General features: G+C 39.0%; 5 protein-coding genes across 8 annotated transcripts; 1 reads left to right on the top strand and 4 right to left on the bottom strand.

The window, feature by feature from the left end:
* Positions 1-3,437: 3,437 nt before the first annotated feature.
* Positions 3,438-20,577, bottom strand: lsp1a (lymphocyte specific protein 1 a). 2 transcript variants are annotated; one of them, XM_077597024.1, is made up of 13 exons: positions 20,111-20,577; positions 14,490-14,597; positions 13,421-13,694; positions 12,467-12,603; positions 12,156-12,393; positions 11,889-12,020; positions 10,001-10,044; positions 9,700-9,781; positions 9,264-9,401; positions 8,553-8,648; positions 8,371-8,457; positions 8,194-8,296; positions 3,438-3,759 (listed from the first exon to the last, which is right to left on the bottom strand). In XM_077597024.1, the coding sequence occupies exons 1-13, from the start codon at positions 20,167-20,169 to the stop codon at positions 3,737-3,739; spliced, it is 1,521 nt and encodes a 506-aa protein (XP_077453150.1). In that variant the 5' UTR covers positions 20,170-20,577; the 3' UTR covers positions 3,438-3,736. The 2 variants fall into 2 exon arrangements, with proteins under 2 accessions (XP_077453150.1, XP_077453149.1); XM_077597023.1 differs by having other exon boundaries at positions 14,457-14,597; positions 20,111-20,575.
* prr33 (proline rich 33) lies at positions 4,245-7,738 on the top strand. The gene has a single exon (XM_077597025.1). The coding sequence runs from the start codon at positions 4,294-4,296 to the stop codon at positions 6,949-6,951; it is 2,658 nt and encodes an 885-aa protein (XP_077453151.1). The 5' UTR covers positions 4,245-4,293; the 3' UTR covers positions 6,952-7,738.
* Positions 20,578-27,233: 6,656 nt separating the features above from the next.
* On the bottom strand, positions 27,234-29,708 carry LOC144071071 (troponin I, fast skeletal muscle-like). Of its 2 annotated transcripts, XM_077595823.1 has the most exons (5): positions 29,591-29,708; positions 29,371-29,499; positions 28,535-28,624; positions 28,298-28,471; positions 27,234-27,360 (listed from the first exon to the last, which is right to left on the bottom strand). In XM_077595823.1, the coding sequence occupies exons 2-5, from the start codon at positions 29,422-29,424 to the stop codon at positions 27,283-27,285; spliced, it is 396 nt and encodes a 131-aa protein (XP_077451949.1). In that variant the 5' UTR covers positions 29,425-29,499; positions 29,591-29,708; the 3' UTR covers positions 27,234-27,282. The 2 variants fall into 2 exon arrangements, with proteins under 2 accessions (XP_077451949.1, XP_077451950.1); XM_077595824.1 differs by lacking the exons at positions 29,371-29,499; positions 29,591-29,708 and adding an exon at positions 28,975-29,091.
* An 8,136-nt stretch (positions 29,709-37,844) lies between these two features.
* LOC144071069 (troponin I, fast skeletal muscle-like) lies at positions 37,845-42,189 on the bottom strand. Its single transcript, XM_077595819.1, has 7 exons — positions 42,053-42,189; positions 41,442-41,471; positions 40,891-40,930; positions 40,700-40,828; positions 40,419-40,508; positions 39,021-39,194; positions 37,845-37,981 (listed from the first exon to the last, which is right to left on the bottom strand). Exons 2-7 carry the CDS (start codon positions 41,447-41,449, stop codon positions 37,904-37,906), a joined length of 519 nt encoding a protein of 172 aa, XP_077451945.1. The 5' UTR covers positions 41,450-41,471; positions 42,053-42,189; the 3' UTR covers positions 37,845-37,903.
* A 1,926-nt stretch (positions 42,190-44,115) lies between these two features.
* LOC144071070 (troponin I, fast skeletal muscle-like) lies at positions 44,116-51,335 on the bottom strand. 2 transcript variants are annotated; one of them, XM_077595821.1, is made up of 7 exons: positions 51,185-51,335; positions 49,492-49,519; positions 49,373-49,409; positions 48,662-48,790; positions 47,466-47,555; positions 45,649-45,822; positions 44,116-44,263 (listed from the first exon to the last, which is right to left on the bottom strand). In XM_077595821.1, exons 2-7 carry the CDS (start codon positions 49,497-49,499, stop codon positions 44,186-44,188), a joined length of 516 nt encoding a protein of 171 aa, XP_077451947.1. In that variant the 5' UTR covers positions 49,500-49,519; positions 51,185-51,335; the 3' UTR covers positions 44,116-44,185. The 2 variants fall into 2 exon arrangements, with proteins under 2 accessions (XP_077451947.1, XP_077451948.1); XM_077595822.1 differs by lacking the exon at positions 51,185-51,335 and having other exon boundaries at positions 49,492-49,597.
* Between the last annotated feature and the right edge of the window lie 2,535 nt (positions 51,336-53,870).

Consider the following 53,870-nt stretch of genomic DNA (forward strand, 5'->3'; position numbering starts at 1 on the left):
GTCCGGGCCTGGGATCGAATCCTTGGTCCCAGAACTGTGAGCACAATGCGCTAATCACTCATTCATCAAGTTGCCTTTTCTTAAAACTATTGTATTACATATTTTTACCAAAAGATGGTAAACTGGGTTACTGCCAATATTATTATTTTGAAAGGGGGACTGACTCACATGTAAATGTAGACGTGTCACAGCTTCTGAAGTGCACACTGAAACATTTATTTATTCATTTTCTGAGCCGCTTAGCCTCACAAGGGGTGCCAAAGCATATCCCAGCCAGCTTCAGGTACGAGGCAGGGGACACCCTGAATTGGTGGCCACCCAGTCGCAGGGAAAGAGGAGACTGACAACATTCACGCTCACACTCATACCTTGGGGCAATTTAGAGTGTCCAACCACCCAACCGTGCATGTTTTTGGAATGTTGGAGGAAAGTACCTGGAGGAAACCCATGCAGGCCCGGGAAGAACATACAAACCCCACACAGGAGGACCGACCTGGGATTGAACCCCGAAAATTAAAAATAAAACCAGTAGCTTAGCTTAGCTTAGTTTAGCCCCCGCCTCTGGCCCTAAGTCAGGTGGGATAGGCTCCAGCACCACCCGCGACCCTAGTGAGGATGAAGCAGTTCAGAAAATGAGATGAGATGAGCTGAGACTAGTAGATTAGAATTAGATAAATTTCACCTGATTTTGGTGCAGGCAGCGTAGTATCGATTCCCACTCGGTGGTGTGATTGTGAGAGCCTGTGTTCCCTACGAGTATGACTGACTGCTGACCAATTTAGGGTGTTGTCAGTCTTTGACACAAAGTCAGCATCTGGTGTATCTCACAAAGATAAGTGGTGTTAAAAATGAATGAATGAATAAGATGAAATTGGATTTGAAATTGTTTAACTACGAAAAAAACCTACTAATACAGTAGGGGCGGCCTGGCGGCTGGCCACCAATTCAGGGTATCCCCCGCCTTTTGCCCGGACTCAGCTGGCATAGGCTCCAGCAATGTTCAAGCATTTTCATGAAATAGGAGAAGGAAAGAAACGAGATGGACATTTTTTTGCTTTCCAATGTTTGTGTTTGACAAGAACCAAGAGGAAAAAATGCTTATGTACCTGTTTTGAACCCACACTAACTCACAGAGGAGGTGTCTAGGTCAGAAAGGGAGATCCAGCCTCCTAGTGATAGTACTAGTATGCAGTCCAACATGCTTTGTTTCTCAATGGGCCATTTGAAAAATTTGCTGTCATAATTCCCCAACAGGCGGGTGGCACTCTAAGTGCAGCTCAGTTGCCTCAGCGGCATCCCCGCTGCACTCGGGCCTCCCATCACATCGACAGATAGGTCTTTAACGAGAGTAGCCGACATAACGCAATGAATTACAATATAAAGCAGGACAGCTCAACATGTAATTAAACAATATCTTGCCTAACATAACAAAATGTTATGAAACACGGTATCAACTAAAAAATCGGCATCATAAGACAGCTGAAATCAATTTGTAAGCCGATGATTTAATGTACCATAATATAACACAAGAAAATATAGCATAACATTAGGGAACATGCAATCATAAACGTGACATAATGTTACAGAGCTCTATTTAATACAAGCAGGGGGGGCCGGTTTCGCCGGTCCCCCCTGCTTGTTTAGAACCAAAAGATAGTTGTTGCGCTATAAAAAAATTCTCCTTTAAAAAATGGGTTAGATTAGAAAGGAAAATTCCTTCATCTTACACAGCTCTATTTAATATTACATAACATTCCATGTGTGTAACATTTACTGCAATGTAACATAACGATATATTTTAAGATTGCCATCGTTTAAGTTTCTCAGAAACTTTGGGTTTCCTGAAGTATGTAGCCCGGTCCCCTTGGGAGGCCATGTTCCCTCAATTCTAAAGCCATGACCGGAGGAGATGAAACCTAAGATTTGGAGCGTGCATTTTCAGGTTGGCGTCTTACTCGGCCTCTGCTGTCACTCCGTTTATTTTGGGACTGTCATGGCGTGCGGTCCTTGCGTTCTGAGGCAAGGGGGTCGAGTGGGGCGCGGCGCAAAACTGCCGCTTTGACAGTCCAGGCTACAACAAGCAGGCAGCCGCCGGATAGACGGCTGCCCCCCTAGCAGCACTGAACCAGGTAAACTTACCTATTTTTCTGATCCAGCGGCAGGGAAGATTGGGTGTCTGGGTGGGGGGGTTAACCCATTGGGCACCTTACTGCTGCAGAAGGAGGGGGCGGGCTGCAGATCTTGAAAAGTGCATGTCTGTTTGCTATGTGAGTTCCTGATTGGACTTATTTTGCTTGAAGGGGAAGCCCTGCTTGCTGCAATCCAGCCACCTGCCTCAAGCCGGTAAGAAATTACCTTTATGGGGGTTTGGGTCTTTTTAGGTTGAAATTGTTAATTGTAGACCAGCGCGGATTTTCTGACACTGCTATATTTACTTTCCCGACTTTGGACTCCAACCATTTAGCGCCTTAAAAGGAGGGGGTCAGGGGCAGGGGGGCTCTCATATTGGAACTAAGACAGTTGTGCAAAGTGTGTGGACTTGGAGAGGGCTCGCGGGTCTGCTGGCCTACATTGTAACATGTAGTGACAGCTGATTCTTTATGATCATCCACATTTTGTATTATTCTCAATTATTCTTAGTCCTTTTCCTACAATTGGCTGGGCTCGGTAGTAGCAAATCGCCTGTCAGTGGGCTGTGATGTCACTGCTGTCATGCCTGACATCTATTTTTGCACTCTGCATGTTAAAGAATATAAATACACACACTTTACTTTAACTATATTCAATGTGCAAAGACGAAAGACAGAAAACTGCCTTCCATGGTTGTTTACTGACATTGAAGGGATTGGAAATAAAAAAAAATGAAATAGCGAACATTCATAATAATTGAAAATACTTTTACAAAACAATCTGACAAAAAGATGGATGAAAACATTTTAAATTTACATTGGGAAAACGTCAGTTTACCAATTTTTTGATGCACGAGATGGATCAGTACTTCGCATTGTGTATGGCGTCCTGAATTTGAAACTTGATAAACCAAATTCAAATAACCACTGTACTCTACTGAGCTCATCTCAAAATATCTCATCAGCCCAGAGACATGATAAGCACACCTGAAGAGCACACAAGCAGTCTACTGGCTAACTAAAAAAATATTTCTCTCCCCTGTTTCCATACCGATCTGCAGCTTAGACTTGAATATTATTCCTAGTGCAATGTGATGGCTTTACATTTGTGTATGAATGTGTGCATAAATGGAAAATGTTAGCTTCTGCAAAGCCTTTCAGGAACCGTGAGGGTGTAAACCAGGAGTCACCATGGACAGAGCTCTATACTGGATAAGTGCATTCATGAATTTCATTTCCTTAAAATTCTGCAGTGTTTCAGGACCAGGGATCAGGAACCCGTGATGGAGGAGGAATCAGAGTGCTTACTTTGTTTTTAAAATAACAAGTTTAATATTAAAAAGTAAATAAAAAAAAAATCACTGGCAAGAAATGCGGCTTGTACTGTTAAAAAGCTTATACTTGTCTTTTTTTAAAAAGCCAATTAAAAAGTCACGGAAGCACAACAAAATCAACAAAAATGAGGAAAAGTAAATACAAACAGGTTGATTGTCCAGCTCAAATAATGTGAACAAAGGAAGACATCAAGTGGTGTACATGCAGAATGTGGAACATCACTTTGTGACTTTGGGGTGCAGTGGGGTCCTTGCTGGAAAAATGATAACAACTCAGTAATCACTTTGACAGCCTTCTGAAAAAGACAAAAATACATTCCTTTTTGTTTATTTTAGAAAAAATCACTATCAACCGTTATGTTGCACATAAAATTGAACTGATCTGATTTTAAATTTCAAATTTTGCAAGAAAATATTTTAAATAGGAGAAACAGTTTACATACAATAAAAAAGATGTAGAAAATGTTCTGTAAACATTTAATGTGCTTTTTAAATTTATTTATTTAAATGGTAAACTCAAAGTTGCCCATGACCTATGATTCTAATACTGTAATAGCAAAATCCAAAAGTTATGTTGAAAATGCACTAGGACTCTTTCTCGGATTGGTCAAGATTCTGAACTCATCCAAGCACCACTGTGACTCTGCCGTCCACTAAGCAACTATGAATGAAATATTTGCTTTGCAACAAGGACGCAAATTTGATAGCCCCTAAAAATCCCAGAATTAGCCACCTCAAATGAGTGAATCTATGAATGGAGTATTACATGATCAGATTTTATTTATATTTTACTTTTGTTGTGATTTGGTCTTCAGGGGGCAGTGGGACAAATGGCAGTCACTTTCGGAACCGCTATCCCAACCGGATTATTTTCCCTCCAGTACCCGCCCCCCCTGTTCCCCAAGCCAGGGAAAGACAATGCACGTCTACAGAAGCTCCTGAAACGAAATGCCAAAAAGAAGACGTCCCCACAGGTGTCACAGTCTGCCAGTGCTTTCCGCTCCAGTCTTTCCCCTGTGAATGAAGCCAGCCCCGACCTCGAACGCAGTGATCACTCAACACCACCCAAAACTCCCGAGGTGCCATACGCATTCTACAGTGGCCAGCAGTCATCCCGATTTGCTGCGCGACCACTATATCAGCATGTTGCATCCCCATATCCGCAGCGGGCAGCTTACTCTCGAGCAGGCCGGTTTTCACCTCAGCCATTCGCCTTCCCTTCATATCCACAACATAGAAGTGGTGTGGCATCACTTTATTCAAATTCTTTACAAATGTGCCAAGCACAGGCCGTTCTGAGGACACCTGTCCAACCATTGCCTCTTCACCCGATGCCCCCTCAGCAACCTTCTCCTTTTGCATCTCAGCTAGCGGGTCCTCCTCCTGTGTTAAAACCCCCTGATTTGATTCCTTTTCCAGAAACTCCCAGACTGACTGTAGCCCCACCAACCATGCCAAAGCCAGTTAGTCCCCATCCGACCTTCTATCCAGCAATGCAAAGTCATGCTATGATTCGGCCTCTCACTGTGCTGACTCAGATCGTCAAGCCCAAAAGTCCTCGTCCAACATTCAAAGCCACTGAAAACTTAAAATCTCCCAAGTCTATGTTTGAGGTCCCCCAAATACGCTCGTATACGGCGAGTACCTCTTACTACGAAACATCCAGGACGCCACCCGTGTATGACACAGTCGCTCTAACTGCCATCGGGACTACCGTCACCACTGAAAGCAATCTAGAAGCAAACTTGGCATTTGAAACTGGTAGAGTTCCCACCCCAAATACTTCAATCACGTTGGAACAACAGGCACAAACATTAACAACTTATTTAAGAGAAACTGCAAAAGTAGAGATAAACCCTGCTGTAGCGCCAACCATTGAGCTCAGCCGACACACACCTACATTGGAAATGAGAAGCAAAACACCAACACAGGAAATGCAATCACCACGGTGTCTCACAGGGCGCCCGAGGACCCCAGCAAAGCGCGCCGCCACGCCCGTGTTTGAGATCTCCAAACCTAACCCTCTCTTGTTTGCAGTATCACCAGTGATGGTGGAACCAGAGAGGTCAAGAACCCCCAACTTGGTTCTTGGTTCAGTTCTGATTGAGGACGCCCCTGTGAGCTTCCCAACCATAATTACAAAGTCCAAATCAGAACCTGATTTGACCAGAAGAACTCCAACTGCTGAGCTAACACCTGCTGTGACATCTGTTGGATATCAGAGGCCTAAAACACCAACGTATGAGGCAACACGACTACTCAACTCATCTCCAGCTTTTAAAAGACCAAGAACACCTACATATGGGGCGTCCACCTATAGTGGATCTGCTGAGGCCTTCCAGAGATCTAAGACCCCGACTCTAGTGGGGCCCAAATCTAAGTCGGCCTACCGTGGACTAATGCCTGGAGAGTATGCTGCTTATGGAGGAATCAGGACACACACGCCGACCTTTGGAATTACCAGAGATCAGGCCACAGCTATTGAACCGGCTGAAACACCCCCGCATAAAACACCTGCCCAAGAGCTGACAGTAGTAAAAAATACACCCCAAGTACAGGAGATTTCTGCCACACCATCGATTCCTATGATTGTTGTTTCGCAGATGCCTCAAACCACAGCAGTGACACCACCACCAGAAGCAAGAACAGTTTCTCCCAATATCCCAGAGAAACAACATCAGATCCAAGACACACCAAACATCCGGCCTGCAAATTCAAAGAAAATTCAAAAGACAGACTTACCAAAACCTCCTGTGACAAAACAAGCTCCCCCCGCTTCTGACAAAGACCCTATGAAGGCAGTAAGAAAGCTTCTTGGCAAAGAGAAAGTCCTGCCCTCAAAGGGTCAAGATCAGGCAAGTGTTGAACAGCTGGTGAAAAGTGTTGAGGTAGAGAAGATAAAAGCAGATTCTATACAAAATCAAGAAAAGGACAAAAAAGGCGGAACTGTACCCACAGCTGAGAAGAAAGACGATTCGGCTCAAACTACCCAGAAGCCGAAGGCCTTGAAATCAAAATTGAGTGGCTGGTCCAGGCTGAAGAAGCACATGGTGGTGGAGCAGGAGGACCCTTCATTTCCACAGACACAAGGTGCAAGCCAGGATCAGAGCCAGGAGGTCAACGTCGATGGCTCCACCCCACCTAAAGCCTTAAAGATGTGGGATGCTGTCCTCTTTCAGATGTTCTCCAGCAAGGAGAACATCATGCACCAAATTGAATTGAAGAAGAAGGAAGAGCAGCAGATAACACATGAAAATAAAGACAAAGACAAGGCCAGGGATGAGACCAAGGAAATCCCCTCCTTTGCACACCGGCTGCCCATCTTGCTCTTCAGCCCCAAATTTGATGCCAAAAAGCTGAAGGAGGCGGCATCCAGGCCACTTACCAAGTTCTCCACTGTTTTTGAGATGGGTTTGATTGCACGCAAGGCCAAAGAAGATGAACCAAAAGACTTTAACAGAACAGCTAGAGGCTTCAGCTCTTCTTAAAAAGCCAGGGAGGAACTTAGACAGTTCAGAAAGGAATATACAAAAAATGTGGGCAGCCCGGTGGACGAGTGATTAGCGCATCGGCCTCACAGTTCTGGGCTCGAAGATTCGATCCCAGGTAGCTCTTTACTGTATGGAGTTTGCATGTTCTCCCCGGGCTTGGGTGGATTTTCTCCGGGTACTCCGGTTTCATCCCAAAAACATGCAGGTTAGGCTGATTGAACACTCTAAATTGCCCCTAGGCGTGAGTCTGAGCGTGAATGGCTGTCCGTCTCCCTGTGCCCTGCGATTGGCTGGCCACCAATTCAGGCTGTCCCCCGCCTGGTGCCCGTAGTTAGCTGGGTTAGGCTATAGCACCCCCGCGACCCTTGTGAGGATAAGCAGTTCAGAAAATGAAGGAAATGTTTGTGTGTAACTGCTTCGTAATGGTCTGGGCTCCACTAGTCATCACTGGTTCTGTTTGTTTGGGCTTCACGTGATAACCTTGTTTGTCTTATTATTAAAATATTATATGTTTCAACTCTTTAAGAAGCCTCCCATTTGTTTGCAATGTTCGTATAGTGGTTTTTGAAGTCCACCATGTATCTCCTGAAGTTTCAAGATTTCATTTAGAATTTTTAGATTGTGTCATCAAAGAGAACACAAATAATGGCATTTAAACTATTTGTTGACTGTGTTGTGTTCTAAAATAGTCTACTTTAAATATAAGATATAAAAGGAGAAAAACAGAATGTCACGTAACTTGAAAGTTATCACGAAAGTTGGAAAAAGAATAGACAGACTTGTACAAATGTCGGATTCAGTTTCTGTGCGTTCTTGTGCTTGCCTTACTTTTTTTTTAATATATGAATTTAGTCTGAATTTCCAGCTTCAGATCTGAAATAATTTTCAAAATAAATGAACAAGCCAAAGTTTTTCACCTTTTGGCAGTGATGCACTCTGTATCACAAAACTAATAGCAACCAATTTAGGAAAGATTGCATTGTTAAATTGGGGTTAGGTTTTGGGCACGAATATGATTTTAGAATCATTGAAAATGACTGACAATATTGTGGCTAAAAGACAACTGTAATTCAATCAGAACAGACACATTTTAAATTGTGGATATCCTCCAAGAGCCTTGAAATTGAAAAATGCAAGAATAAATGTCCCCACTACTAAATGTTCCTGGTTATTCATGATGGAAAAAATGACTTGAATTTCCATTTCAGATGACATAAAGTGGGTTTTGAATTCCCTCACCACATTTTTCATCAGCTTCATTTCCCTGATTCACGGAGATCTTCTCATACTTGCCATGTCCCGTCACCACAAATTTGAACTTTTTACTCACTGCTGCTGAGCCCTGAAAAACACGACACTCATCAACATTTGGCACAATAATATCACATATAACAAATAAGCATTAGTCTTTGCTACCTTGATGTCTGGGGCAGACCTCCCTGTTGAATCTCCAATAATCTCCCACATGTTTTTCTTCTGCATCACATCTCCATACTTCACATCCTGCCAAAAAAGATATCCGTTAACGCTAAGCTTAAAAACATAAATATGGCAGGCATTACTTTGTAAACTCGTCGTTACTTTGGCATGATACTTACGGTCACTTGGCTCTGTGTAGGTCGGCTAATGTTCGGTTGGCCCTTCACCAACTGGTTGATGAGGTTGGCAACGCCGACCTTTAAACCGTCAGTGTCCTGATTCATTGGATAATTGAGAAATTTAAGAGTCTTTTAATTTTTTAGACCCAGCACAGACATATCCTAATTTGACGATGAATTGCCCCAAAAATTTAGAGAACAAGTATCTTAGCGAGGTAAATTCAAGATACAGTCAAAGTGAGCAGTACTTAATCTAGGTCAGGGGTGTCAAACTGATTTTTTTTGTTACGGCCCACGTCATAGTTTCGATTTCATCTGGAGGGCCGTTATGTCTTCCAACTAGGCTGCCGAAATGAATCGATTAATGACTTGACAGATTTTCCGATCGTGCTGATCGATAGATCATTTTTGGGGATTCAAATTGTAGTACAAATCTTCTGCAATTATTGTTTTAAAAAAGGGAAACAGGAAATATTCCCTATAATCTTCCTTTGAATTTGATCATCTCGGACCGCACGGCACATTTCATCTCGGTAGTTTAATGCTTTGTTGAGGACACCATGTAGGATAAGATAATGCTAATTATTATTCATGTTTACTTAATTTCGTCACAGCATCACAGTCAGAGTTTGACATAGAGGAAAACTAGAAACAAAATGAATTATTTGCTGATACCAACTTGGACAAAGTGGACACCAAAAGGTCTCTTACCCGACAGGAAGATGTTTTGGGTGGGCTGCTGGTCTGCATATCACCAGCCTCAAACAAGTTCTTCTTGGAAGTAACAGCCTCCAATGAGTTGGGAAGGTCAACCACTGAGGGTTTCAATCCTCGAGGTTCCTGAGAGTTCTGGAAACAAAGTGAAATATTGTCACTATCGAAATACTACATTGGTGGCTTGATTTTAATGGAGAAAACAGTTAGATAGACAGAGCTATAGACAGACCGACTGACAAAGTCCACCACAAATAAGAATGTAACAATTAATATTCGCGAGTAAATATGGCAGGCAATTTAGGAATCGTAACAATGAAAATTAATTGAAGGAAATGTAACGTGCAAACAAATGAACATAGAATGAGTTATACAATTCAATGGAGAACAAAAAGGGAAGTTGTGTGACTATGTATGTGTGTTGTGGCCGTACCTCTACAGCATGAGCATACTGCTCCATCTTGTCATCAATGTTGCGGACAGGGACAATCACTGTTGTCTTTTTGAAACTGTTACTGACCAATCACAGACATTTACAAATAATTAATAAAAATCTCACCACTATGGCAACATGAAAACAACACCAATTCTTGAGATAGCATTTCCACTTTAGATTCCAGCAAACCCGGAACATTATAATACTAAAATATATATGTTCAACACTGCAGACAACTCGCAATATATGTATAGCTATTGTAAATGTAATGTCAATCTTTCAAATATATAACATTTACCTTTTCTTTAGGGAGCGGTTGAGGGACTCTGTTCTCTCTGTAATCTGGAAGTCACACACATACAGACACAATAAAAAGGAAGTGGTGACTTGCCGTCAAGTGTCCAAAAATGTTTTCCAAAAGTCAGAGAAAAAGAAAAATGGTTATACTGTTTAAAAAAAATTCAATCTGAAATTATGCTTGAAATGACAGATATTTTTAAATTCTCTAAATGTGTTGCAAGAATTTTTTATTGAAAAAAACAAATGCTTGAAATGGTTTTAAAGAACCATGTGCAAAGATGTGTAAAACCAATTTTCAATATGTTTATAAAATTTTGTTTAAATGTGTTGTTGTGTTTGTCAAATTTGTTTCAAACCATTTGAAAGTAAAATGGATGAAAATAGATTCAGTGTAATATTTTGGTGCCCACAAGGGGACCAAAAGATGTCTACTTTTATAATTGCGCAAGATGTGCTGTGATTGGCTGGAACCAAAGTGATGGACAGACTGTAGAGGCTTTTTGGGGGATAATGAGAAGTACTTTGAGGAGTATCAATTCTAGCTCGAATGTATTTTTTTCTTAATAATTTCCAAATTGAAAGCCTCTGCAGCATTGTCACGTGATACAATTGATCATTTCATTTACTTCTACTCTCACAACAACATGCTGCGTCATGCAAACTTTAAACATGACATCACCATTGCATGACCTAAAGATACATATATTTGTGCACATTTAAAAGGCAAAGAAGAACGTGCAGAATGAATATTTATATCCCAAAAATAAAATGCAAAAAGAAAAAAAACTAATTAAAACACGTGTGGGAACAGTGAAACAACATGCGTCAGTTGACTTACGCGCAGGGGCGTCTGCAGCACTCGGCTGTGAAGCAACACCACATCTAATTGGTCAATGCCACCTCCATGGTTATTTTATTGAATAATACATTGCATAAATCTCGATCTCTACTCTCAAGCACCTCAAATTGGAGCTAAAGTTACCATGGATAAACATCACAGAAGAAACACAAGATGTTTAACTTCTATTATTACTGAATAATTCATTTTTCGTAGTGTCTATTGTCACCGCTTCTTAAAAAAAAGAAGAAAAGTTGTGATGCGTCATTTACTTATATGTTGTGGTGGCACTAACCCTGTCTTATGCCCATAGTTGGTTTGAACAGGCTCAAGCCCCCCCGCAACCTGCCCCCGAGAATAAGGGTATATATGATGAATGACTGGATAAATATGACTATTATTCATTCATTCATTTTCTGTACCGCTTGTTCTCACAAGGGTCGCGGAGGGTGCTGGAGCCTATCCTGGCTGACCTTGAGCTAATCGCTGGGCACAAGGAGGTGGACAACTCATACCTAGAGACAATTTAGCATAAAATTACCCCAGCTTGCATGTTTTTTGGATGTGGCAGGAAACCACAGTACCCGGAGAAAACCCACACACGGCTGGGGGGAACATGCCAACTCCCCACAGGAAGGTCCAACCCTTTAATTCAACTCTCGATCTTAGAACTGTGGGACCTACGCGCCAATCACTTGGTCACCGGGCCACCCATGAATATTATTACTATTTAAAATATGTCAAATACATGATTATATTAATAACATTAAATATTGCAATAAATAATTGTATTGTCTAACTATCTATATTAATAATGACTAATAATCCTTATAAATGAGACAATGATCATCCCTTTTCTTTAAAAACAATACAATTTATCTCCCTGCTTATATTAATGAAATAGTTTTTACTATTATTTGTTAACTTTAAAGCCCCATGATGCGCTTGTATGTTTGGGGTTTACTTTTGTCTCCATGGCAGCAATTGGTCAGGTGACTCTCCCAAATGTAAAGCAAGGTTAGGGGGTGCTCGCTGGGCAACCATTTACCTTGTGTGTAGGTGTCTTGATGGGGCTGAAGGCTTTATCTGTGTCGCCGCTGTCGCCGCTCCAGCTCTTCATCCGCACAGCAGCATCCATTCTCCTCCTTTCTATGTCCTCTTTCATACGACGACGTTCCTCCTGTCCAAAATAAAACAACAAGCCAATTCAAATTAAACTGTATATCCAAAGCATCTGACCCTGATCTAACGGTCTCACCTAAGAATCTAAATAAACTTTTGAGAAGTGAGATTATGAACAAGAGACATTACCCACCTCCTCTTTAGTGGCACGTAGCCGTTCGTCGTCTTGTCGCCGCCGTTCCTCCTCACTTTTGAGGCCTCTCCTCAGTTCTCTCCTCCTAGTGAGCTCCTCTAGCTCGTGCTCGGCTTGTGCGTTCCGATGCTTCAGCTGCTCCAGTTCACGACACTCCTTCTCCTGGAGACCTCGGCGGATCTTCTCCGTATGGCGCTCCACCTCCACGTCGCCCGACGTCTCGCCCTGCTCACTACACCTGAAACATTGTACAATTCACCAACATGACAATAATGTTGCTGTTCAGTATTTTTTTTTGCATGATGTTGTACCTGGGAGACCGGCTCTTGGGTTGTGTGCTGGGATATGATGAGACTTTCTGTCGGCTAGTGTCTCCATCGTGTTTGGAAACTTGGAAAAGGAAATCTTCTGACGTGTGAGACACCTCGCCTGGTTGTCGTTCCTCCACCTGGAAGTGAGTACTGCATGTTAGAATCAAAGTGCACTCGGTGGGACAAACTATGATAATGTGATACACGCCACAGGAGCCAACCAATAATTATTTCCAGACATATGATGTATTGTGTTAAATTAAAGAGTACCTCATACGCACACATTTTTATTTGCAATCTGTGTGCAAAACACAGTCATTTTTCCAAATAACTGACACTTGCATTCACAACATAAGATAATAAAAGCATGTCTAGACCAGTGATTCTTAACCTTGTTCAAGCAACCGAAATCCAACAGTTTCATATGCGCATTCACCGAACCCTAATTTAGTGTACGTTAGTGTAGTGTTTAGTTTTGCTTTTTATTCCTAAATCTGCGATCCAATACCTGACACACAATGTTTTGTACTTTCGTTTTTAGAAGCATCTGAAGCCATGAAGCGAGTGAGAGTGCTGTCATTTCATTTTTTGAAATCCCAAAATGAGCTTTTTAACTTTTTGAGGCAGGGTTTCAACAGATGCAGGAGGAAGGACATCTTTTGCTAAAGCTGCTGATATGGTATGGCCACATGACAGCTTTTTAACAAACCACATACAATAAAACACAATAAAAACAAAAATCTACAAGTACAAAAATGACCAGAAAGGAATTGGAATCACAATAACAAATAACGAGACTCACAAAAAACATTATGCACACTAACACTAAGAACGGAAAATAAATAAATTAACGCCGCACAGATGAATCACGCAAGAACCAAACAAAAACATCAAGCAACTCTCTTTAAATTGTAAGACAATTGAGAATGCTGGTGGTATAAACTGATTGGTCACCTGACTTTCATGATGTGCAGCCATGTTGCCAGTTTCTGTGATCAGGACACGAGTGGATGGAGATGATGACGTACAGGCGGATGTTATGGTTTCTTCTGAGGGCGCTCCGTAGGTATCCCTGTTGCGTTCCTCCACCTCGCAGTGCTCCCGTCCTCCCTTGGCCACCTCCTCGAGGCGCTGTTGTCGTCTCTGCTGTCTGCGCTGCGTCCAGTCACTGAAGCCTTCATCCTCCTCCAGAGATGGCGAGCTGTGGGGCTTCATCACACCTTGAAATCTGGATGCAGAAGAAATTAGAATCAATCTCGTGTCTCTCTTAGGAGTAGTAAAGAATTAGGAAAAGAGTGCATTATTCTAAACACTCGTTTAAAATTATTTCACACGCTCTCTCCCTGGCCCTAAGACTAGCAAAACAATTATATTTGAAAAATCTCTCTTAACTGTATCGAGATTTTGTCAAAGTAGTGTTCAAAATAATAAAACTTGTCAGCTGTTGTCCCTTGTGGCTTGATAAATAATACAATAATATTGTATGGATTCATGTGGCCACTTTTCCAAGGTAAAATGGGCTAATAGCGCACCAGTGGACATTTTTTTTCCTTCTCTTCTCTCTGAACAGAAATGAGTTGTTTGTTGCATATTATAACCTTATTCGAGGTCAACTTTATCGGTTACCTCAGCCAAGGAAGAGGTCATTGACCTCTGCTATTTCGCTTCAACTAACTAATCAGCGAAGGGAAATAAAGCAAACATTTTTCATGTTTGCCAAATGTAAAATTCACCAAACATTAAAACCTATCCACTAGATAAGAACTAGACTCCAGACTACTCATCAGAAGAGAAAGATATCTTTTACCAAAGTCTAAAAAAAAGCACACAAAAGAAAACAAAATTTAAATGACTAGCTTGGCATAACATATACTACACAAACAACGTCACTATTCAGCCTTGCAGGTGATTATGTTGAAGGTGCAAAGTGAAATGATGAATAAGCAACAACAAAACACATTCTTTTAAGGTTGCATCACAGCAGACGTACGTGTCATCGCTGTCTGTCTGGTTGCTCGCGTACCCTGGGGGCGCCGCATCACTGTTCCTGTGATAGACCTCCTCTCGAGCTCGTCTTCTACGTTCTCTTTCCACTTCCTCGGCATCCTCCACGCTCCTCTGAGCTGTTAACCTGCAACAACATCCAACCATTGTCAATATACAGATAATCAGATGATCAAACTGACTCATTCACAGTATTTTTGTAGTTGATGTATCATAGACAAGCAACCACTATGACCATGCTGGATTTTTTACGATTCAGTGCTGATCTTTCTGTGTCAGTACCAACCAGCAGGCCCACAGATGGATGCAGGTTTGCTGTGACCAGCAGCAAAAACAAATCATAAACAAAAGCACAGAGGGAGAGTTGGAAGCAGGCTCTGAAATAAAGACTATTTGACTACTGGAAGACCAACTTTATCTTGATGAAAACCAGTGTTGCCTGGTTGGTAGATGGTAATAGCTTGTGACAATGATAATAGTTTCAGGGTATAAGGAAAATGTCCAACAAAGAAAAACAATAAGGAACAAAGCCACAGTCCCAGTCTGTAACTAACAGAAACTATTCATCTACTGCTTATCCTTTGATATTTGGTGGGGTGCTGGAGCCTATCCCAGCTAACAATGGGCTGGAGGCAGGATGCACCCTGAAGTGGTTGCCAGCCAATCACAGAGCACATAGAGACACACAAGCTTTCAGACACACAATCACACTTGTTTAATTTACAGTCTTGGCCTACCATATATATTTTTGGGATGTGGAAGATTATTGGGGAAAACATGCACAGGCACTGAGTGAAAATACAAACTCCACACAATAAGGTCAGAGCCAGGGATGAACTCTTGACCTCAGAACAATGAGGCATATGCACTAACCACTCAACCACATTTAAGAGTTACTAATTCATTTCAATACTGTAACTCAAACCCAAACTAATGGTAGACTAAAAGAAACAAGTCCTGGAAACAAAAATAAAAAATATCCTTACAATACCTCCATCTACATTTTAAATTGATTCATTAAGCAATGAATAATGTCTACCCATTGGCCTAAGGTTTAGACATACATTAAGGGAGTTAATTTTTAATCTCCCATTGTTTGCAAGCACCACTTCCTGCCATCTTTTGTCCTTCCAATGTGAGCAACAGGAAGCGAAGGCAACAGAGTTGGCAAGGTAGGAGGTTGGTGTACAGCTGGGTTAAAAAAAAACCACACTTCCTTCCCCTTAAAAAAGACCTCCGCAGGTTGACAAAACTCTCTCTGAAGGACACCTGTTTGGTTTGTTGCAGACGTGTCTGCGCTTGTCAGGCATGACGAAATGTCTGAGGAGTTGTGAAAGAGATTAAAGAGTTAAAAAGTTATCCGCCTCACAATGATGCAGCAAGGATGAAAGAAAAATTATTAAATGCAATATACAGGTTTTCCGGCTGAGATGAGATTGTGCCATAAATTTAAAACTGTCACAACTTGACAACCACAAAAAAAAGGAAATTCACTTTTCTAACATTATGGGTTGAAGTTCCTTTTAGTTGAAAAGACAATGTATGTGTTATGTCATACCTTTCTCAATATTTGTCATAGAAAATCATCCCTATTTCAAATTGCACTTCCTATTAGCATTATAAGGAGCGCAATTTGAAATAGGTTTGATTTTCTATTTTCTGTCTCGTTAGTTAATCAATCTTTGGCCCACTCAGCCATTTGCACACAACTTAACAATTTAACAGCAAAAAATAATAATAATAATAATCAAATAGCACAATAATAATCTCACTAGTGTACTGCGGCTATTAAGATAAACATCCCATTAGGTAATGTGGTTTTACATTGAATGAGGAACCACTACAATAATTATATTTAGTTTAAAATGCTACAATTAAATTTTAATGACATATGAAGAATAACTATGAAAATGACCTAAGCATATTGGACTGTTGGACATTTTGGGGGAAATAGGAAGTGAGGTACCAGGAGGTGTGCCACACGTTGTCTTTATTTATTTAACACGATGGTTGGGGGAGGGTTTGGGCGGGATGAGAGCTAGGCTTAGTGGGGGGCTCAATCCCCTGTCAATCAATCTGATACCCTCATCAAAACAATGTAAACCATTTCTTTTGCACTTCTGTCCCAATCATTAACATTTCTTTGTACGTATGCGTGTATGTTTGTAAGCTTCCATGTATGTTTACAAGTCTGTGTGTGGGGTTCTGTATGTTTGTGCTTTTAGGTGTGTGTGTGTGTGTGTGTTTGTGTGAGCGTGTGGGACCAACAGGTCATAGGTTTCAGTCTGTTTACAGTTCTTCTGCTTCCTGAACGATGACATCATCACTGTGCTGAGATAAAAACACACATTTGCTTTTTGTTCAGCTACTTTACTCCTCTAGCATGTTCAAAGAAAAGCAGTCTGAAACATGTCAAAATTAGAGCGATAAAGATCTTACTCCCATTCCTTTGACATGACATCGCTATGTTGCCAGAGAAACCAAATCTTTTGGGCTTCTCTCTCCCAGTTTGTGATGGCATAATCACAATATGACATCGAGGCCACATGCCCAATCAGGGAAAAAGTGACACTTAGTTACACCTCCTGCTTTTATTGCTCAGACGTGACTCAAAGTGGCTAATTGGTGAGCTAACGCCACCGTGCCGTCAAGATGATTCGTGCTGGGTGATGATATCATTGTGACTCGCAGTCTGCTGTGCTAACCCCGACTTTAACGACGACGTCACACTGACTCAGAGGCTCTCGATAGAAAAAAAGATATATTATTATACTATACATATATATATATATATATATATATATATATATATATGTATATATATATATATATATGTATATATATATATATATATATATATATATATATATATATATATATATATATATATATACATATATATATATATATATATATATATATATATATATATATATAGTAGGGCAGCACAGTTTGTATGCTCTGCCCGTGCTTGCGTGGGTTTTCTCCAGGTAGTCCAGTTTCCTCTCGCATCCCCGAAACCTGCTGCTTGTACACTCTAAACCAGGGGTGTCAGACTCGGTTGGGTTGGTTCGCGGGCCGCGTTAACGTCAACTCGATTTCATGTGGGCCGGACCATTTTAGATATAATATTTAGATTTTTTTAAATAAATGGATTAAAAGAACTGGATTAAAAGCCCTGAATATTCAGTTTTTTTTATAGATATAAAACAATGTTTATTTGAGCTTTTTAAAATATATTTTTAAATTTTACAAAATGATTTTTGAACTAAAAACACAGAAAAAAATGATTAAAAAATTACAATTATTGATTTAAAAGGGGGAAAATCAGGAAATTTAATATACATCTATACTCTTTTTTTTATCTGATCCTAAAACAGAAAGTCGGCACTCATGATTTACTTTCCCAGGCCACACAAAATGATGCGGCGGGCCAGATTTGGCCCCTGGGCCACCAATTTGACACATGTGCTCTAAACTGTCCTTAGGTATGAGCACAAAAGGTTGTTTGCAACCTACTGCCCATAGTTGAATGGGATAGGCTAGAGCACCCCTACAACCCTTGTGAGGATAAGCATAACAGAAAATGAATTTATCAATAATTATTACACAGTACATAAGTCATCCTTTACTTTTTAGTTTATTTATTCTATTTCTTTTTTTCCAAAACATTTCTCAAAAAATTTGTTGGTTGTTTGTTAAACATTTTGACAATTTGCAGTTCCTCTTAACTTTTTCCCCAGGGATGGTATGGCAAACACCTCAGCAAATAACCTTTTAACCTTTGAAACCGCCAGCACTTCCTGCCCAGCCTCCTCGAACCACCACAAACAAAAAAACAAACCCCACTTCTAGCGCTAAATTGATGTCACCATGTGCTTCTGACTGAACATTCCAAATCCCCCAAACCCTAAAACCTTTGTGACCCAGAAGCCTCCCAGTAATCCCATCGAGAGCTCTGATAAACACAAACATCGACATTTGCTTTCACAAACTCATCCAAAAAAATGGATCCCAAATTGACAAAACAGTGTGTAAATGCACATTTGCAAATGTGTGCTGAACTTTCCAAGCAATGGAAATACTGGACACCTTCAGGTGTTCCTCTGGAATCCTAAGATTTTGTTGTTTACCCCCCCATCCCTCACTCATATGCAGTTAATCAAAAAAACATTCGTCAACATAAAAGCATTCTCACCCGAAAGCTTCCCAGTCCTCCCATCAATACTAACAGGAGACATGTAGTATACACAATTAGTGATTCAAATCAGTACGAACCCTCTTCCAATAAAAAAATCAATTTAAAAATAATTTCAGTCTTCAAACCTACATAGGCTTAAAAAGACAAAAAATTGGTATACATCTATATCATGTTTAGATTGCCAAAACATCCCCAAAACCATAAAAAATTATTAAAAAAATCACCGACCAACATTAAAAAGAAATATATGTCAGCTTCTCTAACAACTTTCACTCAACAAATAAATTAGGCAAACATAACTGTCATGTTTGAAGGTCCACAAAAACTTGCAGAGAAACATGCCCAATTAGATATAAGGCACCTGGAATTTTGTTCAAAAGTTGCCATTTTAGTACAATAGTTCAATACAAGTTCTAAAAAGAAGAGCCATGGCCAATAATTTGACAGGAATTCAACTATATTTCTTTGAAGTTGCTTTTGAGGGCAATTTTGCCCTTGTGGTCCCTTTAAAACACTAGTTTGAGCAATTAACACAAAATTTAGTGGGTATGCCTATCGTAAGAATATTGACATTCAACCCATGCCACCACCTGAATATAGCTGATTAGGTTGGAAATGCTGGGGATATTAACTTCCCTTGAGATGAGTCACATAAACATGAGGACATCATCATCATCGTATAAAAGAATTTTGTTTATTTGTTAGACCACAGTATGTGCGAGATAGTAGGATTTACTTACTGATTTTTTAAAAACATTTTTAAAATAGATAAATATGATCTGAACCCATCTGCAATAAGTACTGCATTTGATTCCGAAACACTGGGCATCCTGGTGGTCAAGTGGTTAGCACTTGGCCTCACAGTTCTGGGATTGAGGGTTCAATCCCGGTTAAATCCTTACTGTGTGGAGTTTGCATGTTCTCCCTGGGCTTGTGTGGGTTTCCCCCGGGCACTCCGGTTTCCTCCTACATCCCAAAAACATGCATGATAGGCTGACTGAACACTCCAAATTGCCCCTAGGTAGATTAGTGTGACCATTGACGCTTGTTCGTCTCCTTGATCCCTTGAGACCAGCCCCAGTTTCAAGATGTCCCCCAATAGAATTAAAAAAAGATATTTTTTGCACGAGTTTGATGTATAACATATAACACACAATGTTTTAAATATAAATTCTTAATGGAAAGAAATTTGACAACAATAGGCCTAAAACAAGTTCTAAAAAGAATAGCCAATAATTTGACAGGAATTTTGTTCAAAAGTTGCCATTTTAGGGCTAATTTCCAGCAATCATTACATCCCAAAACTAGTCTCAGCCCTCAAAACTGCTAATCATAAAACATGGTACTCTTATCATGATTTGACAAACAATAAAAGTCTTAAACAATCACACTTAGAAATAATCCATTGATACAAAGTCAGATTGAGTGTTGGAACTCACCTTATGAGGTTCTGGAGACCTTGTTTGCTGGAATTTCTCCTCAGCAGCGCATTGGACATCTTCAGAGTTCTTCAGGGGTCCCTTGCTGTAGGCGGCGACAGTCCAAAGATTGTGTAATATTGCTTCTTCGACTTCAGTTTTTTCTGTGGCTCCAAATGTTGGATTGCCCAGCTGCTTCTTCTGAGGTTTTTCTGAGGTAATGTTGTGCATATACCACTATTGGATCTTTTGTTGCCTCTCACTCTCTTCCCTCCCCTGCACGGCGTGTCGGGAATGTTGGAGGGTGGGAGGGACATGGGTGCAAGGAGGGGGAGCGGGTTTTAGTCATCGCTGCCACCCTCCCACCGCCCAATCCCCCCTCTGTTGTCCTACATGTGGTTTCTATTGAGAAGAGCTCAGCATCCTTCTGGTCTTTTGCATGCTGGTTTGAGAGCATGTGTGGTGTTGGGGTTGAAAGATGATTCCTGGCCACAGTGATGATCCCAAATGCCCCTGTGTGCCCCTCAACACCTTCACGATTTCATCTGGGTGCAACTGAAAGCAGACGGCAGAGGTGCAATTTTTGTTGTTTTTGTGTTGAACTTGTCACCAAGTTGCTGTGGCATCAGGAACTGATTTCAAGTGTGTGTGTGTGTGTGTGTGTGTGTGTGTCTGTGTGTGTGTGTATGACAAAAAAAACTACACCCACATGCACACACTCTGGAAGGAGTATGCCTCTGATGTGGTTATTGACACCATGATGACTATGCCAGGAAAGGCAAGGGAAATGACCCGGAAGTGCTCTAAAATGGATACAAAGTGCCCAAAAAATGAAAAGGAAGTGCTCAAAATGCAGTGTCCTTTTTTAAGGTTTAAGTTTTTTTTTCTTTTATTGATATAAAATGTTGGGTGGTCACTGGAGCCTAACCCAGCGGCCATCGGGCCAAAGGCGTGGGACAACCTGAATCGGTAGCCAGCCAATCGCAGAGTATAATGAGACGGACAACCATGCACAATCACACCCATACCAAGGGGCAATTTAGAGTGTCCAATCAGCCTACCATGCATGTTTTTGGAATCTGTGAGGAAACCAGAGTACCTGGAGGAAACCCACACAGGCCCAGGGACAACATGCAAACTCGACACAGGTGGAGCATCCTGGACTTGATCCCAGGACCCCAGAGGTGCAAGGGCAACGCTCTAACGGTCTAACCACTCGCACCACCGTCCCATGCATTGTTCCTTTATTCAATAAATGAAAATCAAACTCCACCCCCCAAAAAACTGAGCTCAGTTTCAGATTCTGCATCCAATAATGGGTAAGAACAGCTGTCAGATCTACAGAAAAAACAATAGATCAAAGGGGGAAAAAAGGAAATATTAATAAGAGATTTGAAATATGGCACATGTTGTCTTGTCCCGACTCGTAAACATCTAGTGATCAAGCGAGAGACCCTTGGCGTGGCTGCCTCAGCTCTGACGCACCAAAGCAAACACATAATAAATGGGTGACTAGTTTTACAAGATAGATGACGTAAGGACAAATATAAACGCTCAGAAGGACAAATCAAGACAAAATGTATGAAATAAGACTTAAATTTGTTTGCAAAGTTAATTTTACTCATAAACCAATATATTCGGCAACTTAGATAATTGCTCTGTGCTATTTAAGAATTCAGCCCTTCACACTACAAGACAGATTATAGATTTCTATGAAAAATAAAGAATTTTCAAAGTGTCTTACAGTCCCAAATGTACAGTATAGCTATTTTTGTGGAAAGCTTTTATGGAGGGGAAAAAAGCACAGCTAAAGTTCCCTCGACTCAAAGAGAAAACAACTGTCCTCAACCTTTTTTCTCAATTCCATGACCCTTTAAGTGTTCCCCCTACCTCCTCACACACACACACTCACACACACACACACACTCATACACGCACATACTCCCACCCCCGACTTGCACTAATCACCTGGACCCGATTCCTCTGTCTGACAAGAATTTACCCACTTGAATTCCATCTAAGGAACAAACTCTTCTTTCACTAATTGGGCCAGTATCAGAAAACTGGAGCTGCAAATAAGATGGAGTCCACAGTATTTTTTGTGTCTACATAGTGAATGAATGGATTGCATGTCTGCCTCACAGCTCTGGGGTCCTGTGTTCGAATCCTGGTCGGTCCACCTGTGTGGAGTTTGCATGTTCTCCCCGGGCCTGCACGGGTTTTCTCTGGGTACTCTGGTTTCCTCCCACATCCAAAAACATGCATGGTAGGCTGATTGGACAGTCGAATTCGCCCCTAGGTATGAGTGTGCAAGTGCATGGTTGTCCGTCTCCTTGTGCCCTGCAATCGGTTGACCACCGATTCAGGGTGTCCTCTGCCTGGTGTTTGTAGTTGGCTGGGATAAGCTCCAGCACCCCCCGCGACCCTTGTGAGGATAAACCATTTCAGAAAATGAATGAATGTATTTAGTGCTACATAATGGGAACAAGCTTTAATCCGTTTATCATATGTCCAAAGAACATAAATGTGCGTATCAGTGGTACATTTCCATATAACATGATTAGATGACATCAACTTTTTATTTATTATCCACAATCAAATCGTTCTTATAACCCACTCACTGAGCAAGTGTGATAAACTGTGATAAAACAATAAAATTGAAATAACTACATTAACCATCAAAGTGTTCAGAATTTGTGCTTTACCATATTGATTTTATCTTCAACTTGAACAAGGGACTAAAGATGGAAATTAGCCTTCGGCTATAATCTTACATATTTACATTTGTATGTTCATTAACATGAATATGTATATGTTCATTAATATTTATTATCCCTTTATTAAATACAATTAACTCAAACTCAAGCTTACACTCATGAACAGCAGAGAAGAAACGCCCTCTACTGGCCAAGTCCGGTCCTCGAGAGCCCCTGTCCAGTCTCTTTTCCATGTCTCCTTATACCAACACACCTGAATCAAATCATCGGGATTGATATGAAGCTTCTGGACAGCTTGCTGATGACTTGATCATTTGATTCAGGTGTGGTAGAGGAGGGAGATATAGAAAACAGACTGGATAGGGGGTCTCAAGGACTGCAGTTGGCCACCCCTGCCATAAAGGCTGTCGAAAATCCACGTGGCCTCGTCGGGTGGTGGAGGGGTGGGGTGTACCCCCACATATCTTATACTACACAAAAGTGTTTTCCTTCTGGAAGCAGCACACGATAAATTGCCTGGTAGACCCTACTGCCCTTTCAACTGGAATTATCTGAGGCCTGACCGACCCAGTTGTGCTTCCTTATGTAACCACATTTTTGAACTTTCACCTTTCCAGATGTGTTTGAATCCCCAGGGGGCACATCCAGATAACTTTCGAGATGGGTATGCACGTAGCGTGGAGGGAAGTGAAAACCTCTGCGCTCATGCTTTTCCTACTAGTTAATCAATAAATGCTGTTTTCAGCTGGATTGTACCCCATTTTCGGGCAATGTTTGCCCGTATGCCATTGATGTTCATTGCTGTCTTTTCCCGGGGAAATCACCCCCCTGGCCTGGTTTTAATGTCTGAAAACTCCAGTATTTGTATTTAATCATGAAATGCTGCTAGGAAGTGGATTTTACCCCATTTTTGTGCATTGATTTATTGAATGTTTTCTATGTGTCGCAGCTGTAGCTGCAGTCGAGGTTTTATAGCCATAAAATAGTTTTTGAGGGTTGGATTGATACGTTGAAGGCGCTAGCAGAAAAAGCACGGACCGCCACTGCCTATATGTATGCTCTCCTGAAAGCTCCAGAAGCTTCTGTAGTCATGGATGAGTCAAGTTAATAGCGAGTCCATTTATGAGGCCCAAGTGTGCCAAGGAAATTATGAGTCTTTTTTCCTTTGTTTTTCTTTTCTTTTTAGTTAGTTTTTTCTTCTCTTTAATTCATTATTTTGGAAAATCACTGCCTGAAGCCATCTTTCATCTCATTTTGTGAACCGCTTTATCCTCACTTGGGTCGCAGGAGTATTGCAAAGATATACACAAAAATTTCATTTAAGTCCAGATGACAAATCGGAGAATTTAGAGTTGAGTTGTGTATCATGAAAAAAATCCACAAAAGGTTCTCACTGTCCAGTGACAGAAAAGACACGAAAAAGGGAGATTTTTGGTTGGTTAGTTTGTGGCGTTCCTCTTTTGCCTACCAGTGGGTTTTAGAGTCCTTCTAAGAATTATTTTCTTCGTGTTTAAGTTGCTGCATGGCCTTGATCCGTCCTACTTATTTGAGCTATTCCTGCCCAGTCCCTATCGATAGCTGACCTCTCTTCTCGGAGGTACCGGTCGGGTTATATAAAGTTGAGAAAGTTTACTCTGAGGTAGCCATTTATGGCCATTTCCAAGGATCCCTCAAAAGCTAAGTCCAGGTGGAGTTTTTTTTTCTGATGACAGTGTTCCACCTTCATAAGAAAAGTCCTAAAAAACATCAAAACCAAGACATTCCGTGACTGTAAAGGTCACGTTTTGAAATAAAAGTAAAGTTGTACTTCAAACAAGGCTGGACCATTGAAGAATGAAAGAGATTTTCTCAGTGTAAAAGTACTAAGTTGAGCGTAAAAGTGCTGACCGAAGCTGAAACTCCAAATATAACCAGGAGGTGTCCCTTCGCACCGTCCAATGTTCGTGTCCTCCTCCTCCTCCAGGGAGCCAACAAGTAAGTTAAAGTTAGAGTGTGCTGGAAACCTTAGAACCTTGGACACCTGGCACAGCAGTGCCATGTAAGGAATTACTAATTAAGTACGTTACTTTTTAATAGCACCTTTCACAGAGACTCACAGTGTTTCACATACATTGGGATATACAGTGCGCACAGTAGTCATTACTAAATAAAATATAGGATTACATTTTAACATCTTTTAAACTGTGAATTTGTGTCAAATTGAAATACGGTCACTATGTCGTCATGTAAGTGAGTGGCTGTGTGTTAATGTGTATCAGTTTTCCTCGTACTCTTTTCCTAGTAGTCCTGATCCAGTCTAGACCACCTGCGGTAGATCAATCTTTTTCTTGTTGTTGTTTTTTAAGCTTGTAAGGGAAACACAGCAGTTTTGAGGAGTTAAATTCTTGATAAGGAGTCCAAAATAGTATGTGGCCTTCACAATACAAGTTCTAAAAAGAAGAGCCATTGCCAATAATTTGACAGGAATTCAACTATTTTTCTTTGAAGTTGCTTTCGAGGGCAATTTTGGCCTTGCGCTCCCTTTAAAACACTCGTTTGAGCATTTAACACAAAATTTGGTGGGTATGCCTATCCTAAGAATATTGACATTCAACCCATGCCACCACCTGAACATGAAGCTCATTAGATTGGAAATGCAAATGCTGGGGAAATAAACCACCGCTGACATGAGCCACATGAACATGAGGACATGTTTATCATCATCGTATAAAAGGTTTTTGTTTATTTGTCTGACCACAGTATGTGCGAGATATTAAGATTTACTTACTGATTTTTTAAAACATTTTTAAAACAGATAAATATTATCTGTACCTATCGGCAATAAGTACTGCATTTGATTCCATAACACCGGGCAGCCCGGTGGTTGTGTGGTTAGCACATCGGCCTCACAGTTCTGGGATTGAGGGTTCAATCCTGGGTTGGACCTTACTGTGTGGAGTTTGCATGTTCTCCCCAGGCTTGCGTGGGTTTCCCCCGGGCACTCCGGTTTCCTCCTGCGTCCCCAAAACATGCATGATAGGCTGACTGAACACCCAAAATTGCCCCTAGTTAGATTAGTGTTACCAATGACGCTTGTTCGTCTCCTTGTTGACCTTGGGAGGGGGCTTCAAGATGTCCCCCAATAGAATGAAAAATTTTTTTTTATAGGTGTTTGGTGTATAATATAATAAACACAGTGTTTTAAATATCAATTCTTAATGTAGAGAAATTTGACAACAACAGGCCCAAAACAAGTTCTAAAAAGAAGAGCCATTGCCAATAATTTGACAGGAATTCAACTATTTTTCTTTGAAGTTGCTTTTGAGGGCAATTTTGGCTTTGCGCTCCCTTAAAACACTCGTTTGAGCATTTAACACAAAATTTGGTGGGAATGCCTATCCTAAGAATATTGACATTCAACCCATGCCACCACCTGAACATGAAGCTGATTAGATTGGAAATGCTGGGGATATAAACCACCGCTGACATGAGCCACATGAACATGAGGACATGTTTATCATCATCGTATAAAAGGTTTTTGTTTATTTGTTTGACCACAGTATGTGCGAGATATTAATATTTGCCCACTGATTTTTAAAATAGATTAATATGATCTGAACCTATCTGCAATAAGTACTGCATTTGATTCCTTAGCACTGGGCAGCCTGGCGGTCGTGTGGTTAGCACGTCGGCCTCACAGTTCTGGGATTGAGGGTTCAATCCTTGTTTTGTCCTTACTGTGTGGAGTTTGCATGTTCTCCCCTGGGCTTGTGTGGGTTTCCCCTGGGCACTCCGGTTTCCTCCTACATCCCAAAAACATGCATGATAGGCTGACTGAACACTCCAAATTGCCCCTAAGTAGATTAGTGTGACCATTGACGCGTGTTCGTCTCCTTGTTCCCTTGAGCTTGGCGCCAGCTTCAACATGTCCCCCAATAGAATGAATTTTTTTATTTTTCCACGAGTTTAGTGTATAATATATTACACAGTGTTTTAAATATAAATTCTTAATGGAATGAAATTTGACAACTATAGGCCCAAAACAAGTTCTAAAAAGAATAGCAAATAATTTGACAGGAATTTAGCTCTTTTGCTTTGAAGCGGATTTTTAGGGCTACGTTTTTTTTTTAAATTTGGAAGTAGTGGAAGTAGCTTTTCTTTGAATTTCAAGCTTGGAAACAATTTTGCTGCTGGACAATCAAAACCAGATGGAAATGATGCAGCCTTTCAGAAATGAAACATCCCAGTTTATGAATTTATTCAAGTCATTTCTGTAAGAAATGGCAGCGTTTTGATCAAACCAAGACACGTTCAGATATATTTTAAGAAAAGACATGAACACACACACAACTATGAAAACTTTATTGCGCAGTGTGAGAATGGGAAGACCTTTTCATCAGAAAATGAAAAAAAATAAAGAGGAGCCCTCTCATGTGAGATAACCTTCTAGCAGGACAAAATGGAAGTTCATCAAAACATAAAGAAGAATAAATCCGCTTAGGAACTCTCGAACATCTTCTTCCTGTCAGCTTTGTCCTCAATGTTCTTACGCCAGTCACCCACTGCCTCGATAGGCTGAATCCACACAAAAACAAAGGGGAATATTCACACATTGTTATTGTTGACACTGTTTATACACATGTACGGATATTGGACATATGTGACCGGGCTGTTTTGGCGATATGAATTACCTAAAAGCTAATGTACATTGATGAATTTGTGGATTCACAGATGATGCAAGGAAAAAAATGTATTAATTTGATGGATGATGGATAGTTATGTAGTGGGAGGATAAATGGATAGGCTGTTGGTGATGGATGGATGATTGGGGAATGGATGGGGATGTATAGATTGACATGAATAGAGACATTGGTGACTGTTGATGGATAAGTGGTTAGATGGGCGGTTAGGTATTTTTACAAATTGATTGTCGATGGACAAATGAAATGTATGAACATATACGGATATAGTATACAGGGAATGTTAACTATCTTGATTTCATCAAGGATGGATGGTAGGATGGGTACTCTACTGAGATGGGTTGTTTCGCCTATGGATGCATGGATACATGTATGGATGGATTCTATTGTGAGGTTGAACATTAGGGGTCATGATGATTTTATGGATGGATTCATGTCATGCATGTCATGAAAATAAAAGATGGATGATGGATGATGGGTGCTCAGGTTAGATGGGTTGTTTGGTTGATAACGCATGTGGATAGAGGGATGAATGAGGATTATAGGAGGCGTGCATGGACACATGTATGATAGATACATAAATTGATACTGTACAGATATTGAACATCTTGATGATTTTTTTGGTCTTGTGAGGATAAATGATGGATGGATGGGTTGTGGAGTATTGAAATGATCACTTGTATATCGATATTTGGATGGATGTTGGATTTGTTGGTTTTCAGATGGATTGACCTTGTTGAAAGATTTAGCTTTTTTAGGGCTCTTGACGACAAGAGCAATGCGACTGTATTCCTGATGTGTGTTACTCTCACCTCCTCTTTGACTTCTTTCTTGACTTGCTTGAGGTTGGCTCGGAGCTCCATGTTTACAGTGTGCTTGGAGCCCAGCAATGCCTTCAGCATGGAGTCGGCCGACATGCGTACCTTCTTCAGAGCCGGTTTCTTGACGCCACGCAACTCCACCACCTTGATGTTCAAGTCCTCAATCTATGCAACACATTAGGGTGTCATCACTTTCCTCTTTGCCCATATCGAGCCGCGTCCTCTCACCTCCTTGTTGGTTTTGTTCACTTTGGACTCAGTGTCGTAGCGCTCCTCATCCAGCTTGTCAATAGCGGCGTGGAGTTTCCTGCACATATCCTGAACAAAACAAAAACAGAGCTAATGTAACTTATATTCAAGGCTGAGATTCAATTATGAAGGAGTGGAACCTTTTTAATGAAAAAAAAAAACAATGTCAGTTTTAGAAAAAAAGTTTTAAAAAGCCAGTTTGAAGCTAATTTAGACGAGCTTCAAGTATGGAATTCAAGTTTAAGATGAAGAACCTGTTTTGTCACTGGATTCAAATTTACACGGCCATTGAAATGGTCCCGCGAGCCCTGAGAGGATAAGTGGTTCAGAAACTAAACGAATGAATGAGTTGAAACAGTTAGGCAGAGGCAAGAGCTTCTGTTTACACAAAAAGAAATTCATTCACTCATTATCCCTACCGAGCATTCTCGTAAGGGTCGTAGGAATTTCTGGAACCGATCCCACCTTACTTCAGGCAAAATGCAGACTTCAGCCTAGACTGGTTGCGAGTAGGGCACGAAAAGAGACAGACAACCATTCGTACACACAAACACACTAACACTAACACTAAGCAGGCCATGCCTGCTCGCACTCAAATCAGCCAAGTGAAACACTGCACCATCAGGTGGGATAGAAAGTGTCTGGACAAAAGAAATACCAATCTTTCAAACAGCTATGCAGATAGTGCATACTTCCATGATTTAGCATGATAACTAGCAAAAATCATCTAGAATCTAGATTATCAACTCTCCAAGGGTGATTTATAACGCAAAAGTGAGTACTATGTACAAGAAAATGCCTTATAACGCGCTCACCATAAGCGCGGCGTGATCCCCGCTCAAATCAGGACGGGGACAATGCTCAGCCATGTGAGATTCCTTCTGCTCAACCAAATTCTTTTTTTCTTCTTCCAGCCAGCTAAACGCAATCTGCAGGATCAGACTCTGCAACAACAACATAGGTCCAAGTTTGGGCAATATTTAGATTTGTATTTTTACCACAGTATGTGTCAGATATTTAGAATTGCTTACTTACTTTTTTTTAAAACTCTTATGATAGATTTAATAACATAGTACATATACCCATATCTGTAATAAGTACAATTTATTTGAGTTGACCACACAGGGAGGCCTGGTGGCTGAGTGGTCAGCGCATCAGCCTCACAGTTGTGGTTTGAACGTTCTATGCCAGGTCAGCCCTCACTGTGTGGAGTTTGCATGTTCTCCCCGGGCTTATGTGGGTTTTCCCCGAGCACTCCAGTTTCCTCCCACATCCCAAAGACATGTACAATAGGCTAATTGAACACTCTAAATTTCCCCTAGATATAGTAGCCAATGAGGCTCATTCGTCTCCTTCCTCCCTGCATTTGTCTAGCCAGGAATTCTGGGAGTCCCCCAATAGAATGAAAAAGTTTCCTTTTCATGAGTAATGGAAAGAAATGTAATAAGAATAGACCTATCTTAAGGTTTAAATTTAATAGAATTTATTTATGTCATTGTCTAATGCCATGATGCAAATTTGAAATAAGTAAATGCAATCTGCAAAATCAGACTCTTCAACAATCCAAGGGTGGGCAATATTAAGATTATTATTATTATTATTTTTTTAACCACATCAGATAATTAGAATAACTTACTGATTTTTACAAACTCTTAAAATAGATCAAATAAAATTGTGTCTGTGTGTATATCTGTAATAAGTACAATGCGATTAATTGATTTAAAGTATATTGGGTGGCCTTATGGTTCAGTGGTTAGCAAGTCAACCTCACAATTCTGGTGTTGAAGGTTCAATGCCAGGTTGAGCTCATTGATTGGTGTTTGAAACAATATCAATCCAAGTTAGGGCAGTATTCGGATTGGTATTTTTACCACAGTATGTGGCAGATATTTGGAATTACTTACTTTTTTAAAACTCTTATGATAGATTTAATAACATACACTATGTAATAATAATAATAATAATAATATACACATATTTGTAATAAGTACAATTTATATGACTCCATCACACAGGGCGGCCTGGTGGCTGAGCGGTCAGCGCATCAGCCTCACAGTTGTGGTTTGAAGGTTCAATGCCAGGTCATTCCTCACTGTGTGGAGTTTGCATGTTCTCCCTGGGCTTGCGTGGGTTTTCCCCGGGCACTCCGGTTTCCTCCCACATCTCAAAGACATGCACGATAGGCTAATTGAACACTCTAAATTGCCCCTAGATATAGTAGCCAATGGCGCTCGTTCGTCTCCTTCCTCCCTGCATTTGTCTAGCCAGGAATTCCGGGAGTCCCCCAATAGAATGAAAAATTTTAATTTTCATGAGTAATGGAAAGAAATTTAATAAAAATAGACCTATCTTGAATTTAATAGAATTGATTAATGCCATTGTCTAATGCCATGATTCAAGTTTGAAATAAGTAAAGGCAATCTGCAAAATCAGACTCTTCAACAATCCAAGGTTGGGCAATATTAAGATTATTATTATTATTATTATTATTAACCACGTCAGATAGTTAGAATAACTTACTGATTTTTACAAACTCTTAAAATAGATCAAATAAAATTGTGTCTGTATGTATATCTGTAATAAGTACAATGCGATTAATTGATTTAAAATGTATTGAGTGGCCTTATGGCTCAGTGGTTAGCAAGTCAACCTCACAATTCTGGTGTTGAAGGTTCAATGCCAGGTTGATCTCATTAATTGGTGTTTGTAACAATATCAATCCAAGTTAGGGCAGTATTCGGATTGGTATTTTTACCACAGTATGTGGCAGATATTTGGAATTACTTACTTTTTAAAAACTCTTATGATAGATTTAATAACATACACTATGTAATAATAATAATAATAATAATAATAATAATAATAATAATAATAATATACACATATCTGTAATAAGTACAATTTATTTGAGTTCATCACATAGGGCGGCCTGGTGGCTGAGCGGTCAGCGCATCAGCCTCACAGTTGTGGTTTGAAGGTTCAATGCCAGGTCATTCCTCACTGTGTGGAGTTTGCATGTTCTCCCTGGGCTTGCGTGGGTTTTCCCCGGGCACTCCGGTTTCCTCCCACATCCCAAAGACATGCACAATAGGCTAATTGAACACTCTAAATTGTCCCTAGATATAGTAGCCAATGGCGCTCGTTCGTCTCCTTCCTCCCTGCATTTGTCTAGCCAGGAATTCTGGGAGTCCCCCAATAGAATGAAAATTTTTCATTTTCATGAGTAATGGAAAGAAATTTAATAAAAAATAGACCTATCTTGAATTTAATAGAATTGATTAATGCCATTGTCTAATGCCATGATTCAAGTTTGAAATAAGTAAAGGCAATCTGCAAAATCAGACTCTTCAACAATCCAAGGTCGGGCAATATTAAGATTATTTTTTTTAACCACGTCAGATATTTAGAATAACTTACTGATTTTTACAAACTCTTAAAATAGATCAAATAAAGTAGAGTCTGTATGTATATCTGTAATAGGTACAATGTAATGATTTGATTTGAACTGTAATGGGTGGCCTAGTGGTTCAGTGGTTACCAAGTCAAATTCACCTCACTGGGTTTGAGGGTTCAATGCCAGGTTGACTTCATTGTGTGGCATTTGCAACAACATCAATCCAAGTTTGGGCAGTATTTGTATTGGTATTTTTACCACAGTATGTCTGATATTTAGAATTACTTTTTTTAAACTCTTATGATAGATTTAATAACATACACTATGTAATAATAATAATAATAATAATAATATACACATATCTGTAATAAGTACAATTTATTTGAGTTCATCACACAGGGCGGCCTGGTGGCTGAGCGGTCAGCGCATCAGCCTCACAGTTGTGGTTTGAAGGTTCAATGCCAGGTCATTCCTCACTGTGTGGAGTTTGCATGTTCTCCCTGGGCTTGCGTGGGTTTTCCCCGGGCACTCCGGTTTCCTCCCAAACACATGCACGATAGGCTAATTGAACACTCTAAATTGCCCCTAGATATAGTAGCCAATGGCGCTCGTTCGTCTCCTTCCTCCCTGCATTTGTCTAGCCAGGAATTCTGGGAGTCCCCCAATAGAATGAAAAATTTTCATTTTCATGAGTAATGGAAAGAAATTTAATAAAAAATAGACCTATCTTGAATTTAATAGAATTGATTAATGCCATTGTCTAATGCCATGATTCAAGTTTGAAATAAGTAAAGGCAATCTGCAAAATCAGACTCTTCAACAATCCAAAATTGGGCAATATTAAGATTATTATTTTTTTTTTTTTAACCACGTCAGATATTTAGAATAACTTACTGATTTTGACAATCTCTTAAAATAGATCAAATAAAGTAGTGTCTGTATGTATATCTGTAATTGATACAATGTGATGAATTGATTTGAACTGTAATGGGTGGCCTAGTGGTTCAGTGGTTAGCAAGTGAAATTGACCTAACTGGGGTTGAGGGTTCAATGCCAGGTTGACTTCATTGTGTGGCATTTGCAACAACATCAATCCAAGTTTGGGCAGTATTTGTATTGGTATTTTTACCATAGTATGTCTGATATTTAGAATTACTTTTTTAAAACTCTTATGATAGATTTAATAACATACACTATGTAATAATAATAATAATATACACATATCTGTAATAAGAACAATTTATTTGAGTTCATCACACAGGGCGGCCTGGTGGCTGAGTGGTCAGCGCATCAGCCTCACAGTTGTGGTTTGAAGGTTCAATGCCAGGTCATTCCTCACTGTGTGGAGTTTGCATGTTCTCCCTGGGCTTGCGTGGGTTTTCCCCGGGCACTCCGGTTTCCTCCCACATCCCAAAGACATGCACGATAGGCTAATTGAACACTCTAAATTGCCCCTAGATATAGTAGCCAATGGCGCTCGTTCGTCTCCTTCCTCCCTGCATTTGTCTAGCCAGGAATTCTGGGAGTCCCCCAATAGAATGCAAAATTTTCATTTTCATGAGTAATGGAAAGAAATTTAATAAAAATAGACCTATCTTGAATTTAATAGAATTGATTAATGCCATTGTCTAATGTCATGATTCAAGTTTGAAATAAGTAAAGGCAATCTGCAAAATCAGACTCTTCAACAATCCAAGGTTGGGCAATATTAAGATTTTTTTTTTTTAACCACGTCAGATATTTAGAATAACTTACTGATTTTTACAAACTCTTAAAATAGATCAAATAAAGTAGTGTCTGTATGTATATCTGTAATAGGTACAATGTGATGAATTGATTTGAACTGTAATGGGTGGCCTAGTGGTTCAGTGGTTAGCAAGTCTGATTGACCTAACTGGGGTTGAGGGTTCAATGCCAGGTTGACTTCATTGTGTGGCATTTGCAACAAAATAAATCCAAGTTAAGGCAGTATTTGTATTGGTATTTTTACCACAGTATGTCTGATATTTAGAATTACTTTTTTAAAACTCTTATGATAGATTTAATAACATACACTATGTAATAATAATAATAATAATATACACATATCTGTAATAAGTACAATTTATTTGAGTTCATCGCACAGGGCGGCCTGGTGGCTGAGTGGTCAGCGCATCAGCCTCACAGTTGTGGTTTGAAGGTTCAATGCCAGGTCATTCCTGACTGTGTGGAGTTTGCATGTTCTCCCTGGGCTTGCGTGGGTTTTCTCCGGGCACTCCGGTTTCCTCCCACATCCCAAAGACATGCACGATAGGCTAATTGAACACTCTAAATTGCCCCTAGATATAGTAGCCAATGGCGCTCGTTCGTCTCCTTCCTCCCTGCATTTGTCTAGCCAGGAATTCTGGGAGTCCCCCAATAGAATGAAAAATTTTCATTTTCATGAGTAATGGAAAGAAATTTAATAAAAATAGACCTATCTTGAATTTAATAGAATTGATTAATGCCATTGTCTAATGTCATGATTCAAGTTTGAAATAAGTAAAGGCAATCTGCAAAATCAGACTCTTCAACAATCCAAGGTCGGGCAATATTAAGATTTTTTTTTTTTAACCACGTCAGATATTTAGTATAACTTACTGATTTTTACAAACTCTTAAAATAGATCAAATAAAGTAGTGTCTGTATGTATATCTGTAATAGGTACAATGTGATGAATTGATTTGAACTGTAATGGATGGCCTAGTGGTTCAGTGGTTAGCAAGTCTGATTCACCTAACTGGGGTTGAGGGTTCAATGCCAGGTTGACTTCATTGTGTGGCATTTGCAACAAAATCAATCCAAGTTAGGGCAGTATTTGTATTGGTATTTTTACCACAGTATGTCTGATATTTAGAATTACTTTTTTAAAACTCTTATGATAGATTTAATAACATACACTATGTAATAATAATAATAATAATAATAATAATAATAATAATAATAATAATAATAATAATAATAATAATAATAATAATATACACATATCTGTAATAAGAACAATTTATTTGAGTTCATCAGACAGGGCGGCCTGGTGGCTGAGTGGTCAGCGCATCAGCCTCACAGTTGTGGTTTGAAGGTTCAATGCCAGGTCATTCCTCACTGTGTGGAGTTTGCATGTTCTCCCTGGGCTTGCGTGGGTTTTCCCCGGGCACTCCGGTTTCCTCCCACATCCCAAAGACATGCACAATAGGCTAATTGAACACTCTAAATTGTCCCTACATATAGTGGCCAATGGCGCTCGTTCGTCTCCTTCCTCCCTGCATTTGTCTAGCCAGGAATTCTGGGAGTCCCCCAATAGAATGAAAAATTTTCATTTTCATGAGTAATGGAAAGAAATTTAATAAAAAATAGACCTATCTTGAATTTAATAGAATTGATTAATGCCATTGTCTAATGCCATGATTCAAGTTTGAAATAAGTAAAGGCAATCTGCAAAATCAGACTCTTCAACAATCCAAAATTGGGCAATATTAAGATTATTATTATTATTTTTTTTAACCACGTCAGATATTTAGAATAACTTACTGATTTTGACAATCTCTTAAAATAGATCAAATAAAGTAGTGTCTGTATGTATATCTGTAATAGATACAATGTGATGAATTGATTTGAACTGTAATGGGTGGCCTAGTGGTTCAGTGGTTAGCAAGTGAAATTGACCTAACTGGGGTTGAGGGTTCAATGCCAGGTTGACTTCATTGTGTGGCATTTGCAACAACATCAATCCAAGTTTGGGCAGTATTTGTATTGGTATTTTTACCACAGTATGTCTGATATTTAGAATTACTTACTGTTTTTTTAAACTCTTAAAAAAATAAAATAGTATACACTATACCCAAATAAAAAAGCAACACAATTAAAAAAAAAATGTCTTGCCTTGAGGTGATGCCTGCGGCTCGAGTTCATTTTTTTCCTGTCAAGATATAGGGAAGTGGGGCATTTAATAATGTAATCAACACACAACATGCATACACACACACATAATTGGTGTCGCCATGACAACGTGACTCACTCCGACATGTTGCCGTGCGTTGCGTCTCAGCAGCTGAAATAGAAAAATGAAAGACGAATGAAACATGACGCACATCATCATGAATGCTGACATCAGCGTGTTGTGTTGATTGATGCACAGCGACATTTTCGGGTGCGAAAGTGATCCCAATATGCCCGAGCACTAAATTGGGACACTTGGGATCAGGTGTCAAATCTTCTTTTTTTTTGAGCCACCTACCTAATTTTTTTTACAAAATCGTAATGTTCTACCCCTTTATGATTGAATTTAACTTTAAAAAATAGTTAAATAGCCTTTGGAAAAAAAAGCCTTCATTAAAAATAAATAAATAATTAAAATGAACTAATCATGTAAGGGAAGAATACATGCATGCATTCTAAAATCAAATGAACAATCACAAATAGGTTAATTTTTAAAAATGTGATAAAAAAATAACAAATTAAGTAATAATTTTAAACAAAATGACAAGCTGGAGGATATATGTTTAAAGTTAACATTTTCACAATAAATAAGTGAAAACATAAAACAAGGTAGATCATAAATGTATTCTGAACATGTTTGAAACTAATTAGGAACTGTGTGTGTGTGTGTGTGTGGTATGTGACAAAAAATATATTTGGGTGATTAATCATGTTGTCAAGAGTTACTGGGATTAGTAACAATCTAAATTCGATTTTTTCTCTGTATGAGATAATTTGTTTGGCCAATTTAGAGCTTGGGAAGAATCCAAGTCATCATGGTGATCCAAGTGAAAAAAAACATTATATATGGATGTCACATGACCAGGCAGAAAATCCAAACTCAGGCACTATTTTGAAAAACAATAAATTCAATTTAAAAAATCCTTAGACATTGCTCAAGGTTTAGCATTAGTTCTAGTTGACTCTAATGCAATGAACTGATATAATCTTTGCCATATGTGGTGACAGACTTACTTGCAAATGATGCAATTAGCCTAATAAAACTGCTTACAATTGGACCCCAAATCAGAAATACAGCAAAATAAAGGACTGGCTTGTTAGCAGAATGGGAAAAAAACAACCCAGCTCCATAAATTGCAATAACTACATTCAGGGTAATGCTTGGTAGCTAGAATTTAATCATGTGAGACTGGTCGTTTTCATTTGAAAAAAAACGGTCCAAGGCTCTGTGGCATGGAATCATTTTCAAAAGACAAGGAAAATAAAAACACTGGCTTGTATAACACACAGGTTCTGGTTTAACCATTGATCAAATCAACGACAGTCAGGGTGATATAAGTCTTTACGTGAAATGTCTCAAAACAAGGTTGGTGACCCTTTTGGTCGCAGTTGTTTTAGATTTTTTTTATTTATTCAACAGATAAGTGCAGGTGTGACCAGTGAATTTGGGAGCTCACCTGAGTGGCTGGGAAGAAGGATAAAGAGGACCAGGAAGTGGAGACGTTGCCAGATCCTCCGAGAAGCCATCCTGTGTGCATTTATATATGTGGCGTGACGAGATGTGTACGTCCTCGTTATGGAAGTGGAGTCCTTGGAAGGCCAATGGGCCCGCGAGATCCTGAAATACACCCAAGCTCAGACCCCCATGAGTCCCCACCCCCACGGCCATCATTCCTCTAACTGAGATACCTTCGTGTCAGGCTCAATTGACGATTTAATGTTTTCACTTCCTTTTTCACTTTTAAATGCATGGTCTATGGGCAGACATGTTTGATTCTACCAGCCTTTAAATTGAATGATAATTGCAACTGCTTTTAAGTCAATTTTAAAAACTTTTTTGTTATGACTCACGTTATTGGATTAAATTGGTTCAGATGAATGATTAAGAAAAGAAAAAAATATAGACATTCTTTCAATGTGTCCAATATGATTTTTTTAAGGGGCAAAATGAGAATGTAACTCATGAATATTTGTCAAGATTTATTGTTTTTTGGTTTGTTTTAGGAGGTCTCAAACATCTTCTTCCTGTCAGCTTTGTCCTCGATGTTTTTGCGCCAGTCGCCGACTGCCTCTGTTGGCTGAACACAAGAACACGAGGTATATCAGCTTTAGCAACCTAGCCTGAAATGTTTGCTTTTTACCGAATCCTGCGAACGCTTTCCTGGGATATTTTACCTCCACTAAAAATCTTAATATTCCAGTCTTTCATGACAGTAATGATGACATTAGTTTTTTCACTCACTCCAAAACCATTTAGTCTTGTTTTTCTTCAAAAGACAAAGATGTCTTGTGAACAGAGCAAACACAGAAACCTATTTCTAAAGGGAAATTTCCACTATTATATTTCTGAAAAGGGTCAGTGGAGGGGAATAATGTTTGAAAAATAAATACATAAAATATAGAGATATTCAGGTTTTCAACCTGCTGTTATATGGCCTGACCAGACTGTGGTACAAAGTTGAAAAGGTTATTGGTGGCATATAAACGAAGACTCTTTCCAATACAATCAATCACATTGCAACAATCGTAATCAAACAGAACTGAATACAAACAAACCACAAAGTTCTGACTTGAATTTAATATGAAGGGAACTTAATCAAACTGTGCTGAATATGATTGAGGCCAATGTTCTCTCAAATTTTTTGTTTGTCTGGGCAGAAAGACAACCTCCCTGAGCACACTGAGTACCGGTGTGAGCAACATTATCATTGCTCGCTATGGGCACACACCAGTATCACACCTGCCATAAGCAGGTGTATGTCTACTACACATAAATGATTTAGTAATTATAAAATGTAATGATTAATATCTATGAATGGGTGGCCTGGCGGATGAGTGGTTCGTGCGTCGGCCTCACAGCTAAAAATAATAATAATAATAAATAAATAAAAAAAATATTGGGATTTTATCTTGTGCGCTCCATATGATTTGCTGTGCGCAGAGAAGACGAGAGTAGTGCGCAATTGCGCATGCGCGTAGCATAGAGGGAAAATTGATTGAGGCTAATACAATTTAACAAATACTCATTTGTTCTGAGAAATTGACGCAGATCACGCAAACGTCACTGCGCTGAATCTGAACGCAATAATATTGAGTCTGGTAATGTTCTCGACTTACCTCCTCCTTGATCTCCTTTTTGACTTGCTTCAGGTTGGACCGGAGGTCAATGGTGGTCTTGTGTTTTCCGCCGAGCAGTGCCTGCAGCATGGCGTCGGCTGACATGCGAACCTTCTTCAGCGCTGGCTTTTTCACGCCTGCCAGCTCGACTACCTTTAGTTTTAAGTCCTGGATCTGGAAGAGTGGGCAGACATGAGATCACATTTTGATTTTTCCACCATCAACAGACTGTTTCAGCACAGTACAGTAGGACCCTCTGAAACCTATGAGTGGAATTTGTTCTATAACCAAGCTTGTAACTCATTTTATAACATACAGTGGTACCTTAATTCGGCTTCTGATTCATTTCCAATTCGTTCACCTACTTAAAAAGATGATAGGCCTGTAATTTTCATCATAGGTATAGTTCCACTATAGTATGCAATAAAATGAGGGAAAATGTCTGATTTATAAAGTATTTAATTGCCAATTATGGAGGATTTGGTTAAAGAAAAAAAATTATATTCCAAACATGCAAGTGGAGTTGTTGTCAAAAAGTTCTTTTTAGATTCTTCTGAATATAAGAGATTCCGTAGTAAAACTGATCACCAAAGTTTAATTCCAGAATCTCTATTGTTGTTCACATTCCATCAAAAACACATGAAACAGGAAATGGCAATACAGGAACTTTCTATTTCTGTCCATTCTCTTGAATTATGTTTTATAGTTATCATTCACAAGATTATAGTTCATTTCTAGGTTATAGACTAACATTTAGGGGCGGCCCAGTGGAGTGAGTGGTCAGCCCGTCGGCCTCACAGAGCCGGACCTGGGTTCAAATCCAGGTTGGTCCACCTGTGTGGAGTTTGCATGTTCTCCCCGGACCTGCGTGGGTTTTCTCCGGGTACTCCGGTTTCCTCCCACATTCCAAAGGCATGCATGGTAGGCCGATTGGACACTCAGAATTGCCCTTAGGTATGAGTGTAGGCGTGAATGGTTGTTTGTCTCCTTGTGCCCTGCGATTGGCTGGCCTCCAATTCAGGGTGTCCCCTGCCTCTGGCCCGAAGTCAGCTGGGATAGGCTCCAGCACCCCCCGCGACCCTAGTGAGGATAAAGTGGTTCAGAAAATGAACTGAGATGAGACTAACATTTAAAACAATAGACATCCAAATCATTTAAACGAGGAAGAATGGCAATGCAGGACATTTTAACTGCCCGTCTAAATAGATTGGGCGTTTACGTCAATGGCCCCCAATGAGATTTTTTTTTAAAGTAGTAAACAAAAAGTAACCATATCATGACATTACAAGTCATTTTAACAGGGATTATGAGTTGAATTTCCAAGTGAATTTAATTATTAGTTTAGAAAAAAAGAATTTCATAAAGCAAAATTTATATTCTTAGAAGAAAATTATTCACCTCAACCTCAATCTTGATCACCTTAGCTTCTACATCGTAGCGAGCATCGTCAATCTTATCGATGGTTGACTGAAGCTTTTTGCAGATGTCCTGGTAGCAAAAAAATCGAATATTTGTTAACACGATACGAGAACAAGTTAACAATCAGCACTATTAAAATTTAATAATAGGAATGTGGAAACATCTTTTTGCAGGCTTTTCTTAGCACTTAACACACAAAAACAATCCTTTTTCATGCCTGAACTCACTAGTTAATGGCCAAGAGGCGGTGCTTATCTCACCACTAAACTGGCCATGTCCCCACTGAGGTCTGGTTTCGGGCAGGTCTCCTCCATGTGGACAACTTTGGCATCCTCGAGGTCTTTCTTCTCCTGTTCAATCCAGGTGGCGGCGATCTGGAGCATCAAACTCTGCGGGGGAGGGAGCCACGTCCAATTAAAAAACAGCGATCCAGTTAGCATCAATCGCTTACCTTCAGATGATGTCGGCGACTGGAAGTCATCTTCTTTGCGCTGTGGCAGGAAGTTAGAATTAGCCTCATCCATAATATAATAATATCAGCTACTACTGTCAAACTTATTTTCCAAATACTTATTAATGAAAATATGTTTTAGAGTGATTTTAAGTTATTGGGCTGTTAAAATAATTAATAAAAGATACTCAGTTACATTTTTATAATGAGAACTGAAAGAAATGTTTAAATTCGAAACAAAAAAATAGTCAATAAATGATCAAAAATGTTATTTTTTAATGTTGCATTTGGTTTAAAAAAACATTTTGAAAAGTGTAATGTAATGGGAACAAAAATTGGTTTTCAAACACATTACTCAAAAACTGGAACAGCTATTTCATAATTTAAGAACATGTACGATAAAACGCTCTTAAACAAAATGAAATAAGTCATCAGAAAGTTCGTTCAAAAAGTTTAAAATAAAACACGCATGACGACATCTCTGTATACATATAGCTCTTTTGTTTTTGGATGAATAAGTATTATTACAATGTTAGTAATTTTGTACTTACTCAGCCATATTGGTTGCTGTTGGTCAGTGTCTGTTCGAAAAAAAGACATTGGCCGTCAGACTGGCTGCCAGTAAATAGCAAGCCCCACCTACTTTCACACCTCTTACACCTGCAACTACTAAAAGCTAATTTGGGTTACCTAGGCCACACCTCCCGCCTCGTGTTTGCTTGATCCACGGGTTGAAAATTGTTGCTACGTGAAAGGCCACGAAGACAGCAGGTGAGCATGCACGACCATTAACACTGACAAACACATCCACACACATTTGCGAATACACACAACCGCGTAGATAAACATACACCACGAACACGAAAAACAAACGCTTACAAACACCCACCCACACAAACACAACTAAGGCAGGCACAAATACTTACAGATGGACACGCACTTTAAAAAATGCATCCATATACACAAATAAGTACACGCTGAAACGCAACATACAGTTCTACTCACAAAAACGCAAACAACAAAGACAAACATTCCCACACAAATGTATACACAACTTACTAATGATTTGCATTCAAACTTAAATAACAACTGTTAACGAAACAAGAATAATAACAGAGGAAAGGATTCCTGCTAAATGTAAACCACAGGAAAAAATTCCAACCTGAGTGTGACTTCTTCCTGAGTGGAGTTCTGACTGCTGATGATGTTCAAGAGGATGAAGTGAAGAAGGAGAGGAAACAGGAAGTAGGCAGGGGCAATGATTAAAAAAGAAGTGTTTATAGATGTGTGACAGCAAAGTCAGCAATGGCGTCAGCTGTGTCGACTCTAGGAATGGTCGCACAACCATTTGGAGGGTGGAGCCACCGAAACATCATGATCGGACGCCTAATAAAGGAAATTTTTAAATGCATAGATTAAGGATGTCAAATGGATTTTTTCATTGACCACGTCATTCTTAGGGTTTCCCTCAGGGCCAATTTTCCTGCAAACTCATAAAATCTTTAAAACATTGAAATCATCTTGTTTTGACACTTAGACCTATGGAGAATTTGTAGCGTCCAATCAGCCTTCCATGCATGTTTTTTGGTTTGTGGGAGGAAACAGAAGTACCTTGGGAACCAACAAAGCCACAATGATAATATTTCAACGCCAAAAACGAAGGCTAGTGCCGAGAATTGACCCTTGATTGCAAAGGTCATACTCTAACATGAAGATGCCGGGTTTCATCTGGCTTAAACTGGTTCAGGGACCAAGATTTTCATACATGAATTGAATACCAGAGAGTCCAGACCTTGACCCCATTGAGAATCTTTGGGAAATGGTAGGTTTTACGCAGCGGTCTGGTTATATAATCATCAATGCAAGATCATGGTAAAAGAAAGAAAAATGCAATACATAGTATGTAAAATAAATGTAACATTAGAGAAGCCCATTGAAATTTTCAAACAAAATATTCAAGTCTTTGTTTTTATTTTATTTTCGGTGGTAGTGCTGGTGACAATTTTTTTGCAATGGGCAGTGAGTTTTCTTGTAAAAAGTTGAGTTTATCCTCCAAGACAAAATGATTCTATCAAAAGCTTTAAAATTGTTGATATAAAAATGCTTGTTTTAAAAAATAGACAATTTTCAAAAAAAGCAGAGATGTTCCAAATATCAATGACATAAAAATGAAACAGTTGGCGATGTAACATGTGAGCAAGCTTCAGGTAATCTAATTAATCGGAAGGCAAATTGTTGCCAACGTTGCAATGCTAGGCAGCATTTTTTTTAAATGTATAGTGACAGGACTCCTTTGTAGTATTTTTTCTCCATGGAAATATTTTTTCCGACCTCTTAACTTATTGCAGAACATACCTAATGAATTCAGTTTCCTTCTGGACTATTTTTTAAACGTCTTTGCTGTGTTGTGAAAATGTCCACGCGGGGAGGCTCAAAATAATTTGAGACAAAGCATGAGAAGTAAAAAAAAAAAAAAAAAAAAAGCGTCTGTACTGACATCTCTTGGTGTATTGTGATCATTACAGTTTGGCACAAGTTAGAATATAGAAACTAAGATGCCTCAAACATTTTCTTCCCATCTGCTTTGTCCTCCACATTCTTACGCCAGTCTCCCACAGCCTCGACTGCTTAGAGGACACCACGTATGATGTCAAGTAATGTCAAGTAATGTCAAGTAATGTGTCATGTAATTGTGGGCTGTGCTGGGAATCGTCCTCTATTAAGCCCCCTGTATAATAATGGTCTTAATTTGAAATTCTTTTTTCAAACCCCCATTCTGGAAAAATCTGCCACATCATTCGTCAAAGAGATCATGGCATTCAACCTTTAAAGTACAACAAATGCTTAATACAATATATTTAACATCTGGCTCTTTTTTGTCTCTCATCTCATCTCCTGAACCGTTTTATCCTCATTAAGGTCGTGGGGGTTGCTGGAGCCTATCCCAGCTGACTCTAGACCTGAGGCGGGTGACACCCTGAATCGGTGGCCAGCCAATCGCAGGGCCCAAGGCGACGGACAACCATTCACGCTCACACTCATACCTAGGGGCAATTTAAAGTGTCCAATCAGCCGACCATGCATGTTTTTTGGAATGTGAGAGTAAACCGGAGTACCCAGAGGAAACCCATGCAGGCCCAGGTAGAACATGCAAACTCCACAGAGAAAACTGTGTGTCAAATGAATGAGAAATGTTGATACAAAGTGACACAGCCACAATTGAATTTTTTTTTCCTTTGAAAAACATTTAATGAGACAACATATTTCTTTGGTGACAATTACTCCAAAAATGTTTTTAAGATGACTCAAACATCTTCTTCCTGTCTGCTTTGTCCTCAATGTTCTTACGCCAGTCGCCCACTGCCTCTGCTGGCTGCACTCACACACACACACACACACGCACACACAAACACACACTGTCTATCAACCCTACATTTGATATCTATGATCCATTTTCCAGCTTTTTCACCAAAATGCTGTGTCTAAAGTAAATGATATGTTTTAACATTACAATTGTTTTTAAATGATGTTTTTTTTTTACTTTTTAAAGTGTGCCTTCAGTATTATATGTCCTAGATTTTTTTTTTTTCAAAATTCTTCATTCTACAGTGTCTCTCTATTCTACTTTGCTCTGTCTTTTACATACCGTTTATATTCTACTCATGTTCAACATTTTGTGTTAATTTTAGATGCACTATTTTCTATCCAACATCAACATTTTGGCGTTTAAGTCAAAAGTCCCATGTTATAAAATGTTGCATTTATTTTTTTTCTCCTGAAGTAACAGAAATGTAGTACATACTTCCATATTTTTTGTGTACATATAAAACATCTGTGTGTCTTTGTATTCTGCCACTGTGTTGTAACTACTATGTTCTGTTCCACATTTCATCATCATCAATTAAATGTAACATGTTGGGAAAGGGTGTCAAAATCTTCTTTGTCTTGGCCAAATCGTAGTGATGGTTCCCTACTGAGGGCCTTTATGTTTACCAACCAGGCTTGCCACGATGAATTGCAAAAGAATTGTTAACTATTTTGATAGCTGAAGAGTTTTAGAGATCTAATAATTTTCCAAAGGCTATTTTTTGAGCCTCACAAATGGACATATTTTCCTATATCTTACATTCTCTTATTTTTTTTTATATTGAAAACTACTTATTCATTTATATATTTTTTATTGTTATGTATTACTGATTTATTATTATTATTTATAGATTATTTATTTGTCTGCTTGTTTGAGGTTGTTATTTGTGCACTTTGTGGTGATGCTTTAAATCTCATTCGACTTTTACAATGAAAAAAAAACATTCAATTCAATTCAGGGTTTAGGGGACTGTAAATATTGATGGAGATGTGATGAAATTATATTTTTTGCAAGTAATATGAAGTCGATACCCATGATTTATTTTCTTAGGACACACAAAATGTGGGTTGGATCAGATCCCTAGGCTTTTTGTTTGACAACTGTGCACTAGTGTGTTATAATTGAATTCATTTCACTTTGGACATACACCATGCCTGTCAACCTCTGCCGATAACTGCCCTTATAAATGATTATTGATTCCCCTTACAAACCCCCCAAAAAACGTACAAACACCGTACGACTCTCGTACGGTGTTTGTAAGTTTTTGGGGGGGGGTTGTAAGGGGAATCAATCATCATTTATAAGGGCAGTTATCGGCAGAGGTTGACAGGTATGCTACACACTATGATTTATGTTATAGTGGTACTGTTGTACATTGCGTGGGTTCTCACCTCCTCCTTGACTTCCTTGTTGACAGGTTTCAGGCCGGCCCTCAGCTCCATATTGACTGTGTGCTTGGAACCCAGCAGCGCCTTGAGCATGGCGTCGGCCGACATGCGCACCTTTTTCAGGGCTGGCTTCTTCACGCCCGCCAGGTCAATCACTTTGATCTTCAGGTCTTCGATCTATCCAAGAAGATCCAGATCACGTGATTTTCAAAATTTCAATTAAGACAATGAAAATGGGCCACTTGCATCTTTTGGTATCGTAACACTAGTTGGCACATAGAGAACACTTACTGACCAAATATTTTAAAATATGGGCTTTAAAATGGCGAAATATGCTGTCAGGTTGGGGACCTGACCAGTAAAATGTGTGCTTCAAATGGGAGCATACCAGTGGCGGGCCGTCAGGGCCTTCAAGGCCTTCTCTGCTGGCCTAAGAAATATCTGAATCATATATTATATTTTGTCCATCAATACTTATTAAATAATTCCTAATTGTCTGTTAGCTTCCTTTCATTGCTTTTCCCCCTGGTTGCACTGCTTCCAGATGTGTGTTTTCATATTGAAGCATTTAACCAATCACATTTCAGCCATTATTTGTTGCCAAGGTCAGAAATCTGCCTCAAGCCCTTCACAATCAGTTCTGCAGGCTCTCCTGCATTAAACAAGCGTCGATAAGACTATTACTTTAACCAATCAGATTTCGAGTTGGCAACACCACAATGCCTTGTCGCAGGCGTAGGGATACGTCATCGCTTTCACCAACTATGATTGGCTAGTGATTAGCCAGAGCTACCAAACTGTATCTGTGGCGAGCTGCACAAGCAAATATATTGTTGTGTTGATTTAAAGCCATTTTCAAGACGGACTATGCCAGAAATACGACAGGAAAGGCTCGACTTTCAGCATTAGCTTCGATGGCGATAGAAAAGAAGGAAGAAAGAAAAGAGGATGGATATTGTGTACAGTTAAAAAGGATTTTTGGTGAGTAAAATATGGCTATATTCCAAAATAATATTTCAATTGTGGGCCAAGTTCTGATATCTGAAAAGCTCCAGTTTTTGTATTTAAGATCCAGTGTTTGTATTTAATCACTAAATGCTGCTAGGAAGTGGATTTTACCCCATTTTAGCGCAATTTTTGCCGTTTCGCGTATGGACGTATATGGACGTATCGACGTTCATCGCTGTCTTTTTCCCGGGGAAATGATACTCTGGGCCCGGTTCTGATGTATAAAAAGCTCTAGTATTTGTATTTAATCAATAAATGCTGTTTTTGGCTGGATTTTACCCCATTTTCGGGCAATGTTTGCCGGTACGCCATTGACGTTCATCGCTGTCTTTTCCCGGGAAAATCACCCCCCAGCCCGGTTGTAATGTCTGAAAAGCTCCAGTATTTGTATTTTATCATTAAATGCTGCTAGGAAGTGGATTTTACCCGTTGAAGGCGCTACGAGAAAATGCACGGACCGCCACTGGAGCATACAAACCCTAAAGGTGACATCACCGTCATTATGTACACTTTGTTAAAGTCTATGATATCAACTTAATTGGCCAAAAGGCCAATGAAATACGTATGTGTTGAGAAACAAAGAGACTAGTCGCCAGTCAGTATACTGAATTGGAGATAAATACACTCTCCAACTGACATTTTTTAGTCTAAATTGAACCTCGAATGCTAACGTGCTTTTAGAAGCGAATACAAATTCCATACTGATCACTACTGGAAGAGCCAAAAACTAGAACTGTAATGCAAACATGTTAATTACTAGTCCAACAAACTGCCAATGTTACAAAAGTGAACTTTACACGATGCTGGCTTACCTCTTTGTCAGCTTTTCCGACTTTCATCAACATGTCATATCTCTCCTCGTCCACTTTCTCAATGAGGGCATTAAGCTTCCTGCATGTGTCCTGCACACATCATCAGAATGAATATCATATCCCGTATAGCAGAATCATGTTTCATCATGTTTGTTCTTCAGATCAAATTTAAAAAAAACTAATCTTACCCTATCAAATTAATCTCCTCTTTCCATTTCGTCATTCTTTGGCTGGTGCAATTTATACTCAAAGTAGGACTTAAAGTCCGAAAAATACGGTATATACAACTACTTGAGTGAGTGCTCGCATTTACACAACATTGCTATTGCATTCATTCATCTTCCATACCACAAATTCTCGACCTCGGGCGAAAGGCAGACTACACCCTCGACTGGTCGCCAGTCAGCCGTAGGGCTCACAGAGAGACGACAATTTGCACTCACAATCATACCTCAACCAGCGGGAATCAAGGGAACCTCTACACCAAAGGTGTCAGACTCGGGTTGGTTCGCAGGCCGCTTAACGTCAACTTGATTTCACGTGGGCCGGACTATTTTAGATATAACATTTATATAATATTATATATAAATGGATTAAAAGAACTGGATTAAAAGCCCTGAATATTCAGTTTTTTATAGATCTAAAACAATGTATATTTTAGCTTTTTTAAATATATTTTTAGATTTTACAAAATGATTTTTGAACTAAAAACACAGAAAAAAATGATTAAAAAATAACAATTATTGATTTAAAAGGAGGAAAATCAGGAAATTTAATATACATCTATACTCTTCATTTTAATTTGATCCTAAAACAGAAAGTCGGCACTCATGATTTACTTTCCCAGGCCACACAAAATGATGCGGTGGGCCAGAGATGGCCCCCGGGCCGCCACTTTGACACCTGTGCTCTACACCATTAGGCGGGATCTCATTGGAATGGTTTAGAAAATTGTAAGTAGAACTGACATTACTGACGGCAAACTATCTGAAATACTTGCAATTGGTAGGTAAACAGAGCTCTGGTGTTTAAAAATGTCTGCTTGCGGCAATTAACGACATTTTTATCCGCTATTACTTGGAATAAAAGTGAAATTCTGTTTGGTATTTTTTTTCTAAATGTTAAGCAGAGTTCTTTTTGCTGGGATGATCGTCATCAAATCCTAGAATGCAGAGTTAGGGATAAGTAAAACTGACCATGAGCGCTGCTTGGTCGCCGCTGAGGCTCGGCCTGGCACACGACTCAGCCAAGTAGTTTTCCTTGGCCACCACCAGATCTTTCTTCTCCTGCTGGATCCAGTTGAAGGCGATCGAAAGGATCAAACTCTGTAAAAGTAACGCAAAGTAAGTACGCAGTTACATGGAAGTTCCACTTTTTACAACTTATGTTAAAAAATCTTAATTTATTGTGTTTAAACGTGATAACAAATCTTCTTTAAACAGGAGCCCTCCCACATGATTTTGTGAAGGTCAACAAAATTTTACACAAAACATATCGCATTACAAAATTCAATATATAAATCTCCCATTTAATCATGCATGTATTTTGACATCACCCTACAGTTTAGTTGTAGTTGATTAAAAACAATATCAAGTAAAAAAAAGTATTTCAAATTAACCTGTCATGGAGAAGAGTTATTTCCATATTTTTTTGACTATGAGCCGTTAATTATTTGAACCCTGCAGCTTTTACAACAAAGTCGTTTATTATGAATTAAAAAAAAATATTTATTTCACAAACAAGTTTAATATTTTCTTTTTTAAACAAAAAAACTAACACATTTTGATGTCTCAGATGAGTTTTTGTGTTAATAATGAATTTTTGTGGGCTCTATCATATTGATGAGGATTGTTTTTCTTCCAAACTGCTAAAAACATGTAATATGTTCCAATGTTATCAAAGGTTACCTTCAAGTGATGCCGGCGGCTGGAAGACATCTTTTTTCTAGAAAATTAAAATAAATAAAAATCACTTTCATTATCATTTTATCCAAAGTTTATGAGTGTTTTTGAAAGCACTAACTTACTCCGACATAGTGGCTTCTAGGTTGCGAGCTGTGACCACAAACAAGAAGAAGAGGACAAATTAGTAGAGAACCGAATATGCTTCCCTAACGATTGGCTAACTTTGGATTTTATAGCAGCTGGGGGTCAAATGTCGCCCATACTAATCTCCTTAGCCAATGGCAGGAAATCAAATCTCTCGGTGGAATCTACTTCGGCAAGACTCCTTTCACGGAAAAGAATTTGTTGAGGAAAAGCTGTTGCAGCACGTCGAGCGCCAGCGCCCAATGCCCACCTAAAAATACTGCAAAGCTTCATCGCCTTAAAAACTTTAGCAGACATCCTCATCATCATTTTACCACAACTGGACCACCATGATGGACTCTTCTCATTCAAAAGCTGACAGATATCAAATAACAGGATGATGATCCAAGCTGTCAACATCCTCAATATCAAAAGCATTGCGACAAATTCCAAACACAGCAACAAATATCACAAATAAGTAAAAAGGGGGGTGGGAAACGTCCAAAGCTTCACTAATGCAAATGATTTGAATAGTGTATAAAAAGTAGAAATGAAAAACAATAACGTGAAAACAATTGTATTGCAAAAAAATTGTTGAAAGTACAAATTTAAATGAAGATGGTAAAAAAAATTCAAATGGAAATACAATGAAAATAACTGATTCTTCATAAAGCAAAAGACTAAAACTGGATTGAATGAAATTAGATGCATGTAAATTAAAACTAATTAATTTAAAAAAGTAATCAAATATTATGTAAATGATTATATAATAAGAAAATATTCTTAAAAGTGTAAAGATGTAAATATCTAAAAATGTATATAAGAAATATTTTCAACATTAAAATAGAATTTGCATGTAAATGTAATAGAATGCAAATTAAAAATGATCAAAGGCAATCTTCAAAAACATAGGAAGTAATAAATAAATATTAATAAAGGAAATGTAAATGTAAAAATGATAATAATGAAGAAAATAATTTAAAATAATGAAATAAGCGATCAAAATAACAAAGCTACCCCTGAAACATGTATATACAAGACCATGCACAATGTACTCAAAAAAGATGGAAAAAGTCATAGAAAAAAAACGAACAAACTTACATAACAGAAATATTGACATCTAAAATAATTAAATAAAAGATAATGGGCAATCTAGGTGAAAACAATAATTTCTCACTACACTATTGAAAAAAATAAAAATAAAAACACTCATATCCTAATTTTTTTTTGGTTTTCCTTTTATCTAAAAACACATTACACAATGTTTATTATGGTAAAAAGGAGACAGCAAAGATATGGTGCATTTGTTTTGTTTTTTATGCTGATCTCAGCTACTAGTACGTAAACAGCTAATACACTTGTGCTGTTTGGGGTCTGTGACACCCTGCCTACTAGACCAGATCATGCATCTGTACTATTGTATTTTGAAATTAGCGATTTTGATGACGTTTGCTGTCAATTTCTTAAGATATCACTGGGACAATCACTTTGGGTTAAAAACGTCTTTGTATATGTACTTAGCATTGCTCTTCAAAACAGACCAAGTGACAATAAAAAGATCAATAAGTTAGCTAAATTATAAGGAAAAGCACGCAGCAGCTGCTCAAACCCTGGTTTAGGAGGCCTAGGGGTCCTAAGGTCAATGAAGAAGAGTGCAAGGGGGAGGAGCACATGCAAGATGAGCCAACTCACCTGTGCTGAGGAAGAAAAAGACCACCAAGGAGCAAAGGCAGTGGTAAGAGTGGACTCGGCACCCGCGACCCAATATATACTCGTATAGATTTACATATCAAGATGAAAATACGTGTGGCCTCTCTTTATGGAAAAGACAAGGACGCTTGCCACTGCTCAAATAACAACTGCCTCTCCAAATCTACAAGACTAAGGAGGAGCCTGACAAGCCCACCTCCTCAACATGATGACTGTGATGAGAAAATGGCTGAAAGGCTGAAAATCAAGTCAAGGAATAAAGCGGAATGGATCTGTCATAATCGTTTTTAAACACGTTGCATTGCCTGCAAAAATAGTCAAATTGAAATAATCTGTGAATGAGCGCATGTGTGTCCCGCAGACTCTTTGTTAGTATTTGCTGTTAGTTAAATTGAACAAATCTGTTTTCTGAAATTTTACTTTTGTATATTGAAAGAATATATCTGCAGAATAAATTATTACATTTGATTTAAAACAAGAATATTAGAGATATTTCAGGGCCCGGTGGCTTGAGTGGTTAGCCGGCCGGCCTCATAGCTCTGGGGTCCTGGGTTCAAATCCAAGATTTTCCACCTGTGTGGAGTAAAATGCACGTAGTTATTATACTATTATTCTGAGTTGTCTCTATTAAGTTCAAATGAGGTCTTAAGTTCGTTAACAAGTATATTGTACTTCGTTGATTTTTAATTCATTCATTCAATACCGCTTATTACCTCAATACTTCAAACTTTCACTAAAATTTTGACTATTTTCTCAATGTTCATTAAAAGTTACTTCAATTTAATTTATTTGGTTGAAGTGAAATGTGATTTTTACCTCTCTTGAGCAAAGCAGTTCTTTAACATGTTTGCACTTCCGGTCATTTTGGTGCTAACAACTTGCAAGAGTGATAAATTTCAAAATGTGTGAAGTCGAAATAACATTAACAGCCTCAAGTGCGACATCTTTAGCAAGTTAGTTTTAATGATTACTCTGCTAACAACTCATGTGATGTTTACTTAACTTGCACAGTTTTTCTACAATAGCGGTGAAAGTTGAAGCTCCCAACAACACTGACATTGATCCAGTCTATATAAAGCCCGCTTAACAAGTTTGGTGCATAGTAGCGCAATTTTTTAAAAAGTGTGCTTTGTTATTGCAGAAACTGTGGCACCAGACTTGCATTCCAATTTGTGCTCAGATTTGGTTTCCTCACTAATTGCTTCAGGCTCCGCTTGCATGGAAAGTTCCGCATTAGTGGCTGGATATTTTTATCATGGGAAATGACCACATAGTAACTAGCACGCTGGCCTTGTGATTAGTGGCTAAATTTACAGGCAGTAAATAACTCTTTAATAATTAGGTTAGTCAGGCAGTAACCCAGTTAATGACAGTTATGTAAACACGTTCAAAAACATGAGAATGTCAAATACCTGATAACTTTTCTAATTCCAATTTAAAGCCATATATATGGCTTTCAAAAAATTCCCATTGAATGACCATTGATTTATGAGAAGGGGCTTGCCAAAATGTGGAAATAATGTGATTTAGTCTCCGCAAGTAATGCTGTTGACCATCAGTCGCAATTTGGATCGGAACATCCAAAGATGCATGATTTCGCATCACAGAAGGTCAGAAATGACAACTTTTAGGTTCAATCCAATAATCCAGAACACTATTTAGTGCCAAGTGTTAAAAGGACAAAGGCCATCTAAAAAAATTGGCTCCAGAGCCTGTGCACCAAATTCATATTAAGTTAATTATTTTTAATATTTTATTATATTGTATTCTATATATTATATTGTAAAAGTTCAGGTTGCATCCATTTTATTTGCATTTCTTTCTTTATTTCATAACATTTTATGTCCTTTTTATTTTTCTTACTTTAACTTTATTAATATTCGATATTGAAAAAGTGCCACAAAATTAAATACTGTGAACGGAACAAAAACGAGTCAATAATTGATTATTTGGACACCAATCAAAGAAGCTTGTTTTCGCTGAGATCTTAAATAAGTAATTTACCCACTTTCAATCTAGATCACATGTGTCAAAGTGGCGGCCCGGGGGTCAAATCTGGCCCGCCGCATCATTTTGTGTGGCCCGGGAAAGTAAATCATGAGTGCCAACTTTCTGTTTTAGGATCAAATTAAAATGAAGAGTATAGATGTATATTACATTTCCTGATTTCCCCCCTTTTAAATCAATAATTGTCTTTTTTTAATCAATGTTTTCATTATTTTTAGATCAAAAATCATTTTGTAAAATCTAAAAATATATTTTAAAAAAAGCTTAAATATACATTGTTTTAGATCTATAAAAAAACGAATATTCAGGGCTTTTAATCCAGTTCTTTTAATCCATTTATTAAAAAAATAAATATCTAAATATTATATCTAAAATGGTCCGGCCCACATGAAATCGAGTTAACGTTAACGCGGCCCGCGAACCAACCCGAGTCTGACAACCCTGATCTAGATGATAGATGTGTCATCGTTTACGACGTGAAAGTCCCTGTAAAGAGAGCTTTCACACGCGAGGTTAGGTCGCTACTGCTTGCTGAAAGAACACTAACTTCTTGAATGCAATTTGAATGATCAGAGGGAAAAGCTTTTTACCCAGAGACAGAAAGAGAGAGAAAAGTATTGCATTCATTATCCGTACCGGTTATCCTTACAAGAGTCACAGG

The sequence above is a fragment of the Stigmatopora argus genome, chromosome 3 (assembly GCF_051989625.1).
Source record: "Stigmatopora argus isolate UIUO_Sarg chromosome 3, RoL_Sarg_1.0, whole genome shotgun sequence".
NCBI lineage: Eukaryota > Metazoa > Chordata > Actinopteri > Syngnathiformes > Syngnathidae > Stigmatopora > Stigmatopora argus.

What these genes read in the sequence shown, in the direction of transcription:
- lsp1a (XM_077597023.1), bottom strand. Translation starts at nt 20,169, where the DNA reads ATGTCCAATGCGCTGCTGAGGAGAAATTCCAGCAAACAAGGTCTCCAG. An exon ending in GGTCTCCAGAACCTCATAAG is followed by an intron (nt 14,598 to 20,110) that starts GTGAGTTCCAAC and finishes ATGTTGTTGCAG; the next exon opens with GTTAACAGCTCAGAGGAGCG. An exon ending in AACCGCTCCCTAAAGAAAAG is followed by an intron (nt 9,782 to 10,000) that starts GTAAATGTTATA and finishes GTGATTGGTCAG; the next exon opens with TAACAGTTTCAAAAAGACAA.
- LOC144071071 (XM_077595823.1), bottom strand. Translation starts at nt 29,424, where the DNA reads ATGGCTGAGCATTGTCCCCGTCCTGATTTGAGCGGGGATCACGCCGCG. An exon ending in TGAACAAAACCAACAAGGAG is followed by an intron (nt 28,472 to 28,534) that starts GTGAGAGGACGC and finishes TGTGTTGCATAG; the next exon opens with ATTGAGGACTTGAACATCAA. An exon ending in AGAAAGAAGTCAAAGAGGAG is followed by an intron (nt 27,361 to 28,297) that starts GTGAGAGTAACA and finishes GTGTGGATTCAG; the next exon opens with CCTATCGAGGCAGTGGGTGA.
- LOC144071069 (XM_077595819.1), bottom strand. An exon ending in GTCGCCGACATCATCTGAAG is followed by an intron (nt 40,829 to 40,890) that starts GTAAGCGATTGA and finishes CCTCCCCCGCAG; the next exon opens with AGTTTGATGCTCCAGATCGC. An exon ending in TGATCAAGATTGAGGTTGAG is followed by an intron (nt 39,195 to 40,418) that starts GTGAATAATTTT and finishes CCACTCTTCCAG; the next exon opens with ATCCAGGACTTAAAACTAAA.
- prr33 (XM_077597025.1), top strand. Translation starts at nt 4,294, where the DNA reads ATGGCAGTCACTTTCGGAACCGCTATCCCAACCGGATTATTTTCCCTC.
- LOC144071070 (XM_077595821.1), bottom strand. An exon ending in GCCGCCGGCATCACTTGAAG is followed by an intron (nt 48,791 to 49,372) that starts GTAACCTTTGAT and finishes TTACTTTTACAG; the next exon opens with AGTTTGATCCTTTCGATCGC. An exon ending in GCGACCAAGCAGCGCTCATG is followed by an intron (nt 47,556 to 48,661) that starts GTCAGTTTTACT and finishes TGATGTGTGCAG; the next exon opens with GACACATGCAGGAAGCTTAA.